Consider the following 60,948-nt stretch of genomic DNA (forward strand, 5'->3'; position numbering starts at 1 on the left):
ATCAACACTGTATTACTTCACTCTGTTTTATGGCTTGTATCCCATTTTGGGATTATTGTACAATGAAATGCAGATAAGAAATTTCTTAAATAAATAAGTTGTGTCCAAGGAGAGAGTTTAACAGTTTATACATCCTTTTTGTTCTTCAAGTTGGATTCTCCCTGGTGCCTTCTAGGGTTGTAAATTGTTACTCCCCACTCACATAATAAAGAGTTTAAGTGCCTGCATAGTGCATAGGTCTAGGGTCTGGAGCTCAACTGATTCCTTTTCTCCTTCTTGGATGCACTGCCCCTCTTAAGCCTGCCACCCCATTGCCTCTCAGTAAGCTCTGGAGATGTTGAAGAAATCTACAATGGATTCAAATGAGTTTGGATTTCTATAAATCTGACCTGTGGATTTATTTTTATTTTATTTACTAGCTGTACCCTGCCACGCGTTGCTGTGGCTCAGTCTGGTTAAATTGAAAAGAAAGAAAAGACAAAGCGGATGTTTCTAATATGTTTAATTTCACAATGCTTGTGGATATACAATATTTTTAGTTGTTCCATTGTCTGTGTAGATATAGAGATTGTCTGGTTTGCCGACTCTAGAACACGCAACATATAATTGTCCATGTGAGAAGCAATCTGTGTCTAGATCTAAACCGCACAATTCTAAAGATTGGCCCTGAGCTTTGTTGATGGTGATTGCAAACGCCAATTGAATTGGGAATTGCAATCTCTTAAATTGAAATGGCATATCGGCTGGAATCATAAGAATGCGAGGAATGAGGACATCTTCAGCTTTGAAAGGTCCTGTCAAGATTGATCTCCGACTATAACAATTGCCACTTCGTCTATAGTTGGAGCATTGAATCTTCGCACATGTTCTCCAGCAGGCGTTTTGTCAGCATGAATAACAATCTTGTGTGTATCAGATGGCATCATGTCAATTGCTGTTTTGAACAAATGTACTAAATTGTTTTTTTCGTGAAGTAGCTGTTGCAGTTTTGAAATGATGGACCTTTTTATGCCGGTATAAATTCCGCAGCGTGCATTCAATTCATCATTGCCATCACCAATGAAATACATTTGTAGGAATTTATGTTGACTATCTTGAAACGGAAGGAAGGAGCCGGCTTTATGATAAATTTGTCCTTTGACTTTGAAAGTTGGCATAAATGGAGCTGTGATGATTTCTGCGCCGAACGACGTCATTTGGAAGCATGAGTTGTATTTCCTGATGTTAGATAGGAAATGCTTTGATTCTGTGGTATATCTGGCAAGCAAAGTTTGTAATGGCTCTGGTGGTTCTCCAATTAAATTTAAGAGCCTTGCAATAAGGACACACATCAGTCATAGCGCCGATGAGAACATGCCACCTCAAACTATAATCATCAGCTGGGTTGTACCGGAATGCAAGGCGATTGTAATCGTGTGATTGTTTACCACGGAGTCGTGTTTGACGCTGATGTGCTGTTTCTCGTTGACGTCTTTCAGCCACTCTCAGCCTGTCGCGTTCATTCTGTTGAGAACAAAGCAGATCTGAAGCTGTAGAACGCGATTGCCGTGCTCGCAATCGTGCATCCTCAAGTCTGGCTGAACGTTGCTTGCCTGGTTCCTTGGCACGTATTTGAGGCATTCTTTTTTTTTTCTCGTTTGCTGATGCCCGTTCTTCCTCAGTCTGATTTGCAATTTCTCGTCGCAGTGCTTCCGCTCTGCGAGTACGACGACCTAAGTGTGATCTTCTGTGAGGCATTATTTGGATGAAGTAAAGCAAATTGTTTGGTTTTTTAAAAAGGATGTTTTTACGGTGAGGAGGTTAGCGGAAACTCCTGGCAGTTACCTTTCTTCAGAACGTGTAACTGTCACAGGTGTGACATCTATATTCACTCAGCCAATTGTGAGAGAACATGCAAATAAGAGAGAAGGCAGAGGCAGTGGATTGGCCTACTGGTTGGCGATGTCACAATGATCAGCAGGACTGGTTTTGAGGAGGCCTATTTCTTCAATTTTAAGACAAACTTTTGTCCCCATATAGAACATAGTTACATAACAACGCTCGCATATTCAAATGCAATGTTGTGTCAAAATTTCAAAGCAATCGGTGAAGAACTTTCGGAGATATAACGTCTGTTTCAAACGAACATTTACATTTTTATTTATACAGAAGATTTATTACATTTTTATACCGCCCAATAGCCGAAGCTCTCTGGGTGGTTCACAAAAATTATAATCATGAAGAGCATAAAAACTAGGGGTGTGCACGGACCCCCCACTCCGCTTCACTTCCAGATCTGCGATTTGCAGATCGGGCCGCTTCGCTCCGCCCCCGCTCCGCCCATGTCCGCTCCGCTCCGCTCTGCTCGGAGCTCCGAATCCGGATTGGAGCTCCGTTTCCCCCCCATAGGGTTGCATTGAAAGCTAAAAAAGTAAACAACTTTTTTTCTGTTCAAGTTAGAAACCTCATGTTTGGCACCATGACACCTCATGGAGGTATACACACGCACGCCAAGACTCAAGGCAATCCCATCATCCCCTGATTTTGGGGGAATTTATGAAAATCGGGCACCCCATTCACACCCCTTTCCATAGCTCCGTCAATTTGCACGTTAGAAACCTCAAACTTGGCACCATGACAGCTTATCCAGGGATACACATGCATGCCAAGACTCAAGGCAGTCCCATCATCCCCTGATTTTTGGGGAATTTATGAAAATCCAACACCCCATTCACACCCCTTTCCATTGCTCCGTCAATTTGCATGTTAGAAACCTCAAACTCGCCACCATGACAGCTTATCCAGGGATACACATGCACACCCAGACTCAAGGCAGTCCCATCATCCCCTGATTTTTGGGGAATTTATGAAAATCGGGCACCCCATTCACACCCGTTTCCATAGCTCCGTCAATTCGCACGTTAGAAAGTAAAACCTCAAACTCACCATCATGATAGCTTATCCAGGGATACACACGCACGCCCAGACTCAAGGCAGTCCCATCATCCCCTGATTTTTGGCGGGGCTTAAACCTGCAGACATCTCAATGGGGCCATTTCAAAGGAAATCCCAACATGCCATGAATTGGGGAGTAGAGATAAACCTATGAATCTTCTTCCACACTTGAAAAATGGATTTGGAACTTCCAAAACTCAGCGCAGGAAGGACTTCTCCCCTGAGTCAAAGCCAGACACACACAACATCCCTGCAAGGCGGGCAGGGGAGGAGAGAGGGAAGGCAGGCAGGCAGCAGACATTTCTGGGGGCATAAGGAAGTGAGCCAAGGATAAGCCAGTAATGCATATAAAATGGAATAAATAAATAAATAAACAAAGGAGGGGTGGAATTAAAAGCAGCAGTGTTGCTGAATAAACAACAAGAAGAACTTTTAAAAAAAGGCTATATCTGTCTTTTACCAGCAATAGGGGGACGTGCCCAGGGGAGGGGGAAGCAGCAGCTGCCAATTTGACTGGTCAACCAGTCTTTTAAGAAGCAAGGCTGTCAGTTCAACTCATGAAAGCCATTGCTTCACCACAACAGCTCTGAAAAGTGGAACTGTCACTTCAACTCATGCTAGGCATTGCTCCACCGGGTTACTCTCTTTGGAAGGCTCTAATGGCCCTCCAAGTACAGGAGAGAGTGGGGGCACATCCACATGGATGCCCTAGGGGAGCTCATCCCCTTGCACCACATCTTTTCAGTTGTTCCCCAAAGTTAGGGTGGGTAGCAGTGCTGTGTTTCTATCTCTTATTATTGGCTTAGTATATGATTTCAGGTTGTGTTTGTGCATTTGGTGGGGCTACTGTTTTAAAAAACACTGGGAAAAGTCCGTTCAGACTAAGAAAGAGAAGTTCCCAGAATCCCAGGTTACCCATTTTGCCTATCCCCTCCTCCAACTTTGGGATCATGTGATCATGACCGGGAGTTGACTCTGCCCCTCAGCCCTTCGGAAAAGGTATTTCTCCCGCCGGTTTTTTAAAAAATTCTAGCGCGCGACCCGCACGACGCAGAGAGGTGAGAGTAGTCTCAAAATGACCCCCATCCATGAGTCTCTAAGCACAAGAATTTTCAGAAAGATAGCATCAAAAACAACACAGTTATCCCCCTTTCTTTTCTGCAATGCAATCCTATGGGCGAAATGTTTCAAGATGGCGATAGAAGCGGAACGCGGAAACCGGAGCGCTCCGAAAATGGGCGCTTCTCTTCACCTTGCTTCTAGGGGTCCGCAGTCCGCTTCTACTCCGCCTCTGGGCAAGGCGGAGCAGGCCAATTCGCTCCTGCTTCTGCGCTTCTAATCGGAGCGGAGCACATGCCTAATAAAAACAACCAGGAATCTAAAAACACAAATTCAAAATACAATATAGAAAGCACAATCAGCTTTTTCTGAGTCATGCGGATTCCATGGACTTGAAGCCCAATTTTTCACTTGCAGGGAGCCTTCTTCTCTTCACTTGGGAAAGTTTGTCTTTTTTAAAAAAACAGATCATCAAGTTCCCAGGGCAGGGCAAACCGTCTAAAAGGTCTAAATAAACTTGGGAACAAAGGGATTTGGTCTCGCTTCAGGAAGAGTCGTGAACTGGCCTGGAGAATCTGCTTCAGCCTCTAGTAGAGGCATTCCATATATCGTGGGGATCCCAGCATACAATCAAGTGGACAACTGCTTTGTACCCTGAAGGAATGTGAGCTTTCTTTGTTTATTCTTTCTACTTCCATATATCGTCTTTTGTGTATTCAATAAACTGTTAAAACTGATCCATTTGTGATCTATATCATTTTCATCACCCACGAACCTCGTTTTAGGGGAGAACCAGATTAATTAGGCCCCCATAAATTAAGCAATTTAGACTACACATTTGTGCAAGTACGCATTAGCACTAATGCACATTTGCTCATCAGCACATTAGTGCAAGTAGAACAATGTTCTGCAGGGAAATATCCAGAATGACAGAAGAGAAGATGCCTGACAATCCGTGAAACATGGACAGAACAGAATTAACAAAATCTGTACATCCCTTGTGAGGTCACACTCTTTGGATAGCCTGTGCTGGTGAGCAGTCAGTAGGGTGTATGCAGGCATTGACAGTGGTGCAAAGGGGTCATGGCATTTTCTCATGGGGATCTTGCTCAGAGGGAGCAAATTCTGGAGTTCCACATTTAGAAGCTCCTAGTTTATAGGCTGTTGCTCAGGCCTCAGCTAGACTTACGGGTCTAGTGTGATGGAAGGGTGAGGATCTCGCGATATTGTTATCACGAGATCACCCCCTCTGTTTACACGTGGCATGCGACGACCTCAGAGGAACAGGACGTCACGCCTGCCATTTTGTTTTTTTATTTCCTTAAAGGAGAAGAGTGCACAATCACTCCTGTGCAAAAGGTTAGGTTTTTTTTAATTTAAAACATTTTTTTCTGCTCACCCCACCCCACCCTCCTGAGGAGCTCTGTGCCCCATGCACAGTTCCTGGGTCCTCGCAAATAACCGTGAGGAGCCAGGACAAACCGCAATGCCCACCCACTTGTTTCGCAGTCTCAGGATAATCCTGAGACCATGGAAAAAGTAGGCTACAACTGTAGGGCCATATCCCAGGGAAAGGGAGGGATCATCCCTCCCTGCTCCCAGGATCCCCTGGACGCACACAGACAATCCTGGGGTGATCCCTGGGATATCCCACCATTTAGCTATGGCCTCAGTTTTCTTGCAGGTCCAGGATTGGGTTCAGCCTCTGTGTGGCTTGCACCACTGGTCTTCCTGATCCACCTGGTTCACCCTTCTCTATGCCATAGTTCTGACTGCTGCTCATGGTCAGGGTCAGGACCCAGACTTTGTGAAAACATCACTAGCTGGCATTTTTAAGATGCTGAAGAACACATCTCCAACACTTTTTAAGAATGCAGCACATCATCTAGTGGAAAACTGCAATATGGCCTGAGCATGGAAGTCCTGAGCTCAGTCCATTACTCGTATTGGAGATGTGCAAGCACATACATCACACCAGTGAGACTTATTAGACCAAAGCATGCAACATCATGTGCCATGTCGCTAGTGTATCAAAAATGTCCAACTCTCTTCACAAGAGCAGATGTAGCACCGATTACCTCTTTGTTTATACAGAATTCAGGATGGCGGAACCAATGTTTTGAAGTCCCCAAACATATTTTGTGCAGCAGGTGATGCTATCTGGCACAAATCAAGTTGTCATGGGATTTGGGGAGGGGAGGGGGGAAGGGACCCATAGAGAAACTTCATTTTGTCTGTATGATTTTGCCTTCTGGACACAACATCTCTTGATTTACCTTTTAGCTTTCTTTTAGCAATAACACCAGCAGCCACAGTCAAGTCTGTCTGCTCTCCCATAACAGGTCATTCTCAGATGATAAAATGAAAGGGTCAATTTCCTCACAGTTCAATTTCCTGGTTGCCATTATCCAATCCAACCCAGACTGTTTGCAGTAGAGGCCCACTGTCACTTGTTGGATTTGAGATGACTACAGAGGAAGGCCAAAGGAAAAGTGGAAGGAAGAATGTTTATTTTTCACCATTGAGCCAGGTAATCATATATCTTATTTTCGGCATGAACACTTTTTTCTTCCTAATGGCTGATGGAGTACTTTGTTGTGTGTGTGGTATGGGGGAGCGAATTTGCTTTGTGCTGTTCAGTATTATTAATAAAAATGAAAGGAACTAGCCTGGTCAAATTGGAATTTATGATTGGCATTTAGCGCTGGAGAAAAATTACAGCAGATCCAATTTGATTTGTACAAATGTCATGTGCTGATTCCAGACTCCACATTTTTCCTTCTCTACCTTCATTTTAGCTGTGTTTTTCCCTTCTCTCAAAAGCCAAAGAAATGGTCAAGAGTATCTTCTACATGTTCTCTAAATGCAAATGAAATATTCTTTTGTCAACAGGCTACATGAAAGAAAAGAAATACCTCTCATTTACATGCAGGAAGCGGCCTTCCGTCTTCTATTACTGGAGATGGAAATGAGAAAGCAGGATGTTTTTAGAAGTGTCATCCTCAAACATCCTTGTTGTAGCGTTTTGGCCATTCCAGTGAAAGAAATTGGCCTACTCCATATTCAGGTAAGGTGTATGTGTGAAGGGGGTGGGGTGAGAATGAGAAATTACAGCGCAGCTGATCAGTTTAGGCCATCTCATGATTTGCACCTGGGGCTTCCTAGTACATACTCATTTACAATAGGAGAAAATGCTGCTCAAAAGAAGGGAAAGCACTAAAAGATAGGTGGGTGGGGGAAAGGGGGTGTGGTCATGGGAACTGGGCATGTCCATCTGAGGAACTCCAGAGGGCTGGACTGAGACCCCAGGAGGGCCAGGTTTGTTCCATCGGCCCAAGGTTCCCCACCACTGCACTAAACAAAAGGGGAAATCTGGTCACATAGTTCTTCTCAATCAACCACAGCTTCCCTGAGAGTAAGGAGTTAACTTCAAAGCACTTCTGAATACCCACCACCAAAGCAGTTGGTGATGTAGTTCATGTAGTTTCAGACAGATCAACAAGAGAATGCAAGACTAATGAATACATTTTCCACATGCAGTTGCAAAGCAGCCTATGTCCAATGTCCGTTAAGGGGGCTATTATAGAGAAGAAGACCCTGAAGGAGACTCTAGATAGATGTGCACCTTGTCAAATATGAAGGATGGATATACCTTCTTAAAACAAGGACAAGGCACCACTGTGTCCAGATCAGGAAAAAAAATCAAATACAGCTAATCCCTGAGATTCTATTATTCTATGAGTGACAGTCAATGATTTCAGGAGGGGAGCTGAAGTGGTTTCTTCTCTGTCTAAAAATCTCTCAGGATGCAGGGTTTATACACAGAAATCTCACTAAATGAACCTGGTGCATTCCAAACTGCTGTGCAAAGCTTTCCAGCGGCTCTAAATATATTGTTATCTGTCCAGCTCTTCTGAAAGGAAAGCCAGAGAAATTGCTGCCAAAAGAACAGCCGACACAATATAATAATCAAGGGCTTAGTGCTAGGTTCCTGGGGAAGGACTTCTAATTCTCAGAAAATCTCTCCTCATATTCCTTTCAATATGGCTGAAGACGTTCACAAGGCAAGAATGCTCTCTCCGGCCGACAATGCTTTACAACCTTAACCGCTCTGAAAAAGAGCGGTTAAGGTTGTAAGAGCGTGGCTTAGCTAAGCTTTTTCTTGATGTCTCCAGGGAGGGACACGAAAGACCGAAGCCCCCAGTTCTTCAGACAAATTAGTAAATCCAATATTAGCTCATCTTCTTGTGAACCTTTTGACATGTTTATTGCTCAAAGGGCTCAGTGTTTTGAAAACATGTCTAAAGATAATGGGTTCATATTGCCCCAATTTCTAGCAAAAGCACAGATTGTAGAGGGTCCCTCAGGAGCAAAGGGCCAGTTCTTTTATTGCTGGCATGGTGTGGCTGCTACTCCCAGGTGGCTCTGTGGTACAAGAGCAAGATCTGTCCTTTTAAAAGTCTCGTGAGTAGGAGTTGGCGAACCAGGAGCAATCGGCCTGCTCGCCGCCTCGGCCCGCCCCTCACGAGCTGGGCCCTGCGATCCCCTGCCAATTACTCACAAGGTCCATGAGAGCTCAGCAGCCGCCAGCCTGGCTTCGGCCCTTTCCCCCACTGTGTTAATGGTGGCTAGCATTAACACAGCAAGGGAAATTGCATATTTTCTGGAGGCTCCCGAAAGCACGCTTCCTCCACCTGGGCCGATGGGGGCCTTAAAGGCCCCACTAACTCAAGGCCACCTTTGTGTTAATGGGGCCTTTAAGGCCACCATTGGTGCAGGGGTGGAGGAAAACTTCACACAATATATATTTGCACAAAATATATACTTTGCACAATGTATATTCTAGTTTTCCTAGTCACAGGAGGGGAAAGGAAACTGAAGCTCAGACCTCAATCCCTGACAATGTTATTCTTCTTTAGCCATTTCCTTGTCTTCTGGGGTTTCACAGCCTGTGCCTAAACACTTTGAAACATACCTTTGCAGCCAGGAACTTCAAAAAAGGTAGGAACTTGCTTTTTTGAAAAGATGAAAGCTGTGATTCTCATGGAGTTAAATTTGGAACTCTCTCTCTCTCTCTCTCTGTATGTATTATTGCATTTATATCCCACCTTTTTTCCTCCAAGGAACCCAAGGCGGCATACATAATTCTCCTCCTCTCCATTTTATCCTCACAACAACAACCCTGTGAGGTAGGTTGGGCTGAGAGTCTGTGACTGGCCCAAAATCACCCAGTGGGGTTCCATGGCCGAGTGGAGACTAGAACCCAGATCTCCCAACTCCCAGTCTGACACTTTAGCCACTGTACCACAGTGTGTGCATGTGCGCGTTCTTATGGACATGGAAACCCCTCCTCACTTAATATATGTGAAAGATTTCACACACTTCAACTCTACAGTCAAAACTCATCCTCATCCTCTGTTATTGCCAATCTCATATGGCTTTGCATGAATCCCAGAAAGAAATTATGTATAGCTGGGTAATTATAAGAAATTAATGGGAAAACCTTAAGAATTCCATGCTCCTCAAAACAATGTGTGCTTGAACAGCTGTTTCAAAGTAGAAATTATGATCCTGGGTTCTCCCTAGAAAAATGTACAGTTCGACTGAGATAGCTGCAAACTTCAAAGAGTTATTATTGATTGCATGCAATCAACGTGAAATAAAGGCAAAAAGGACCTAAATACTTGGGGCAAGTATTTAAGCTAACATTAGAAATAGTACAATAATACTTGGGGAGCTGGATTTTTTTTTAAAGGCCACAATCCTATGGACTACTTACTTGGGAGTAAGCTCCACTGAAGTAGGTGTGACTTATATCTGAGTAGATATACACAGGATGAAATTGTAGGTTAGGGATTCATGATCTTTTAAGAAAGCCTGAAAGATATGATACTCTGCATCAGTGATCTCACACAGGCCAATCTTTCAGATGATATTTCTTTTTCCATCCAATGTAATTGCTCTGGGATTGCTACATGTTTTTCGGTTTGTTCACTGAATCTGGGCAGACACCTATTTGATGAAGATGCTTTGAGAAACAAAAAAAAGAATATAAGGTTAAAATAAAAGTGAGTTCTGAAATGGATCTGAAGGCTCTTCTAATAGAGCTGCTTCCAGATAACTTCTTGATTTCCAAAGCTACCAAGAAATGCTTGCCAACATTTGAAAATTTGGTGCATTTTTCAAATTTTGCAATTGAGCTTCAATATTTGTTGCTCTCCTAAGCAGCCACCCACTCTATGCCTCACTCTGAGAGGTGTAGGGCAGTGACCCGTCAGGACCTACAGCTTTCCCAGAAGCTGTCTACACAGAAACTGGTGCCTCATTTGTAATCAGACAGGCCCAATGCACACTTCCTGGACTAATACAGGGAACAGAACACTTTTATCCTTTGGTTTTTGAACTTCTCAGAATTTTACAATATGCTTTTCTCTTAAAAAAAAAAGTATCAAAATGCATACAAAATTGAGTAGTGTGTGTGTGTGTGTGTGTGTGTGTGACAGGCTTGGGAGATATTTATTTATTTATTTAATGTTTAGCTCACCTTTAAGGGTAGATCCCTCTCAATGGGGCAAAAATAAAATAGGGTCTCTCGCTTTCTCATATGCAAACATGGCTGAATGAACACAAGTGCAACTGATGGACATATCCAACCCTTCACAATTGCTGTATACAAATCTGAGCATGCTACAATTGGAAAAGCATGCCATGAAACATCCGATCTCTTTACTTTCATGGGAGGGAAAGAGAGAGAGAAGTATTCTGTTGGAGGGCCGGCTCTGCCATTAGGTAAAGCAAGTTGGCTGCCTCAGGCAGCAGGTGCTGAGGGGCAGGGAGCATTGGTGAGAAGTTAGAGATAGATATTTTTATTATTATTATTATTATTATTATTATTATTATTATTATTATTATTATTTCTATACCACCCCATAGTCGAAGTTCTCTTGACAATTTACATAAGATTAAAAAACAATTTAAAATATACAGAATTTAAAAACATAAAAACATATAGTATACACAATAGTGGTGTGCACGGACCCCCCACTCCGCTTCACTTTCAGATCCGCCATTTTCGGATCGGGCCATTCCACCCCGCCCCCACTCCGCCTGTGCCCACTCCGCTCCGCTCGGAGCTCCGGATCCGGATCGGAGCTCCGTTCCCCCCCCATAGGGGGGGTTACCGGGCCCTGCTGCCATCGCCGCCCATGCGGCGACGGCGGCAGAGCCCGGTAAGGGACCAAGGGAGAGGGGGACCTTACCTGCCTCCGTCCGTGGTCCATCGCCGTCTTCAATTGAGCCCGCGGTTCCACCAGGAAGTCTGGGCCGCAAGCGGCCCAGACTTCCTGGTGGAACCGTGGGCTCAATTGAAGACACTGACAGACCGTGGACAGAGGCAGGTAAGGGTGAGGAGGGCGGGGGGGTTACCGGGCCCTGCCGCTGTCGGCGCATGGGCGACAGCGGCAGGGCCCGATAAACCCCACTTACCTTTCCGGCGGAGCTCCAGATCAAGGCGAAGGATCCACCTTCATCTCGATCCTCTCCGCCACGCTCCGCCGGCCCCCCAATCCTCTTCGCCTCCGCCTTAAGGGCAGGCAAAGCCCCCCACTCCGCTCCTGCTTCTCCGGTCCGATTAGAAGCGGAGCACATCCCTAATACACAACATACATCTAAAAACAACTGTAAACAACTATAAGCTGTCTGCTAAAACGAAAAACAGATACAGGATCAGTGAAGCTCATCACATATTGCTAAATGCCTGGGAAAACAGAAAAAATCTTGACCTGGTTCCGAAAAGATAGCAATGTTGGCGCCAGGCGAGGTAGAGCTCTGTGTGCTGTGGTGCCTGCACTGTGTCCTCTAAAGTTGCCCTTGAGTGTAGTGGAGGATGTCATTCTTTCCACAGTGTTGAAGTTAGATTATACTGCCCATCAAGTTGGCTTTCATATGTGGAATTATGTGTGTGTGTGTTGTGGTGGGTGGGGTGGGGTGGGGTGAGGTGGTTGGGACCTCGTCCATTTCCTCAGGCAGCGTGGGCAAGTTTGAGTGACAAGTTTAATTTGGAGTAATCAGAGCAGGTTGGGTGTTGAGGACACAAAGGCAACGGAGAGAAATGAGATTCTCATGGACGCTTCTGCTGCCATTCTGCCAAGTTTGTGGAACAATCAAACAGAGACAACTGTGCAATTATTGAACACCAAGAAGGATGAGGATCTCACCTGTAGAGGGTGAGGAGCAAGAGGAGTAAAACGACAAGAATAAATCCCTTAAATAAACACACCTGCAATTTCCGTCCCTCCGTGGAAATCACTCACTTTGGCACTCTGCATTGCACTGGGCGTTTCTGAACTGGCCAATCAAATGCAACATCTTTAGTGCATTGACATTTTAGTAGGGCTTATCCATACATTTGGTTTAAAGCACTGTCATGCTGCTTTTCCTTTTCTGCTCAATACTGGGCTACTGTCTGTAAAAAATGAAAGTTTGTGCTACCTTGTATCACCGGTCCACACACCCATGATGTCGAAAAGTCCAGGAGGGTTGTTCCTTTCCTTGCAAGGGCTTGGCTCACCCTTAGTAGTCCTTTTCCCATTGCTTGTAATGCTGCTGCTGTCAGAAATCCTGTTGTGTATTGTTAACTTCTGCAAAACCGCCTGCTTTTCTATAACCTTTGGCTCTTTTTTTGTCATGCCTTATTAATTAGAAATGATTTTTAATTACTCATGAGTCATAATCACATCTGGCCAATCCAGCTGTCTTTTCTCACTGTAAGTGCTGCTGCAGCATGCATAATAATTTCCCCAGCATTCACACCATGATTTTCTTTTGAAGGGATTTTTTTTAATAATGTTATTATTTAAAAAATGAACACAAATTATATCTATATCTATATCTATATATATATTCACTACCGTAGAAATAACAGAGAGAACATTCACTTGAAAATTGGTATTCAGAGAGTTAGATCCCCAGAAACGTATCTATTATTGTCCATATATGTCAAATCCTATTACTACTAGACGCTAGGGGTGTGCACTCCGCACCAAAAATCCAGGACCTGATGGACCTCTGATGGACCTCTGAAATCACGGTATGGTTTGGGGGGCAGTTTCAGAACCATCAGAAACCCATGGTGCAGTTAGAAGATCATTCTGAGCCCACAAATAATTATTAAATTATTTGTCAAAGCCATGTGGAATACAAAGGGGAACAAGACAAGGTTGCCCATTGTCACCTTTGTTGTTTATTCTGGTGTTGGAAATATCGAATAGAGATATAAGGCAAGATGAAAGAATTGGAGGAGTAAAGATTTTTTTTAAAACGAGTCTTATAAGTTGAGAGCTTTTGCGGATGACCTGGTGTTTACTCTGGAAGATCCTTTAAAGGGAATTGAAATATTGATGATGCAGAACACATCATGCGACGTGCTGGGCTTGACGAATCCAAGGCTGGAGTTAAAATTGCAGGAAGAAACATTAACAACCTCAGATATGCAGATGACACCACTTTGATGGCTGAAAGCGAGGAGGAGCTGAGGAGCCTTATGACAAAGGTGAAAGAAGAAAGTGCAAAAGCCGGGTTGCAGTTAAACCTCAAAAAAACCAAGATTATGGCAACCAGCTTGATTGATAACTGGCAAATAGAGGGAGAAAACGTGGAGGCAGTGACAGACTTTGTATTTCTGGGCGCAAAGATTACTGCAGACGCTGACTGCAGCCAGGAAATCAGAAGACGTTTATTTCTTGGGAGGAGAGCAATGACAAATCTTGATAAAATAGTTAAGAGCAGAGACACCACACTGACATCAAAGGTCTGCATAGTTAAAGCAATGGTATTCCCCGTAGTAACCTATGGCTGCGAGAGCTGGACCATAAGGAAATCTGAGAGAAGGAAGATAGTTGCTTTTGAACTGTGGTGTTGGAGGGAAATTCTGAGAGTGCATTGGACTGCAAGAAGATCAAACCAGTCCATACTCCAGGAAATAAAGCCAGACTGCTCACTTGAGGGAATGGTATTAAAGGCAAAACTGAAGTACTTTGGCCACATAATGAGAAGACAGGATACCCTGGAGAAGAGGCTGATGCTAGGGAAAGTGGAAGGCAAAAGGAAGAGGGGCCGACCAAGGGCAAGATGGATGGATGATATTCTGGAGGTGACAGACTTGACCTTGGGGAAGCTGGGGGTGGCGACAGCTGACAGAAAGCTCTGGCGTGGGCTGGTCCATGAAGTCACGATGAGTCGGAAACGACTGAACGAATAAACAACAACAACAAATTGAAGGAATTCGGCGCAGTAGTGGGTTTTAAGGTTAATAAACAGAAGACAAAGATGTTAACAAAAAAAATGTGAAATCCCAAGAGCAAATAAAGCTGATAGATAAAACAGGTTTTAAGATTCAAAAGAAGGTAAAATATTTTGGTATTACCTTGACAAATATTAATTGTATGTTGTTTCATAATAACTATGTTAAGGTATGGAATGCAATTAAAAAAGATTTAGTAAGATGGGAGAAGCTTCAACTGTCTCTTCTGGGGAGAATTGCTACAATTAAGATGAATGTACTACCAAGAATGTTGTTTCTGTTTCAGACAATACCTATTGTGACATCGGAGTTACCATTCAAGCAATGGCAGAAGGATATATCTAGATTTATATGGCAAGCAAAAAACCCAAGAGTTAAATAGAAGATCGTTCTGAGCCCTGAATGGATCTGTAGGTATCTAAAGGTTTTTTAGGTGATGTGAGGGCTCGTTTCATGTTGATGGACAACTAACTGAACACTTCCATATTAGGAAGATACTGTCATGGATGCTGTCATGGTGATGGAGGGGTAGTTTTGAGATTGACATCTGTGACTAACCAATAGTCACAGTCTCCTTTCTGTCCCCCCTCCAATACAGTGCTTAGAGGGAGAGATTGCAAATGATATGACCCATTTTTCCTTGCCCTGGAACTAATTTGTTTGCTAGCTTGTAAAGCAAGAAAGAGTCCAAGTTCCACTCACATCATCATCATCATCATCATCATCATCATCATCATCATCATCATCATCCTTACCCACCTCTTCATTTTGATCAAGGCGGGGAACAACAGTAAATATAAAATACATAAAACTGAATTAAAACACAATATACATTGTTAAAACATCCTAAAAACATCCCCAAATTGCACTGGATAGGTCTGCCGGAAGAGATCAGTCTTGATAGCTTTCTTGAATGCTAATAGACTGTCAAGTTGCAGAGTCTCCTCCGGCAGGGTATTCCACAGTCTGGGAGCAGCAGAAGAAAAGGTCCTCTGAGTAATACCCATCAGCCTAATTTTGACTGACTGAAGTAGATTCTTCCCAGAGGATATAAGTGTGTGGGGCAGATTGTATGGGAGAAGGTGATCCCGCAGGTAGCCGGGACCTAAACCATGTAGGGCTTCAAAGGTGATAACCAATGCTTTACTTCGCACGGAAACTAATTGGCAGCCAGTGAAGAGATTTTAGGACTGGTGTAATGTCGTCACCCGTAGGTGTACTGGTGACCAGCCTGGCTGCCATATTTTGAACTAGTTGAAGTTTACAGACTAGGCACAAAGGTAACCCTACGTAGAGTGCATTGCAGAAGCCGAACCTCGAAGTTACCAGCGCGTGCACTACTGTCTTTAGGTCCTCCGACTCTAGAAAGGGGCGCAGCTGGCATATCAGCCGAAGCTGATAGTAGGCACTTCATCTTCTCTCAAGAGAGCTTACAGAACTTTCAGAAACTAACCTCCTACAAAAATCAAAGTCCCCATGTGTGTTGACTTATACCATATGTTTAAATTATGGGTGCTGTGTCTGAACTAGAATGAAGCTACAACCAATTTTCTTCTTGAAAAATTGATGTCAGCTGAAAGGAAGGATTTAGGAGAAATTGCTCACATTCCATGTAAATGAGTTGTCCCAGGAAGTGATGATGACTGGCTGGCAGTGTAGATCCATACAGTACCAAAAGCCAATATTAGGATATGGAAAAGAATCTTGTGCCAAAGGCTGATCTGTGTACTGCAAGTATGGATGCAACTCAGCCAGGCGTAAAGTCAAGAGAAGAAAGGGCGGCGAGGGAAAAGTTTGCTATTGATCTCCTGTTTTGAAGACAGGACTCAAGCTTATATGCTTTGAAAAAATAAAAATAAAGGTATTATATTTATGCTTGTTCCTGTCTGATATCTCATAGGGGGAGCACCCCCTCATTTCATCCCATTAGAGCAAACTGTCAGGGAACTCAGCAGATCTCTAGTTTTAGAAACTGAAGATGCACAACTGTGCATCAGCAAAGTAAAGGATAAAAGGTCCTGTGCAGTTTCAGATGTGTGTGTGCCTGTATGGTGGAGGGAATGGTTTGAGTATTTTTTAAAAATCCCTAAAATCAAGGGATGAAGGGATCAGCTGCAAGCTTTGCATGGCTAAATCCCTACTTAAGAGCTCTCACAGTGCTAATTCATCTCTTTACCTTTAAAAATGGCAGAGCTGTAAGCATTTTGGTTTCTCATAGGCTATAATAAGGAGGTTATAAAAAAAAATGAACAGTTCTCTGAGGGGTAATATAATAAGGCGGAGAGAGCGAGCCACTCCAGAAATTGGAGTGGAGAATTGCCTCATCGGCGTGCCACTCCAATTTTAGGAGTGGAGCAGACCTGCTCTGCCACCCCTACTTGCTTGCTGGTATTTTTTTTCTTTTTTTCTGGCCTACTCTGCAAAGATGAAGGATAGGCAAAAAACACTATGGTTCATTTGGCAATGAATTAATGCCTGGATCACTAAGGGCACAATCCTATAGGATGCACCTTGGCTACTCATAAGCCCCCAAACTCAGGGACTTATGAGTATCCAGTGGAGGGTGCATGGAGGACGGAGGGGATCCCTTCCTCCATATTCTGTCCACCCTGCAGTTGTTACTAGATACTAGTTTTTGAGCATCTACACTGGGAGTTTTGGAATGGAAAGGGGGGAGTCCGTGTGTCACAGAGGAAGCTGTCTAAAGCAGCTTCTGTGTTCTCCTCCCCTTTCCACCTTCTGGGAATGCCCCCTTTTCAACCTCTCTGTACTTTGTTTTACGAGCACAGAGAGGCAGCCATTGAAGTTCACTACGTGTTTGTTGTGAGGGGGAAATGGCAGGGAGAGCAGTTTCCTGGCTTTGAGCACTGTCTCTGAGCTCGGAGCCAGAAAACAAAAAAAAATCCTATGTCCCCCCAGACACTGTCTAGGGACATAGGATTGCTCCCTAAGGGTCATTTGGCAATGAATTAATGCCTGGCGAGGCAGGGTTGTAGTTAAGTAAGTTATTTGGTCACAAATGGCAAGGCTGTGAAAGGAAATGAACCACAATGGTAAGATTTTTTTAAAACAACAACAGCAACATGGCACTAGCACCAGAACTTAGAAAGGAACTAAAAAATATTTTTCACTAGGAAGTAATATTTTAATTCTAGCAAGTAGCGTACATGTGGTGGGAGAAACAATAGAACGTCAAGATCATACTGCCCTTATACAAATCTTTGGTGCGACCACACTTAGAGTACTGTGTACAGTTCTGGTCACCACACCTAAAAAAGGACATTATAGAGCTGGAAAAAGTGCAGGAAAGGGCAACTAAAATGATTAAGAAGCCGGAGCATCTCCTCTATGAGGGAAGGTTACAACAACTGGGATTGTTTAGCTTGGAAAAAAGGAGGCTAAGGGGAGACATGATAGAGGTGTATAAATTATGAATGGTATGGAGAATGTAGATAGAGAGACATTTTTCTCCCCCTCTCAAAATGCTAGAACCCAGGGTCATGCCATGAACTGATTGGTGGGAGATCCAGGACAAATAAAAGGAAGTACTTCTTCACACAGTGCATAGTTAAATTATGGAACTCACTACCACAAGATGTAGTGATGGCCACCAATCTGGATGGCTTTTAAAGGGGGTTGGATAAATTCCTGGAGGCAAAGGCTATCACTGGCTACTAGCCTTGATGGTTGAGTGCTACCTCCAGTATTCGAGGCAATAAGCCTGTGTGCACCAGTTGCTGGGGAACATGGGTGGGAAGGTGCTGTTGCACCATGTCCTCCTTGTTCATTCCTGGCTGATGGCTGGTTGGCCACTGTGCGAACAGAATGCTGTACTAGATGGACCTTTGGTCTGATCCAGCATGGCACTCTTATGTTCTTAAGATGATCGTCTCTAAAGGATGCGGTATCCCATTCTTTTAGTAATATATGCAATCTGGAGTCTGTTACTGTGGCTCATTCCTTTCCCCTATGAAGAGTATAAGCCTGAGGGGTCCAAGTAATCTGGCATTATTATTTCTAAAGTTATTTTATGGGACAGAGAGTAGGGTGTCCTTATTTCTCTAAATGTAAAGTTTTACCTCGATGAACTTTTTATGGGGATAACTCAGAACAAACGTGGGAGGTTGATGTAAACCCACTTTGATGTTCACATAAACTTATCGTTGAAAAGAACTGAAACTAACTGAGCAACCACTCACCAAACTTGCAAAAAGGTTAGCAAGGAAGAAAGCAGTGACTTCTAGTAGGCTCCTTCAGTATCATGCACGTGTCTGAATTTTAAAAGCGCCCACGGCTATCCGAGACTGTTTCTTTGTTTCTTGGTGAAGACTCATTCGTTTGTGTCAAGGTGTTCATGAAGGCAACTATGAAAGATTTGTCACTGTACATCTTGGATGTCAGAGATGACCCAGGAAATTGCTATTCTGTTGTGGCATAATCATAGTCCTTCAAAACATGTTTCGTCTCCATTTTTAGGTCAAGAAGAGATGGTGAAGAATCTAAATGGTGGAGTATTTGGCAAAAGCGGGGTGGGGGGCTGTTTTGGGCAATATTCCCATAGTAAATTTATTGTATTCCGGTTCTCTAGCATAGGTGAGTTGCCTGACATACTAGTGCATTTTCTCCGAGCAAAAGAACACACATTACAATGATAACACAAGGACCACCCCCAGCTGGCACTAAATGGTGAAGTATTGGCCATCATATCAGGCTGATGCTGGGTCCACAGACTAGTGCTACCATGTCTACTAGGCATAGAGATGTCCCAGGAATCCAGGAGGGGATGGAGTCCAGTGGACCCCACCCCACTCAGCCTCCCGGATCCCGATCACCAAGCCACTGCCACTTATTGGCCCCATTCTCTGGGTGTTTGCATGGTCCACGAAAGCCCAATGGCCACCTGTCCCCTTAGCAAGCTGCCATTTTTCATAAAAATGGCAGCTCAGGGATTTCTGGAAATCTAATATTGCATAAATGGTTGCCATAAAGGATCCATTTATGCAACATTACAGGCATGAATCACAGCCACCATTTACACAATATTAGATTGTTGGCTTGGTGGAAGGAGCTGGAGGGGGGAAATATTTCAACCAGCAAAAAACACCACAAGAAGAGAAGGGCAAAACTCTTTTGTCTGTTTCTCCTTCTTAGGGTGACCATTTGAAAAGGAGGACAGGGCTCCCGTATCTTTAGCAGTTGTTTATAAAAGGGAATTTCAGCAGGTGTCATTTGTATGCATGCAGTGTCTCGTGAAATTCCCTCTTCATCACAACAGTTTAAAGATGCAGGAGCCCTGCCCTCTACCAGCCTCTAAGACCCTTCCTAAATTAAACTGGGCCAAAAAGGATTACCACCCCTAAATTCATATTCCAATTTTTCAATACAAGAGAGAAGTTTAAAGTGAGCCAAGCTTTTCAGCTACTGCCTGGTTTATCCAAAGCCTACATCATTTTATTTGCTTCCCCTATCGTTTAAATCACCAAGTTCTTCTCTTCCTTCCCTTATCACCTACATTATGCTCTGATGCTCAGTGTCCCACTTGAATTTCATATATTATGATTTGTAAACTATTCCCCAAGCTAAATTCTCAGCATTTATAGGACTGGATTATCACTATCAGAAGCCATTGTCCTTGTTTTACGACTCCACTAGTCAGTTTCTCAGGGTTTTGCAAATCCCTCAACTCTGTTAAATATTTTCTCTCTTCCGTTACCGGGCAGGCAAATAGGACCCGGGGTCAGGGTTTTTTTCCCCGTAGACCTAGAGGGTGGGGGTGAAATTGGCTTAATCTTGTAGCAATCCTGCTATCTGCATAATTACTGTTTTCAAGCATATTTATATTTTGTTCCCTTTCATCGTTATATCAGGAGTGTGATACGCGGTTATGTAAACACCGCCAAGTTTGTGCCTTGCGTGATGTGCCCGCTCTGGGTTTGCTCCATTCTTCAGATGGAAAAGCTTAACGCTGCTGCCAGCTTAAGAACAAAGCTCAGTCTGACTTAAATGTCACCTTCGGATGTTAGAAAGGTAGCAAATTATGATGATAATGAAATGCTGCAGCCTGTTGCTATGTTACCGACCGCTCAGAACTGACAGGCCAGGACGAATGGCAATAAAATGATTTCTTACTTAACGGCCCTCCATCCCCTCCTCCCACAGGCCTCACACACTTAAGAGGCTTATAAAATAAATAAATAACAGTCTTATTCCCCCCCTCCCCCTGAGATAATACATAATGTGAGAAAATTGCATTGGTCTTCAGCGGATGGTTCACATCCAAAGGTTGGTCACCCTCGTGGCAGTATCGTGCATTCCCTTTGGGTTGCAGGTAAGGCAAGGAGAATGTCAGAGGGAAGGAGAATTGTTAAGGGTGCAATCCTACCCAGCTGCCCATCATTTTTGCTTGGTCTAGCTAGGGCTCTGTGGAGAGGGAGGGAAGGAAGCTGGAGAGGGTTGCAGATAGGTCCTATCCACGCTTCCCCAGACCCCACGTCCCCAGACAGAATTGTCCCCTTTTCCCCTTCATCCAAGCTTCCAGCCATCAGTTCCCCCCAGAAAGGGCATTTGACTTCCCTGCCTGATTTCCCTCTCCCCCCCCCCATTTTTTTTTTGGTTCTTTCCCAACTAATACTCAGCATTCTACTCAGGGGGAGTCTACACCAGCCATTTACTGCAGGATTGTATCGCAGTCATTGCTACCGGGGCACATGACGTTCACCTGCTTCCACGGCGTTCTCGATTCTACCTCTCAGTTATACCAGAATAGCCCTGACTGCTTTTGTTGCAGTTCCCCCTACCCCCGCTTCCATTCCGAAGTACATAAGAACATAAGAAGTGGCATGCTGTATCAGACCAAGGGTCCATCTAGTCCAGCACTCTGTTCACACAGTGGCCAACCAGCCATTGGCCAGGGACCAACAAGGCAGGACGTGGTGCAACAGCACCCTCCCGCCCATGTTCCCCAGCAACTGATGCACACAGGCTTATTGCCTCGAATACTGGGGATAGCACACAACCATCAGGGCTAGTAGCCATTGATAGCCTTTGCAAATTGCGGGCTCAGAGAACAGCCAATCGCCTGTTAGGGGTGTGTCCTTGGGTATCAGCATATTTCACTGCCAGGTTTTCTTTTCATACAATGATACTCTGCGTAGGAGTGCAAATGCAATAAATAATAATAATAATAATTGTAATAATAATAATTAACAGAATGGTCTGTATCTGCACTCATGCGCATGCCTCACGAGTAATTTTTTTTTAAAAAAACATCTACCCCATGGGCAGGCGTGCCCTGTGGAGCAATCAGTAGCATCCCTCTTCCATAGCATAAGGGCTGCAGGTGTAGATTAGCTCTAATACTCAACATTCTTTGGCTACCAGCTGTACTCAGTCCTCAGCTGTTTTTTCTGAAAAAAAGATTTGTGTGTGTGTACTTCTGCAAACTTTGGCCATTCCCAGCATGCAGCTACTTCCCCCTTGTTTCTCAGTGGCTGGCTTTTGGTTCCCATCCCATCGGCACTCATCACCTGACTTTGCTGTTAGAGGGAGTTACGCTAAAGATGTGAAATATCCACATCATCAACAAGGGAAACGGTGGCTAGGGCCAGCTGTCCAGTGAGTGCCACCACCTGCTGATGTACATCACTACCAGGTAAGTCATGTCCTCAGGTGTTTCTCTGTATTTGCTTGATTGCATATTGATGATGCACTAGAATGATGTGGAGTTAAGTAACCCTAGGGTATGCCAAAGCAAAAATAGGTAGCCACTTGCCGAAGGAAGTGAGGCAGGTGGCTACTAGGAGGAGGGCTTTCTCCGCTGTGGCACCCCGGTTGTGGAATGAGCTCCCCAGAGAGGTCCGCCTGGCGCCTACACTGTACTCCTTTCGTCGCCAGCTGAAGACCTTTTTATTCTCCCAGTATTTTAACACTTAATTTTAACTTAAATTTAAATTTTACTGTTTTAACTCTGTATTTTAATTTTATATCAATTTTGCTGAGTGGTTTTTATTCTGGTTGTGCTTTTTATATTGTATTGTGTATTTGTGCTTTTAACCTGTTGATTGTCTTAGTATGTTTTTAATTTTTGTGAACCGCCCAGAGAGCTTCGGCTATTGGGCGGTATAGAAATGGAATAAATAAATAAATAAATAGGTATTTCACAGCGAATTTGAGATATTGAATTCCAAAATCATTTAAGCCAAGCAGCACTACATCTTGTTTTTAGGGATAAAAGAGCGTCATTTGCACCTTCTAACTATTTGATGAATCTGACCATCCCCAAACTTAGAAAGGCATTTACGCTAGCCAAATTCAATGTTTTACCGTCCACACTGCTGGAAGGTAGATTCAAAAAGATCCCTTATACCAAGCGGATTTGCCCGTGTGAGATGAGAGAAGTAGAGACAGTGGGGGGGGGATCCGCACGTCGCTCCCAGAGCGCTTCTATGCGACCCCAGAGCACCCTGAAAACGATAGTCTGACTTCCCTGTAAAAGAAATGAGGAAGAGCCGTCCATGCTGCCGCCGCCGCCGATGAGGAGAGCTCTCTGCCGGAGAGGAGAGCTCGGCAAAAGAAGGCAGGGTGAAGAGTGGAAGAAGCTCTCTACCTCGCCTTCTTTTGCCGAGCTCTCCTCTCCTGCGGAGAGCTCTCCTAGTTGGTGGCGGCGGCGGCAGCGGCATGGACGGCTCTTCCTCGTTTCTTTTACAGGGAAGTCAGACTATCGTTTTCGGGGTGCTCTGGGGTCGCATAGAAGCGCTCTGGGAGCGACGTGCGGATCCCCCCTGGGTCATATCCTACTTCATTGTAACTTTTATCAAGACTTTAGATCTTCTCTTATAATCCCACTCATACAAAAATTCCCAGGTGGGCTGGATGAATTCTACCTAGAGTATCTTTTGTCAGACCTGAACTCTCAGGTCAGAGCTAAAGTGGCTAGATTTTGCGCAGCAGCTATAAACCGTCGTAGAGAGGTGATAAATTAACATTGTTAAATGTTCTACAGATGGGTTTGTCATGTTTCTCCTGTGGTACCTGTATATTTTGACTTTTAATCTCTCAATTTTAACTTTATTTTACTGTTGTTGTTTTTAACTTATTTTATTGTTCATTTGTTCTGACATGCTGGCTGTGTGCCATAATAAACTTGATTGATTGATTGGAGAGTTAAGCTGGGGAGAAGGGGAGGACCCACTAAATCATCAACACAACACTTGAAAAAAGTTTATGATAACATCACAGTACTTTTCTGAATGCTCCGTCACTTTACTTGGCAGAAGTCTCCTCTGCTTGCCTCTGATTCGATTACTGAAATGGAGATTACACATTTTTAAAAAAAATCTTCCTGTGATTCACAGTGTGCTCACAAACAGTAGGATCAAATGTGTGTGTTCTGAACATCATTAAAATCTAGCCTGTCATATCATTTCATCCGGCAAACTCCCTTGGAAACAGCTACCACTTACCCCTAGGAAAAACATATTTTTTACAATCACACTTGGTGCAATTTTGAATGCTGGTATGGAGTCATTAGCATGCAATTTGGTATAATCAGTCCTCTTTCTCGACATTTTAAGTATGGCTTCAGACAGAGAGAAACTACATCTGAAACAGCACAACAACACTGTTGTTGTTAAGGGTGTTGCATTAGGGCAGTGCAAAATATCACTAAGGCTGCAATCCTACATCCTGGGAGTAAGCACGTTGAACTTAAAGGGGTTTAATTCTAAGTGGACATATATAGGATTACACTGTAAGAAATGTTGCTAGTCTTATTGATACATTTAGGCCCTTTCTACAACTAAGGGCCTTCGGGGAGAGAGGGGGGATGAACCCGGACTTACCCTGCTCTTGTGCAGAGCCTCCATTGTGCGCAACAATGGATGCTCTGTTCACATCTGTCCTGTTGTGTAAATGGGGACTTAATGGCCACCATTTTAGCAGAGGGGAGAAATTACATAATTTTTGGAGCCTCCATTGTTGCATATAATGGAGGTTCCAGATGAAGGCAGACAGGCTCATGACATCATCGGATGCTTGCCGAGCTGGGATGGAAGCTTGGGTGGTGTCGTGAATGGAGAGGAATGGCGGCAGTGGCGGGGCGAATCGGATGTGGGTGAGTTTATTTATTATTTATTATTTATTTGCCCATCCCTAGCTTATTTTGATGTTCTCCAATTAAGAGCCTCGTGTGGCACAGAGTGGTAAGCAGCAGTTACTGCAGCCGAAACTCTCCCTACGGCCTGAGTTCGATCCCAGCAGAAGCTGGTTCTCAGGCAGCTGGCTCAGGTCGACTCGAGGTCGGTAAAATGAGTACCCAGCTAGCTGGCGGAAAGGTAACTGCAACTGGGGAAGGCAATGGCAAACCACCCCACTACAAAAGTCTGCCAAGAAAATGTCAGCGAAAGCAGGCATCCCTCTAGGAATCAGTAATGACTCAAGTGCTTGCACGAGAGGTTCCTTTCCTTTTTTCCAATTAAGGGCATGGAGGTGTCTTGATCCCCTGTTTGGTCATGAACAGCATTGTGAGATGGCTGTCCATCAACACAGTGCCATACACAAGCCATTGCAAGTGAAGTGTGAAGCCTTTTACCCAGAAGTCTGGGCTGCATCAGCCTTCCCCCCCCTTCCCCGTCCAGACACGATATGACTAGTCATGCTGACTATTTTAAGAGGAGCACGATTTTATAGAGAAAATACCAAGACTTTGCATCCAATTCTTACTAAGTATTTCTTTTCAGTATAATAGCTGTATTAGTCTAGCAATTCTCTTATAAAACAGAAATGCACCTTGAGAATAAATGGACGGCATTTCCCTTCTGGGGTAATTTTAGACAGCTTAATGGAAAATGCCCCTAAATGGATCCACTAAAAGAAAGGAGGAAGAAAAAGCAATGACATTTCTTAAAGTTGCCAGTGTACCCTTGGGCAGATGTTACCCTTTCCTGCATGACACAAGCTTGTAAAGCAATGATCAGCTCCAACATAATATTTGTATAAAATTGCACATTGAGTGGGTGGATTTGTATTCAGAAGTTCTTCCAGCCCCTGGGTTGAAGTGTTGACAGGAAGCCTGTATTAGACTGCAAACACCCTTTCCTTGGAGTAAGCCCCATTGAATATAGTAGGACTTACTGCTGAGTAAATATGCATAGGATTGTACTGTTAGCTACGTATAGTTCTATACATGCCTACTCAGAAGTTAGTCCCATTAAATTCAACAGGGCTTACTCCCTTGTAAGTGGGTATAGGAATGTGGCCTATATGCACATCTACTTAGGAGTAAGCCCCATTGAACAATGGGACTAACTTCCGAGTAGAAATGCATAGGAATCCATTGCTAAAGTCCTAAATACTGAGACAATAGATTAACAATTGGGGGAGGCAGGCTTGGATCAATCCATATCAGATGTGGGGAGGGGTGCCAAAAACAGAAGTGCTTTCTTTGTTCTGTTTTTTAAAAATATTTTATTTATTTTTTCTCAGAAAATAATATATTTTTCATGGCGTAGTTCCTAACTTAGGTATTGTTCAGCATGTTAAACTGTAAGCAAGCTTTGGGCAACACACAGCCCATGGGTGCCTCCCATTGCCTCTGGTGTGGTTCTTGCCCCCCACCCTGCATGCCACTGAATTAACCAGCAGTGGGAATATTCACCATTTTGAGTTCTACAAAGCACCGAAAGGGTCAAATTCAGCTCGAGAACAAGCTAAATGAAACCCTTTTAGCTCTCGATTGTGGTTGGCCACTGAATGTCAGTAGCAAACCACCCGGTGCCCTTTGAAATGCAGCCTATGAAGGGGGGGGCATCCAAGCAAAAAACTCCTCCCAGACCCCTCACAGTTGCCCACTCCTGCTGTAAACCATTAGCAATCTAATGAGTCATGATTACAGCAAAGGTAATTAAAATGCAAAAAAAAAAGAGGTCTTGTCAAGAAATATATACCCCATGTGGGAGAATATATTTCATACCTTAATGACCAAACCGTCAAAAATTAAGTATTTTAAGTGTGCCTTCTTCAGCTTCCCTGCATTTGTGCTAGATGGGCGATTTTGCATATCTAGCAGTGGTGCTTCTCAGGGGGAGGGAAGGAGGTCGGGACGAGAGTTGCATAAATTGTTGCATAAGTTATGCCAGTACAAGTGCAGCAAAGTCCAATTTTGATACACTTGAGAAAGATCACAGACGAAGCATTGGGCTAACAGATTTTATTCTCGAGAATAAGGTGACTTCCTGGCGCTATTGCTGCTAAATCAGGGTCACACTGTGCCGGAGCGAAACAATAGCATATATTCATCCAGGTGTTACACATCATTAACCCACACCTCATTGGTTCGCATTACTTGCCACATCACCCAGGCATTCGCTGTCATACACAAGCAGTGATCAAAAGGAGAATTGCAACAGAGAAACTTTTAGCTGCTGCCATTGCCACGTGCGTTGTTTACCTGGTCCCAGGTATCCTTTGCACTGTATACTCACATTCTCGCACGTAGCCTTTACCTAATATGGTGGTGTATCCAGGAAAACAGCTGTAGGGATTCAGCTGGATTTATCTAGGCAGTGTTATCTGAAACTGACCTGAACTGTCAACAAGGCTAATCAGGGTTAGGAATGTGCCCATGTGTCATTTATCTAAAGCTGAATGGAGCTGGAATGGAGGAAGAATACCTGCCAATATTGTGATAGAGGAAAGGAAAATTGACTTATTTTGGGGTCTGAGGCAAGTTTACACAACACAGGCATAGGAAATGCTGTATGGCCAATGCCCCAGTCTCCCTGCCCCTGGCGATGCCCCCCTTTCCCATCTAAGCACTTTTTCCCCAAACATGGTCACTTATCCAGAATTGCACTGCCTATGAGGGCGAGGGGGTGGGGAGCATGGTTTCAGGGCTCTGAGGTCGGAGCCCTGTTTCCAACCTTGGAGCCCAGAAACCAAACAATCCTATCTGCCACCCCACACCCAGGAGGCATAGCATTGTTCCCTAAACCTCATTTCAAACTTTTGAAAAAGGGGTAAGGGGCCTGGCATTCCGAGATCCCCCATCCCTGGGTTAGGCCTCATCCCTTAGCCTCAGCGTTTTAAAAGACAGGCATTGTTTCCAAGTTGACAGTTGACAACCCCTATGCTCTAGCTTGGATGGCTTCAAAGCTTTCACTCTTTCCTCCCCCCAACCAGCCTAACTGATATAATACAACTGTAGAATGAAAAATTCAATTGCCTTCTCAATTAATTAGTTACATCACTGTATTGATCTCAATGTGGAGTCTCTTTTACTCAGGTTATAAATTCTTATTCAAATGTAGGGCCTGCTGCTTAAAGAATTATTTACTCCATTTGGAGAAACATTAAACAATGACTGTATGACATCTCTACTCAATTCATTGAAAAACATGAGTTGAATATTTATTGGAATAAAATTGCACATTAAGACAAACAATAATTCTGCTGCAAAACCCACCTTGCTTTGCTTTTAGAATGATGTACATAGTAGGGATGGGTGAAAAATTGTTCAGTTAATTTTTTTCATTAAAAATTAGCAATATTCGCATTTTTCATAAACAGTTTGTCCATCCAGGCGAAGACCTTTGAATGCCTAGCTCTTAAAAGCTTGGGTTACTTTGAATCCTTATGTATTCAGCCATGTTTATTATTATTGCATTACATTCATATCCCACCTTTTTCCTCCTGCAAGGAACTCAAAGGGGCTTACATGATCTTCCCCCTCTCCATTATATCCTCACAACAATCCTGAGAGGTAGCTTAGGCTGAGAGTCCATGATTGGCCCAAAGAACTCAGTGAGTTCATGGCCGAGTGGGGATTAGAAGCTGGATATCTCCCAAGTCTCAGGCCAACACTAACCACTATACCATACTAGCTCTGCATTTGTGGTACTGACTTAGGTAGGGCGACCATATGAAAAGGAGGACAGGGCTCCTGTATCTTTAATAGTTGCATAGAAAAGGAAATTTCAGCAGTATCATTTGTATATTTATTTATTTATTGCATTTCTATACCGTCCAATAGCAGGAGCTCTCTGGGCATTTCACAAAAATTAAAACCATTCAAAGTATAAAACAACAGTATAAAACCATAATATAAAATACAATATAAAAGTATATATGGAGAACCTGGTGAAATTCCATCTTCATCCCAACAGTGAAAGCTGCAGGAGCTATACTAGAGTGACCACATTTAAAAGAGGGCAGGGTACCTGCAGCTTTAAGTGTTGTGATGAAGAGGAAATTTCACCAGGTTCCCCATATATACAAATGACACCTGCTGGAATTTCCTTTTCAATACAACTGTTAAATATACAGGAGCCCTGTCCTCCTTTTCATATGGTCACCCTAATTAAATGCTAACTTGATACCTCCCCATATATGTTGGACTACTAACCCCATCAGCCCCAGCCAGCATTGCTGATTGGGGCTGATGGGAGTTGCAAACCAACATGTGTGGTGAGGAAGACACCAGTTTGGGGAAGGATGGCTTAGTTAATAAATTTCTTTTTTAAAAAGGATTAATTTAATATAATTTCTAATTGCTTTACCTGTCCACATACTCTGGTTAATGTGAATGTAAATGACGTGGAATTGAAACACAAGTCCTCTCAATGTGACAAAACATTTACTCAGACTTTAGAATTCTAACTCATGCTGTACAATACAATAAGACTCATTATAAGTGAAATCCTGCGTTGTACAGAGTGGTTATGTTGCCCAGAGTACAGCTGGGAGCCTGCAGTGACTTCATGTCAGTCAAGGAGTGAATGTGAAGCCTGTGTGGGCATCACTGCTTTGGGCGATTTTGCATATCTAGCATTTATTTTTCATAAATTTATTTATGAAAAATAAATTTAAAGACCACATTTAAAGTCTACATGCAAGTCTACACCCCCAATTTAGTTGATAAAATTCTAATCAGGTGAAATCAGGCCTTAGTCCAAACTGGTAATGCTAATACTTGCTGCATTGCAACAACATTTTCATTGCCTGACAGAAGCCCTGTTCAGGCATTATTCAAACCACTTACCTGGATTTGCAAGTGGGGAACGGGGCCATTTTATATACTGCAATTTTAAACTTTTATATTGCATTTTATAGTCTTGAATTTTATGGTTTTAGGTGTTGTGAACTGCTCAAAGGGCTAAAGCTATTGGGTGGTACATAAATGTAATACATACACAGTGCAGCCCTGCTCATGTGTTCAGGTAAGCAGTTTGATTGACACCCAAAGAGGTCTAGAGTACCATCCCATTCCTACATAGGCAGGGTAGTGGCCGTCAAAAGACAATTTCCCTTTAGTCAAGCCCCATGCCACTCCAGGAATCATTTGAAGCTCAGTTTTTGTGGGTCACACAGGTTGTATGGTTACTTCCTATCCAGCTTGACATTCTTGGCAGAGATTCTCCAACAATCCAGATTTGCCTCAGAAGCAGCTCTAGAGCTTCCAGGCCCGAGGTAGAATCGCTGAAATCTCCTCAGAAGTTAGCAAAGGATCACGAAGGTTACTGAACCCCTTTTGAACCTGAAGAAAGATGGCTCTGGAGGGCAGCCCTTTCCTTGCATCATGGCAGCCTCTCAGTTTGATATCTTTTTAATATCAGGAGGGGACAGGAACCTGGCAGGTGCCAAGAGAGGTGTCCGCCATGTTGGAACCTGACTAGCGTTAGCTCTACAGTGTTTCAGAGCGGATTTTTTCTCCAGCCCTTTCTGAAGATTAGTGCCTGCTCCAGATTTTTGAGGGGCTTTGGGCAAGGCTCCCTCAGTAGACCCCCTCCCTCAGTGAGGCTGTCTTTTCACTGCTATGATTCCAACCAAGCCCTCCTGCCGAGAGACAGGAGGGCTTGGTTGGAGACAATAAAGAGACAATAAAGAGATCTGCCATGCAATCCACAATGCTTTATTCAGTAAATAGACATCTCTTCATATCTGAAGGGAGTGTGAATGCTAGAAGCTATCCCTCTAACTTAATTAGCCCAACAAAGTAAGGCAGTTGCCTGTTACCTGAATGGGCAGTTTTCTGCCATGCCCGACAGGCTTTTATTGAACCCCTCCTTCAGGGAGGGTCTTTAAGCTGTAACCTCTGGCAAGTGGCTAGTCTAGCAGACCACCTCCCACCTCCTCTCAACTCTGCCCACTTGACCCTGTGGCAAATGCTGGGATCTGCCAATTTTGATGCTCCCTCCTCCTCCAACAAAGACTGAGTTCCCAGGGGCGGGAAGGATGATTTTTGAGCCTGGGCCTCCTGTTTGATAAGCTCCTGCGAAGATTCCTCCTTGACTCCTAGAGAGTCTTGGAGAATTTCCTCCTCCACTTCCTGTCTTGGCTTGTCTTCTCCTTCAGCCTCCAAGTCCAATTTGGGATACATACCAGGGAGGCTAGGCCTGATGCTGGCATTGCTCCTCATCCTCTTTCCCATCACTGTTAACATTGCTACTCACTGGTACAGAGCCAGTGAGCAAGTCAGCAGTGGCATCTCCTGCTCCTCCTTCTCACCAGTGCTGTTGTCTGGGCCACAGTGAGAGGCATGTGAACAAGCTGGCCGTAATGGTAACAAGGAGGAGCAACTCCAGAAAGCTCTTGACAGTGGGCCCTGCTGAGGTGGTGGCCCTTGGCAGGAGCCCCACTATGCCCACCCTTGATGCTGGAGATGCTGGGGAATGAATCTGTTGTGACTTGCTGTGCGCAAATCATGTACTCTACCATGGAGCAATAGAACTTTTCCATAGAGGAGGCATAATTAACTTGGAACCTGGGGAAATAATCTAACAGATGTAAGGGGAATGTAGCTTTTGGAGATGCCACTAAAATACCAGCCAAAGCAAAAATTATAATGTAGGGGTGGCGTGGATGATAAACATCCAAGGAACTTCAAGAGAAGCCACAAGTTTTATGTAAGAGCATTGGATTTCTCCGGAGCAATTTGCACACCCCAGTCACTTTAGTGATATGTACCTAATCTGTTGAGTTATTTATTGCTCTGCTACGTTAAAAGAAATGGACACTCAAAGCAATGTCTCCTGTTATGAAACACATTGTCTGGGGAAGAAAAAAAAAGCACAACATAAAACTCTTTCAGCTTTTATTAAATATTCTCTAGCAAGCTATGTGCAGTTCAAAAACAAAAACCTGTGAATTTGAAAAGGCTGGATATAGGCTCATAATATTTTGGAAGGACTATTAAACTCCTTGCAAGGAAAACAGGGCCATCCAGCTTCCATTACCCAAAATGCCAGTGTGCTGTGCTTCAGTGTGCTTGTCCATATCCATTACAAAAGGGAATTTAAGTTACCTATAATCAGGGTGTACTGTGTTATGTAAATCAAACCATTCTGATGGCTTTATTCAATGAAGTTAGTTTAGAAATGGAATGTATTTGGAAGGGTAGGATAAAACCCGTGTGTGTAGATTGCATTTTAGGAATTGGTTCAGGTACTTTAGCACCTGGACTTTACCACAGTGCATCTTGGGAACTGTGGGTTGTGCATCTTGGGAACTGTGCATCTTGGGAACTGTGGTACTTTAGCACCTAGACTTTACTGCATTGGATCTTGGAAAATGTGTTTCAGGTTCTTTAGCAGCTGGACTTCATTGCATTGCACCTTGGGAATTGTGGTTCAGTTGCAATAATGCAGGGATGGGAATATGGTGGCCCTCCAAATATTGTTAGATTACAACTCTCGTCACCCCTGAACATAAACTATGATGGCTCGGGTTGATGGGAACTGAGGTCCAACCATCTCTGGAAGGCCACAGCTCCCCCACCCTGCCAGTATATTAAATGTACGTGGTGCCTGGTTACATGCCTGTGCTATGCTTTACAGTGGCCCCATTCAGACAACACGCTAAACCATGCTGCTTTAAGCAGCATGGTTTAGCGTGTTGTCTGAACAGGGCCAGTGGCTACTAAAAGAAAACATTGCAATGGGTTGTGAAACGGATCTGAAAGCTGACACAACAGCTGTGGTGATTAAGTAAATATAAACAATTTTGGCTCTTTTGTGTGATGTGTCTCTATGCCCAACACATGTACTATGCCTTAAAATGAGCAGTTAACAAGGTGCCGTGCCAGCCCATGGGTGTTAGTAATTCTACATAGCTCAAGCACTCAGCAAGCACAGCAAGTGGAGGCTGGTGGCTCCAGTGTCAGTGGGGCGGTGAATCCTCTCAGGGTTTCAGCAGAACCAGTCAGAAATAAACCATTCAAAGTATTTTCCCCAACCACCAAATCATTTGCTAGTTTCCCAGCTTTGATGCAATTTCTAACCTATTCTAAAAGACTGAATCCCCTCTCCTACAGCATAGTTACTTGCAGCAAGAACTTTCAGCTAAAATATGTTGGTATTTGCTTGTTATTTTTTGCTCTGCTCATTTTGCCTTTGGCCCCACCTACCACTGGGATGCAGCCCCTGAAAGCTTCTCAAACTGGAATCGGCCCTCAGCCTGAAAGAGGTTCTGCACACCTGCCATATAGCATCCTTCCCCACCCCCATTTTCCCCACCCCATATAAATAACCTTTTCAGAGCTGCTAGGTTTTGGTCAGTCAATTAGAGCAGTCTTCCTCAACCTGGGGCACTCCAGATGTGTTGGACTACAACTCCCAAAATGCCCCAGCTGGCTGGGGCATTCTGGAAGATGCAGTCCAACACATCTGGAGCGCCCCAGGTTGAGGAAGGCTGAATTAGAGTAACAGTGGGCATGTCTAGATGAGGGGGGTTGAGGGGGATGATCTCGCGATTTTATGATCGCGAGATTGTCCCCCTCATCTACATGCGGTGCATGACGGCACGGCCGCCATTTTGGATTTTTTATTTTTAAAGGAAAAGGAACGCACAAGCGCTCAAACGAAACTGTGAGGGATTTTTTTTAAAAAAGCAAACAAACCTCGCGCTCCTCCCACCCCAAGCCCCAATGGGCACAGAGCTCCTGAGGAGCTCCGTGCCCTGTGCCCGGTTCCCCGCTCCTCATGGTTACTCACAAGGAGCCGGGGGGAAACTGCGATGATAGGCCACATGTCCCATGGTCTTGGGATCATTCCAAGACCACGTGAAAAAGCGGGATGGAAGGGTAGGGGGATATCCCAGGGAAAGGGAGGGATCATCCCTCCCTGCTACCGGGATGCCCTGTGCATTATGTGGATGCACAGGGACAATCCTGGGGCAATCCCTGGGATATTGCCCCATCTAGCCATGCCCAGTGACAAAATGTTCAGCAAAACAATGGAGTTTATGTTCCTGGGCAAACGGAATGGGCTGGGCATGGAAAAGTGATGGGAGAATGAGTGATGTTCAAGTTTGTTAAGTTTCTCCAAATTCTACCTGCAAGTTCAATCTGTCCTGTTCCCCATCCATCCCCCATCTGAATGGGGGAAAGGATGCATTTGGGTGCATTGGGTGTTTTTTTAAGTGTGCACCCAAATGCATACTTTTCTCCCATTGTGAAAAATTTGCACTTTTAAAAAATGGGTATTTTTTCCTAAATTTTGTGAATAATACTGCAAGCTCAGGAATGTGTGAATTTTGCCCTGCAAAATGCACTCATATTCAGGGTGTGAAGAGGTCACATTCTGGACTTAAATGAATGGAAATGACTTTCTCATAGGATGTACATTTCGCGCATGGATCTGGATTTCGATTCCTTTTCATATATGTATGATTTCTATCAAAAGCCCGGGAACTTCCAATGTGGCTCACTTGAACTTGTCCTAAAGTTTCTATTTTTGTCTCTCATAAAAAGATTACAGGAAGAGGGAGTTCCTGTCATCACACAAGGTCCTACTATTTGTGGGAAGTTTGCTTTAGCTGACGCTGTTTGCTAAAAAGACACACACACACACACACACACACACAGAGCGTTCAGACAACACTAGTCAACCGTTGATTATTGTGTTGTCTGCCAGGCAAAAACCACCCCACAGCTGACTACTTTCCTCAAATAACAAATGGAGAAAAACAACGCTTTGCAGAGTTGATTAATCACACAACTGTTGGATAGCATGTTGTCTGTTGGGCTCTGTGGACTATTTTGCCCCGTTGAGTTCTCTATTTTGGCTACCCAAACAGCCCTCCGGCAAGAGTGACCAAAGCAGCTGCTGCCATTCTAGTCCAGGCAGCAGAACTTGCAATGGCTGATGGGATACCAGGGGGAGGACTGGGGTGGAGAGAGGGTGAGGGATGTGTCAAACACACCGTTGACTAATAGTCAACTCGATGCTGAGATTAATCTTCAGTTGATTATAGTCATGTCGTGTGGATAGTACCCCCTTGATAATCAACCCTGGAGTTGACTATTAACCCACCATTGATTATTGTCTGAACACAGCCAGAGAGATCATTCTAGCTGTTGTTAAAGTAGCTCTTGTGTAAAGAAACCAGCACTCCTTAGGTCATGCAGTGACCAAAGTTATATTTGGGGAGAGCGACAAGGTGAAAATGGACAATTCCCCTAACACAATGTTCAGCTAGTTAAAGACTTTTTTCACAACATCTTCAAGTTGATGCTAGGGACATCTGTTGCAGCCTTTTGGGGCCCAATGGATCCCGCAGCAACCCCGACTTGACATGTATTTGCAAGCCAAGTGGTGGGTCAGTTCTAAAACCTCCTCAACCATCCCTAGTGCTGCAGTCCTGATCTGCCTCACCCCTCCTCAGCTGCAGGGATGTCCTGCTGTTTGGTCCGGATGGGTAATGCTCACTGAAATACTGCCTTATAGCTCCATCCTAGGCATGTTTACTCAGAACTAAATCATATTAAGTTCAATGAGGCTTACACCTGTGTAACAGGGGGTTGGGATTGCAGCCTTACATCGCCAGCCTTCAACGGCCAAACACAAAGGAGGAGGGGCTGATCCCATGCACACACAATTCCCCTAGAACCACTTTCAGCTAGTTATAGTTCAATTCCCACCCTCACTCCAATTAAATAAGGGACCTCTTGTGTATTGAAGAAATTCCACGAACATGGGTTTCTGGTGCCATCTTGTGTCTGTTTCATAGAATTTCACCAATGTTGAGCACACAGAATTCTAGAATGCATTTTCTACAACGAAGCCCAATTTATTCCCAGGGTTCCTTGATTGGGGCAGCTAAACACATTTAAAAAGTCACTACCAGGCAGTAAATTCACTGCGAATCTGATGATACGATGACTACGCAGGAGTAAGTGCCTGTAATTTCTCTTCTCCTCTGTTTTGCTAACAGAAATGCAAGGATTTATTTTGTAAACGTATGAGAGGGATTCATCACACTTCAAGATCTCAATATTGTGACTTGTAAAAAAAATATCAAGGATGTTCCTTTCTTTTTACAGTAATTGAAATGTACCAAGTTCTGTTGGAAATGTAAACCCCGATTATGATTAGGGAAGGTCCAACCAAAGTTAATTTCGGAAGAAAGTAAAAGCCAGATCCATGATCCCAGGACTTGTGAGTGCCTCCGTGGTTTAGAAACATGGATCTGAAGCATGGATCCTTTGCATTTTGCCAAGGAATATCCCCTGAACCACCATGGAGACAGAGAGCACATCTGCTTCCACAGACTGAATCACGGAAATCATGAATGTGGTGCTTTTTTGTTGCCTTTGCAGAACAAAACCTCCGATGGACAGATTCTCATGGATACTCATTATTTGAAAAAAAAATCCCCCAAACCATGTGCAAAATATGGATCCAAGTCATGGGTCTTCTTGGATCTTCTTGACTTTTACATGGGATCCAAAGTAGATCCTATTCGAATCACAGAGCACATGTGTGTCTATAGATGGAGGCATAAAATGTCTGGATCCTGTGCTTCAGCAAGCCACCATGATGCAAAAACATGAATCCGAGGTATGGATTCTTATGGATTAGCCACATTTTTTTTCAGAGGATATCATAAAAATCACCATCTGGTGATTCACAGCACTGCAATAGGGAGTAAGCCTCTATAAGAAATACAGAAGATTCATAAGGATCTGTGCATTGGATCCATCTTTTCGAGCCATGATGGCACAGTAGTAAGGAATACAAGGATTTTATGGCTTGTTCATAGGCCACAGGTATGCTGTGTGATTTGACTGTGATTTTGGGTGAGCCTTTGTAGAGGATCTTTGCCTTGGATCCATGGTTTGTGCCATGGTGATGCAGTGAATCACTAGATCCATGTGTGTTTTTTTCCTTTTTTTCTTTTGTCTGCTGAAATCCCTGGCCACAGATATGATTTTGATTTAAATTTTTATTGTGAATATCAACAAAACAGAACAGAAAATACATCGTGGAAATGAAAAACAACAACCATACATTATGTATAAGATTATAGTCATTTCCCATCATATGCACCGTTCATTAAAAGAAAAAGAAAAGGGAGAGTTATACAAAGGCTTCAAGAAAAGCAGACCAGATAGCTGTACATTTATCTACTTGCAAGTTGCATCTATATGACACCTGTTCAAAAGTTGATAATATTATTAGGTCCTCGATCCATTGCATTATGGGAGGTGTGGATTTGTCCTTCCAATATGATAGTATAAGTCTTCTAGCTGTCATAAGGGCTAAAGGCTCTGAAGATCCATCTGTGCTGAGCATGTGTTAACTTCCAAGAAGCTGGTAGATAATTTAGGAAGAGATGCACATTATTTCATATCATAGATTGTTTCAATACAACGTTCATCCTTATTATAACCTCCTCCCCAAAAGGGGCAACTATGGGGCATTGCCAAAGCGTATGAGTTAAAGAAGCATTAGATGCATTACATATGGTTTTGATTTGATAGGGAGGGGGGATCTGTGATGTTCCATGCCTCAGATCCATGTTTTTGTGCCATAGTGGCACAAATGAGTGGCGGATCCATGATTTTCATAGTTCAGTCCATGGAGGGTGATGTGCTCTGACATGTGATGGTGGTGTGTATGTGGGCTGCTCTGTAAAAATCATATGAAATCAAGAGGATCCTGAGGGGGGAGGGGGTGTTCATGGATCCAGCTTTTACTTTCCTCCTGTTTTTGCTGCATGGTGGCACCAACGAGCGCCAAACCCATAATTTTTACAGTTCAGGCCCTGGAGACAGATGTTCTCTGCAATGTGATTGTGGTTTGGAGTATTTTCCCTGCAAATATCATGAAGATCCATGCCTTGGATCCACATTGTTGCACTATGGCAGTGCCAACAAGTGGTGGATCTATGCTTTTTCTGGTTCAGTCCATGGAGGCAGATGTGCGCTGTGATTTAAGCATGGTTTGGGGGATTTTCTCCTTTAAAATGATATGAAATAAAGCAGATGCATGTCTCAGATGCATGTGTTTGTGCCATGGCACCGCCAACGAGTGTCAGATCCATTATTTTTTACGATTCAGTCCATGGAGCCAAATGTGCTCTGTGATATGACTGTGGCTGCGGTGTCCCCTATAATAATCACATGGAATTCTGAAGATTTGTTTTTGATTTCATAGATCCAACTCCTACCCAGTGCTGTAAATTTCCTTTAGCTTGGTTGGGTCCTGTCTAATATCATTATCTTTCGCATTTCGGACAGAAATTACAATGCGATGCAAATGTGTGTACTCAGTAGTACTATTCTACCTAGGCAAGAACAGTGGCCTTTTCCAACCTGGTGCCCTCCAGATGAGAACTACATCATGCAGAAAGTCCCAGGTTCAATCCCCAGCTTTGTCAGGTAGTGCGAGGAAAAATAATACCTCCAAAAACCCAGAGAGCCGCTCTTGCCAGTCAGTGTAGACAATACTGGTCTGACGGAAAGCTCCATCACACTGGGGGGGAAACCGTCGCTTCTCTGCCTGTGTTTTCATTCCTCAGTTACTTCCTCTTTCAAAAGAGGAAGTACACAAGTACGAGGCCCACTGAGTCCACTGTTCTAATGACGCTGCTTCTCCTGCACAGAGCAGGAGAGAGCAGCAATTTCATGTTTAAAAATACATCAGACTTAAACAGAGTTTTTTTGGGTCGCTCAAGAAAGGCCAGGAGGGGCGGAAGGCGCGTGAGAGGCAGACGACGTCATGTGAAGGACCTGAGCAAACTCTGTGAGTGCCCAGTAATGAGTGTGCAATAAAACGCTTGTTGGATGGAGCTTTCAGTATAAGGCAGCTTCCTTTGAAAACTGATGTACAGAGCTGCAGCCCCAGTTAACCTAACTGATTTGATAGGTGTGGAGGCTGCAATCTTGCACGCAATGACCTGGGATCGAGCTCCATTCAATTCAGTGGGCCTTCCTTCTGAGTAAACACATAAGAGATTGCGCTAGGGGTTAAATCCAACATAAATCCTACTTAGAGTAGATCAGTAAAATGAATGGGGCAAGCTAGTCGTGGTTAATTTCAGTCTCATACATTTCAATGGGTTTACTCCAAGTAGAATTTCTGTTGGATTTTACCCTAAGGGTCTGATGGGGACAGCCAAGCATATTTGCAGCTCTGCACACACACACACACACACACACACCCCGAAGGATCAGTGGGACGTAAAAATGCCCACATTTGGCAGGATCAATCCTGCCTCATATTCCATGATTTTGCAAAGGCAGCACCTAAGGCAGCCGCAAATGAAGGATCCTCTTCCCAACGGAGCCACGACGCTACCTCTGAATCATTCCCTCTCCGATGCAAGAGAGAGGAAGTGAAGACGGCCGGGTTCGTTCAGCCTCCCCGCCCCGCCCCCAAGAGTAAGGCGAACCACGGATAGGGTCCTGGAGAGGTCCATCAAAGCTCTCAGCCAGTGAGGGAGTCCAGAGAGGAGCTAAAGGGGGGGAACCCGGAAGAGAAGTTGCTGCTAACTGGGAAGCTGATTTCCTCTTACTACAGTGGCAGAAAGAGAGAGGCAGAAAGTGGCATCATGTTTCAGTTTGTGGTGAGTCTGTTCTTCAGGGGTGCAGAAGCTGGGCTGCTGGAGGGAATGCAGACGGAGGGGGACCAGGTTGGAGTCCCAGAGAGAAAATCCTGATTCCCTCCTTGAAATGAGAGCTGGGCGGGGGAAGCAACATCAGGATTTGAGGCTGCAATCTTAGGGCGCAATCCCAGGCACGTTTAGACAGAACAAAGTCCTACAACTCCCAGCATCCCCCAGCCAGCCCCCCCCCCGCCCCGCAAACAAATTTAGCTTGACCCCTTAACTGGCTGAGGAATGCTGGGAGCTGTAGGATTTTAAAATGCCATCCCAGGAGTGTTTAGACAGAACAAAGTCCTACAACTTCCAGCATTCCCCAGCCAGCTCTCCCCTTCAAAAAATAGTTTGACCCCTTACTTATTGGCTGGGAAATGCTGGGAGTTGTAGGATTTTGTGCCCTCTTAGTCACACTTCTTCATTTATCACATTTATTTATCTATTGCCTTTTTATATTGCACTATAGCTGAAGCTCACTTCCCTGGGAGTCAGCCCCTCTGGAAAAAGTGGGACCTATGTAAAGTGTTGGAGTCGTAGGACAACGCACACCTGGAAGGGATCAAGTTGGGAAAGGCTGTATGGCTGGCCTTGTTAAAGGATGCCAGCCACGTGCAGAAGCAGCATATCTCTGGGTACCGGATGTTGGGAGTCAAGCCACAAAGGATAGTTACCCCATTTCAGAGACCCAATTGGGCATTATAGGGAGGTGTTTGGCTGGCGCCCTTGGAAACGAAATGCTAGTATTTTGTCTGCTGCAGAGAAATGATTCTTATTCTTCCCAAATGAATAAGAAGCAGATCATAGAATAGTAGAGTTCATTTAAGTCATTCTTTTCCTAGGCCACCCTTCCTCATTTGCTGGCCTCCAGGTGTTTTGGTCAACAGCTTCCAGAATTTCTGGTAATTCACTATGCTGGTAGGGCTGATGGGAGTTGTAGTTCAAAACATCTAGAAAATACCAGATTGAGGAAGGACCACCTCACCATGTTCCAACTATTTACCATCTATTTCCCTATTTATCCATGATCACAAGTCTGTCTCATGGTTCTGCCAGCTTAGGAAAGAGAGCCCTGCTGGACCAGATCAAGGGTCCATCTAGTCCAGCACTCTGTTCACACAGGGGCCAACCAGCTGTCCATGAGAAACACACAAGCAGGACATGAGTGCAACAGCACCCTCCTACCCATGTTCCCCAGCAACTGGTGCATATAGACTTGCTGCCTCTGATACTGGAAGTAGCACATAGCCATCAGAACTAGCAGCCATTGATAGCCTTCTCCAGAATATTTCAACTATATTCGATCTGGGGTGGAAATTCCCCCTCTGTTTGTATTTGTAAACTGCAGCCTTAATTATACCCTTTGAGCATTGCCTAAGTGTTCCAGAGAGATTCATAGCATCACTTAAGAATCGCTCTACCATACTTATGAATCATAAGAAGGCAATAATAGTTTTACTGGCTCCAACTATGGTCAGTTTGGTCTAGCGTTCCCCATCTAGGTTCGCTCCAGATATATTGGACTACAACTCCCATCACTCTGAACCAATACAGTCATAGCTGGTAGGTGTTGTTAGGAATTGTAGTCCAACACATCTGGAGGGAGACTTTTTGGGAAAGGCTGATTCCAGTCTAGAGGAGGTATCTTGTGTTCTTCCAGATGTTTGGCCTACTACTCCCTTAGCCGTAGGTGAAGAGGGAGGGGAGTTGTAAGCCAGAACACTGGGAGATCCAAAAGTTGCCTGCCCCTAGTCTAATACTCTGTTTCCACCAGCAGCCAGCCAGATGCCTCTGGAAACCTGCAAGCAGGACATGAAAGTGTAGCAATCTCCCATTCTTCCATCTTGTATTCAAAGGTATATCGCCTCTGAACTTAGATGTTCCAGTTAGAGTTAAAAGCTCCCTTTTCCACCACACTCGCATTCTTTTTCGGTGTATGCTTATAACTGAAGTAGAGTTCTTGCTCCTTTGATAACCCCAGCACACGTGGCTGAGAAATCAACACCCTTGGTGAACATTTTAGTCACTAAACTTTAGGCAGCTGCGTATACATTTTTGGTTTACCTTCAACTCTTTGACTTATTGCACCATGACCCTTGAAGTCTCCAAGCAGTGTCATCAAGGTGGACTTGTTTTGTCTGAAGGCATCTGCCTTTGGGTGGACCTTGAATGCTGTTGTGCTTTCCACAAGTGACGGTGCTGTAGCGGTGTGAAAGTGGAGGAGTGTACCCCTTTAGGCAGTGCAGTTGAATGTGGATTGTTAAGTGTTTTCTGTGCCATGTTATCTAATATTATCTTTTACTTTTAAAAGAGGGTGGGAAGGGTGGGGGGAAGAGAAAATGTCCAGAGTTGCTTCACAGGCTGGACTGCTGATACAACCTTGATTCTACCCCTGGTGGTATGTACTATAGCCCTGCAAACCCTACCTAGACAAGAGAAAAGTCACCATTCAATGTAAAAGTCCTTCCCTTCTAGCTGATTCAGTGTCTCTGGTTTTAAAAGTTGCTACCTAGAACAGGGGTGGGCAGAAGGTAGATCTCCAGATGTTTTGGACTTCAACACCCAGAGACCCTTGCCAGCATGGCCAACATCTGGAGATTTACCTTCTGCCCACCCCTGTTGTAGAACACACTTATATACACTGAGGTTTGCAGTCTTTCGGTATTCTCTCAGTGACCCTGTTCAGATGATATGCTAACCTATGGTGGTTAAGCAGTTTGAGCTAAACATTATGGCTTAGCATGTCATGTGAACTATTCCTAACCATGGTGGCTACATAACCATGATTTAAACTTGCTCACTTAGCATTTGCTGCAAGAAGGCTAGCGGCCTAACCATGTCTTAGCGTGTTGTCTGAACAGGCCTGATCTGAAATTATATTTGTTCCACACTTATAAGTAGCCACTTGTGTGGTCCTTGATGACCACAGGATTGGAGAAAGTCTTGTAGGCTCCTTGTCACACAGGTAATTGGTTTCTCCTAATGTTCACCCCAAAATCTACCCTCTCTTCTTGGAGGCCTGGTGAGAAAACGTTACATAAGCTGGTTTCATCTATTCATTTATTTATTCATTCATTCATTCAAAATAGTTCTATACCACTCTTCGTTATGAAATTCTGTAGAATTTATTAAAACAACAATGAAAATAAACTTAAGTCATAAGAACAAAAAACTACTAGGACATAAATAAGTAATATAGGTATGTGTAAGCAAGCAGGTTAGAAAACATTCAGCTCAGGGTGTCTAGCAGGCCTACCTCCAAACCTTGTTAATATAAATCTGGACTTATCTTGTCATTTGGAGATCTACCTTCCAGCCGAATCAAGCAAGTATAGAACTGCCTTCGTACAACACAACTATCATTTGTTATCTCTTCATGTATGCACTCTGCCTTATGTGCAGCCTGATAACACCTTCCATTGTTGTTGTTGTTATTTATTTGTATCGCGCCTTTTCCCCAATACCGGGCCTCAAGGTGGCTACAGTACAAGGCATACTGCCTCTCATACTGGAGGTAGCAAATAACCATTATAACTAGTAGCCATTGATAACCTTAATTTGAATTGCCTAATTGCCTTTTAAAGCTGTCCAGGTTGGTCGCTTTCAGTACAGGTAGCTTTCAGAAATCAATGGATTCCTGCATTGAGCAGGGGGTTGGACTCGATGGCCTTGTAGGCCCCTTCCAACTCTGCTATTCTATGATCTTGTGGTAGTGAATTCCATAATTTAACTATGCATTGTATGAAGAAGTGCTTCCTCTCATCTGTTCTAGTATTAAGAGAGAAGGAGAAATAATTCTCCCTATCTACTTATTCCACATATGGCATAATTTTATAACCCCTATCATGTCTCCCCTGACTCACCTTTTTCCGAAGCCAAACAGTCCCAGACATTGTAACCTTTCCTGGTAGGGGAGTTGCTCCAGCTCCTTGATCATTTTGGTGGTTTTTTTCCCTGTACTTTCCCCCCAGCAATATAATACATTTTTTGAGGTGTGATGACCAGAACTGTACACTGTATTAAGAACATAAAGAGTGCCATGTTGGATCAAACTGAGGGTCCATCTAGTCCAGCACTCTGTTCACACAGAGGCCAACCAGCCGTCGGCCAGGGACCAGCAAAGCAGGACATGGTGCAATAGCATCCTACCACCCATGTTCCCCAGCAACTGGTGCACACAGGTTTACTGCGTCTGATACTGGAGGTAGCACATAACCATGAGGGCTAGTAGCAATTGATAGACTTCTCCTCCAGGAATTTATCCAATCCCCTTTTAAAGCCATCACTACATATTGTGGTAGTGAATTCCATATTTCTTCTGTGTTCCGTAAAGGTAGCCTTATGTGTAGACATCTGTAGATGGGCTGTTGCCAATCATGTGTCAGCCCTGGGGTAGAGTGGCACACATGTTGGCATGTAGGGGTTAGGCCTTGCCAGGAGTGTTTGGGAGAACCCCTTTGTGCATGATGTACCCATTTATACTGAACTGGGCTTAGGTCACCCTACTCTCAGGGACACAGAGTGGTGGACTCCTCTAACGTGGCACACTTCAGCTCCTCTCGAAGCATAGTTTGGGAATGGTGGGCCTATAAATGGTGCTCTCTGTTCATCTAGAATTCCAATAAATCCAGATTATTACTTACGTTAAAATTATGATAAAGTAATCAGACTTTCACTGATTCTTCATTTGTTTTCTCTCTTTCTCATTTGTACAGCCACATAGCTCAGATTCTGATCATTGTTAAGAAAGTCAACCACTGTTGGCATTTTTTTCTCACTTGTTGTAGTCCAAAACAAAATTAAAATCTCTTGAAGGACATCCATGTTTCTTCAGGCTTAGGGTTGTGGGTTTTTTGGGGTGGTGGTGGTTTGAGACGGTCTCTTATTCCTCTAACAAAACCTCAGCTGAGAATGCCTTAAATATCTTTTGACTGGGCGGTTGCCTGGAACTCTTGCGTATCAAATCCATGATAAACATCACTTCTACTTAAGACTTCTGATTAGTTTTTGAGAACTGGAAGAATGGGGAAACTCTGATATATTTGGCCTTCTGTTCTCTGTTTGGTGCATAAAGTGTTAGACCCTTCGTCCTCGTGAAGACTGTTGCAGAGCGATAAAGGGATAATCTTATAAACGATGCTTTTGTTTTCATTTTTCAAAAGACCAAAGTAACTGCAGACTTCTGTTTCTAGGGCTATGCATAATATTAGGATAACTATGGCGAGCCCTATAAATTGTTGCCAGTCCTTTCCTGCTCCTGCGTGGCATGTGAATCTATGATTGTCAAATGTGCTGAGAGCTTTTCTCTGTCCTCTTACAAACTATTTTAATCCAATTGGAGGTAGCACTGGCAGATTTTCCCCAATCTCATGGCCTTCTGGTGTTTTAGACTACAGCTCCCAGCAGCCCCAGTCAGCATGGCCAATGGTCAGGAATGATGTAAGTTGTGGTCCAAAGCATCAGAAGGGCGCCAGATTCAGAAATGTTGCATTGTATAAGAAAGTGGTCCATATATAGGTTCCCAAGATGCATCTTGCTGCAAGAGCAGATAATTTTGCAACTTTAAAAGTAGTTATTATTTAAAACATTTCTTAGCCGCCATTCAGGGCAGAAGCCCTCCCAAGGCAGCTTACAACCATACATAAAACAGTATAAACATTAAAAGCAATAAAGACATAGACAGTAAAATATCAGTTAAAAACTATAAAAGATAACAGTAAAAACTAACAATCAACAAGGGCAGTAGCAGCAAAACAGTATTCATTTATGAGAAGGCCATTGTAAAATAAAACATTTTTAAGACCTTCTTAAAAGCCTGTAAGGATGGTGCATGGTGGACCGCCGGTGGGAGCTCGTTCCACAGGTGTGGGGCCACTGCTGAGAAGGCCCTCTCCCATGTGGAGACCCACCTACTTTCTCTCACTTGTGGGCAGGGGAGAAGGGCTTCTCTTTCTGATCTTAAAGTGTGGGTAGGCTGATATGGGTGAAGGCGGTCCTTCAAGTAGCTTGGTCCCAAGCCGTTTAGGGCTTTAAAGGTCAAAACCACCTAAACATGGAGGACCGCTTTGTACGTTGGCAGTCGAGGCTGCAGAAATCCAGGTTTGTACACGGTCACTCAGGTTTGCAGCCATGACACTTGCATGGTGCTCATTGCGCAAACTCAGCACAGTAGCATGGAAATGTTCCCACACCTGCCTCAGCAGCTGGGAGGTGTGACGCAGGTGTGGAAAAGCGTGGTGCTCCATCCACATCACAGCTGTTTGTGGAGCACCACCACACTGAAGTGTTTTCCATGAGGGGGCTGAAACAAATGAAGCAGGCCTGATTGCAACCCTTCCTTTTGGAAGCGGCATACAATCCTCACCCGGGAAGTTATAGGGCCTGATCAGAAGACCCTTTAAACCAGGGTGTTAACCACGGTGGTTAAGCCAGAAAGCTGGGCCATGCCCAGAAGACGCCATAAAACGTGGCTTTAGCCATGGTGAATAAGGCTTTTTGCTTTATTCACCATGGTTAAGGCTGTGGTTTAAGGTGTCTTCTGAACACAGCCCGGCTTCCTGGCTTAACCACTGTTGTTAAAGCCATGGTTTAAGGTGTTTTCTGAACGGGGCCATAGCCACATCAGTTTTCTTCGTGTAAATTGCTTGAAATGCAATTTGTGTGACAATTGCCAGTTGGCAGACCACAGCAAACACTTGTTTTAATGCAGGACCTCTGGCCCAGTGTTCGAGCCCACCTTGGGCCACAGTCTGGCCCACAAGGGTCCCCCTTATGGTCACGCCCTCCTCCTCTGGCCACACCCTCTTTTCCATGACCAACAATCATTTGGTGACTTCCTGGCTTTTGTGCAGTTTCTTACCCCATTCCGGAAGGTGGAACTGCCTCTCCTAAGGCTTCGTTACTGGCAGTAAGAGCTTTAAGCCAAAATAGGCTGGCATTTTTGCCCTAGACCCTTTTGCCTTCCACTGGAATATGGCCTCTGGGAGATTCAGCCCCTTGGGATGAAAGGACTTCAGCACCCCTGTTTAAAAGCATTTTCTCTGATGTGGTTGCATTGGTAATCATCACAAGCAAATAATCCCCTTTCCCTTCCCCCTGCCAAGTAGCAGGTGATTAAGGCTATAGTCCTATACGCACTAACTTGGGAGTAAGGGCTGTTGAACTCAGCGGGGCTGCTCTCCAGCTGGGTGTGTGCAAGGTTGCGCAGTAAGTTGCTGTGTGAGAATTTTCCCACCTCAGAGGTCAATGCAGAGGTGGGGAATTGTGGGGCTCCAGATAATTCGGACTACAGCCCCCATCATCCACAGATCACATAGCTAGTGGTTGGGGACAATGGGAATTGTGGTTCAAAAACATCTGGACGGCTGCAGGTTTTCCACTCCTGAGTTACTGTATGAAATGGCTGCTTGCTCCATGTAAAAATGTGAAAAATGAGCACAATGGTTTCTGCGGAACCAAATAAGAGTAACACCCCCCTGCCCCACGCGCCTGCCATTTTGTAGAATGCCTTGTGGTAAATGGATGGCTTCCCTCATCATCTCCATGGGCCTTTTTCTTCTCTAGGCAACGCTTTTTCTGGTTTCAGAATGGCGCCATAGACAGAAGATCCCATAAACGTAATGAAGAACTTCTCAAATAACTTTGGCATTCTAGAAACCAAACTAGTTTGTCGTCCACTTATCTGGAAGCTAGCAAACGAGGCCGTGTGAACAAAGTGTGGGGAGCCAGGCCCACCTGATACACTCCCTCAAAAAGTAACGGCAGAGGGGTATGTGAAGGTATTGTGGCATGAGAGAGAAAAATAGCTCAGAATACAGTTTGAAGGCCAGGAAAGTATTTGTGTAGCGTGGGTGAGGTGGGGCGGAGTGGGGGAGATGGAGATGTCCAAATAGACAGTGCCAGCTAAGAGGAAGGCCGTCTTGTTCTCATATAGATCTTTGATCTGTGGTTTGCCTAAATGTTTTTCTGTAAGAACTGGCCTGTTGCAAAGCCCCAGCAACTGTGTCACAGAACAGTAGTACAGTCAATTTTTCCAACCACCAATTGATGGAACGACGCCGGCATGCATTTTATGTTCTTTTGGCCAGAAGCAAACGAACCAACATTGCTCTAGCAGGGATGAATTGGATATGATTCTTCCTGCTTGTTATGGTTTGAGCTTTTAGATGCTGGGTCTTCACATCCCACTCCATATGTTGACACAAACAAGTACATGGCAGGAGAAGCAAGACACTGAGCTCTAGAGAAGTGTTTTATAAAGTTGTAGGGATTGTGGAGTGGTCATCCTGGAACCACTCAAAGTCAGGACTGTTGTGTCAGAATTCTGGCAAATGAGGTTAAAGGGGACCGCAGGGGTTGCAGACCACAGTGGGGGCATCTCAGAGGCGGGCATGCCTTTTTTAGGGTGAAGAGTGCGTGTTTTAAAGAATTATTACAGAGCTGGATCATAAGATGGAAACCTTGTTCGGTGTCAGTGCAAAGCGGTTGTTTTTCTTGGAGGGGAGCTGGAAGCAGAAGCACACTGAGCTTCCAAGTAGACAAAGTGTCTCCTGGCCTGCTTTAAGGCACAACGCTATTCCGGACAAAAGAATGCTGCAAATAACTTCGGAGTACACTGTGTGTTTGTGAATGTATACTGATGTGCTTCTCCAGCCCAGTACATCATAAACAGGGCAGTGTGCTTCATTTAATATGCCTGCAAAGAAGTCATAGGCTTTTTATATTTACCATTGACATTCAGAATGTTTTCACCCCTATCTGGAAGGCCTACCCAAATAAATTTTAAGATATATGACTATTTTAATATTGTATCAGTTTTATATGTTTTTAATCAATTTTATGTATTTTATGGTATTTGTATCTAATGTTGTTTCCCCGCTTTGATCCAGAGGGAGAGGCGGGTAATAAATAAATAAATTTATTATTAATATTAAGATGGCTCTTTTGTTCAGAAATTTACCTGACCCTGGCTTAGATTCCTGAGTGACCACCTGACTGTACAGGCTACCATGGATGCTTTCTACATTCAGCCTCAGTTTCTGCTATCTTCCCCTGAGTGGCTTCAGCGACACATCAAAGACATTGCTAAAAGTGCAGGTTGTGCATTGAAGAGAGATTGTAACTCAAGGGTAGAGCACAAGCCCTGAATGTAGGGGGTCCAAGGTTCAATTCCTGGTATTCCTGATTTGAAAGCTCAGGGAATAGGGAAATCTTTTGGCTGAGACCAGCCAGAAGTATAGACCAACCTCCAGATGTGTTGGACTACAACTCCCAACATCCCCTAGCCAGCCGTAGTCCAACATCTGGAAGGCATCAGATTGGGGAAGGCTGAAATAGACTACACTGGGCTAGACGTATATTTATATGCTATATGGTAGCTTCTTGGGTAGCACAAGCAGCTTACAGCACAGTTGTGTGCATGTTTACTCAGAAGTAAGCCCCGCAATGTTCAGTACTGGCTTACTCCCAAGAGTGTGGTTACTAGGATTGTGTTGCCTTGGGCATTTGTTTTTCAGCGCTTTGCTTGCGATGCGATCTCCAGCCTTCCCTCGCTGTGCATCTTCTGTGCAGCAGAAAGACCGGCCCTGGCTAGCTGGGGTTGGGGCTGGACGCTGGACAGCTGTTCACTTCTTTTCTTAGAAGTCTGAACAGGCAGCTGCCGGCTGGCAGTGGGTATTGCATTAACATCTTTCATTTCTCAGCAAAGAAGCCCACGTAATCAGTAAGGCCTTCAAACGGGAGAGGGCAGCAACTTAGCACATTGGCCAGTTAGATTGCCTTGGCTCAGCTGAAAGCCAGAGACCCAAAGACGCCGGCATTTTGAAAGATGTACAAGGTTAGCGTCTTAGGAAAGGCAGCAAATTTCTGATGCTTTTTGAGCTGTGTGTTTGCTTGCTTGTTTCTTGGCTTTTTAAAGGCAGTGCAGTGAAACCGTTAAATATGTGGTTGTTGTCTTCTGCTCCAACAAGGCATCTCTAGAGAGCTAAAAGGGAGCAGCTCCTGCAGAGAGAAAGAGAGAGACAGAGACAGAGAGAGAATGAGAGACATAGAGAAAGACACACTTGAGGTGATGGTGAGCCACTAGTGGCTCTTGGGCCTTGCGATGAGGAGCATTAATGGATAGTCTCTTGCTGAGTTTCCTCACTTTTGGCAGGAGGGGGGAGGGCTTAGGCATAATACCAAACCAGATGTGGGCAACACATGACTCGTGGGCTACATGAGGCTTTTCAGGGCTGTTTGTGTGGCCAAAAGCACCTCTGTGGCAGCTGAAAGCACTGTCGGTGGGGTGAAAGCACCCATATTCCTCTCCTCCTCATCCCCCCTCCATGAAACCACCCAAATCGCAACCACTTTTCCCACCACCTCTTACCTCCCCTCCCCCCATTCACCCACCAAACTTCCTTCTGTTTCTAGAATTTCTGTCCCTGTGACAGACACTCTGGTCTGCGTCCCACAGGCCTCTATGGTCCAGGAGGATGCTCCGTCACTCTGTGCCGCCATAGAGCTGCCTGCCACTGCTACTGAAGCAAGTGGATAAGAAACCAGCTCTGTGCGCGCGTGCACCTCCATGTGGCCATTGCTCGATGGTACATTATGGGACTCAATTGCTAATAATGCAAAGCGCGTCTGGCCCTGGGTAGGACCTTGTTAGAGATCTGCCTGGGAATGATATGTAAGGCTGTAAACACCTTCGGGGGGCAGGAACTTTGTATAAATATAATTATATATTGAAAGCAAGATGAAATGCAGACTGTTGTTGTAGCTGTTGTTGCTGCTACACACAGTTTTTTTTAACAGCCAGCCAGGCAGTGCATTTGAATGGCTATCCACTGCTGGGACCTCCAGTCTGTTTGCTTGACTTGCCCCGCTGTAGTGAGTATTAAATCCTGCATATCTAAAGGTGCAATCCTTTGCAGGTTTAGATGGGGGGGAAAGTCCTACAATTCCCAACATTCCCCAGCTAGGACTTTTTTCTTTCTAAACATGCATAGGATTGTGCCTTTAGTGTGGCATTATCATTATTATTGTCTTTTTCTTGCTCATGGCGGTTTTTCTAGATGGACATGACAGGCATTGCCAAGACATGCTGTCTTTTACAGATTCAGGAATTTCCTGAAAATTGAGCATGTTTTCAGTATGACTGCTTTCTGGATGTTGGTGTGGATGTATTTTGGTAGGCCTAGTTTCTGAAGGTTTCCTGAATAGTTTTTTTTTATGTGATGCTGGTGACTGATGTGACTAATGGAATAATAGTGACCTTTTCCTGTTGCCATAGTTCTTTGACTTCCATGGCCAGTGGTGTATATTTTGCTCTCTTTTCCTCTTCCTTTTCAACAACATTTTTTGTCATTTGGTATTGCTATGTCGATGAGGTATGTGGTTTTTTCTTTTTTGTCTATGACTGTTATGTCTTGTGGGTTGCAAGGTATTGTTTTGTCAGTATGAATTGTTCTGTCCCAGATGATGATGATGATGATGATGATGATGATGATGATGATTATTTACAATTCTATTCCATTCCATAGTCAAAGGTTTACAAAGATTAAAAAGCATTAAACATAACATTACTCCTCTCTTAATTAATATCACTCACCCATATGGAAGGGGGCAGTGAGGGGGGAGCTTTATTAGCTTTTCCTGTTAAATGTAACTCTTCTGTAAAATCACACAATGAGAATGTTGCCAATCAACGTACGCCTCGACTGAAAGGCAGAAGAGTGCAGAGCTTTAAATGTTGTGCCGTCATCCCAGCAAGTCGTACATGAGGTTAATAACTGTGACCACTTGGAAAAATGAGCAGCCAGTTTTAATTTTCGGTTGAACCCTTCTAATGACTGTACCTGCCAGCAAGAACATGTGTTTGCGACCCTGACGGAAGATGCCAGGGCTATTTGTTCTTCCTGCCGTATGGTTTCTTTGTAGCTGGGTGTTGATTAGAAAAATGGTCTGGCTTAATGAGTTGCGGTTCTAATGCTGGGAAGCGAGCTGCATTCCCCAAACGGCTTTATTACTTCAAGCTTTCTGTGGCTGCAAGATTTCAAGGATTGGACTGGTTGTTCTCTTGCCATTTGACAACTAACAAGATCTAGTATGACCACCAACACTGAGATGGACATTTTTATTGTAGTGAGGAGAACTCAATTTCCTGTTCTGTTGTCTTCTGTGTCTTTCGCTGGCATGTCTAGTTGGTATATTTAAGCACTGTATATCGTATATATGAGAAGTCTCCGAATCCTGTGCGATTCGGGTGGGTTTCCCTGGAAAAGCCCAAAGGGTCTGTCCCACCTTCTGTACTCAAAACTAGAGCATCAATGCAAGCTTTGGGCCAACAGGACTAGAATCTCACTAAATAGCACCCATTGGGAGTTTTGGGGAGGAAAGACACTTCTATCCTGTTCTAGTAATGTAGGGTTCGCAGAGTTGACACACCAGAACGTTTTGATTTGGACGTACAGTGATACCATCAGGTACTGCCTCTTGCCTTCCCCCTAGGCCTTCCCTGTTCTCTCTGAGCTTATTTGCAATCCTCATAGTAGCTGGAGGTAAAATAGATTTGTGCAGCGATAATATATTGATGTCAGCTATTCCTTTTGTAACTCAGAGTATTTTAGGGTGGGTTGGTCTCGAAGACCCAAAAGACCTGCTCCTTGTGGAAATGAAAACTGTTAGAACCAGTGTCTTGATTTGGATCAGCGCCACGGCCTCATTTTTGGTCTTTCCTTGGGGGTGTGCCAATGAGGAGTGTTTTGATGAGGGCCTGCACTTCAAAGTTCACCACCTGTTCCTATCACCTCACCTTGTTGCCCCTCTGACAAAACTGCTGCCTCTTCTTCTTTGAGTTCTGCTCCACATTGTGGGGAGGGGAGGGCTTTCAGTGGAAACCCCTTTGTCCTTTGCTAGAGCAGATTCCACTCTATCAAGGTAGGAAGAGACCCTCTTGAGGCCCCTTTCTTTCCATCCCTGGTGACAGAAAAGCAAGAGGAATCAACAGGCAGTGGTGGTATCATGGTAGCCAAAAGGGAGGCAGCACAGTGCAGTGAGATGTGAGAAGCTGAAGAGGTGACAAGGGAAGATGTTCCCATCTTACTCCACCGTATTCTGCTCCCTCCACCCAATTGGTAGCTACTGTTACTTTTCCTGAGCTCTGAATCCTTGCATTTAAAGCAATACTGAATTTGATGGTTGCCTGCTTGTCAACTTCACCGATGCTGATCTGGGGAGGCATTTTGCTGGCCATGTGCCTAGGGAGGTAGCCATGTGTTTGACCAAGTGTACATTACAAATCCTACATCTCTGGTCCATTTCCCAAGATGTGTCAATAAAAAGGGGAAGGTAGATACCTTAGGGCTCATTCCTACATCGCAGGTACAGGGATGTGCGAATCTGCAAAACCTGTGCTCACCAAACTTCTCTGAATTTCATCTCAAAGCTCATTTAGACTCAAGTCCAAGATCGCAAACTTTGGGTTCCCCCCTCTTTTTGCATGTAAATTCGTGTGTATTTTCATGCCTATTTCCCCAAATGTATGCATCAGTTGTGCACATCTATAAAATGTATGCCTTCTTTCTTATTGATTAAATCATATTTGTGGACATTTGTCAATAGTTTCTTTTTCCATGTGCATATTTCATATACACGCACTCAGTTGAACCCATTCTTTTGTGCCGGCAAATTATATTCTAGCTGGAGATGATCAGAGTTATAGTCAACACATCTGGAGGGCACTGCATCGGGGAAAGTTGGCTTTAAGGCGAGAGCGAAAATGCAGGATTTCCCCTTCTCTTTAAGAAGCTGCAGAAATGAGTTTTATCATGATGCACATAATTTGAAATTAATTTGCTTCTCCTCTTCCAAGTACCAAACCCATTATATTCCACAGGAAGTGAGATATACATTCTCAGTTCCTGAAATAAATAGTTTCCCTACATTTTAAAGCGACTGGACATATGGTGCCCGTGTGTTTAAAACAATCGTAACTCTACTGCTCATATTTTTAACAACACTTTCCCAGTTTTGATAAAAGCTACACATCTTGTGGGGTTGATCTTCATATGGAAAAACCCATGAATCACAGTCACGTAAACGTTTTCACCACTTGGTGAAATGTTTTATTTATCCTTTGAACATTACCAGATTTGAAGACTTTATTATTATCCAGACGGAAGACGTTTTAAGAAGCACACATGGAAACCAGGTATAAAATGTTGAGGTTGGAAACCAGATGAGTGGAAGTAGTTAATTCCTTCTATGCAAAAGCAGGCAGCAGCTGATGGCAAAGAGTAGACAATATGGGCTAGAATGGATGACAGATCTGCATCGGGCAAACTTCAGATTCTTAGTGTGTTCAAATAGGGGTTTGGCTGGCAACAGAGTTTGGCATGATTGGGCATCCGTCAAGGCCCACAACCTGGCAGGGGGCCACCACAGAGATCCCCTCCTTGCCCTGCTGCTGCTCCATTTCATGCTTGCCACCTGTTTGCTTGCCAGTGCTCTAGCCTAGAGTGGATGAAACAGTATGTGGCAATGGCAGTGAGGCTGAGGACCACCTGCAGGATGAGGCTCAGCAGCTGCAGTCACCCACACCTGCCCTTTCTCTTTAGCAAGGTGAAGACAATGGGGGTGAACAGGATGAGGGCTCACTGTGGGAGACCCCTGCCCTACTGAACAGGGCCGGGCAAAGATGGTAATAGGCCTGGGCCAGATGGGAAAAGTAGGCCCCATTTAAAACCGCTCATTAAGTATTTTTTAATCAGTTCTAAATACATATGAACTAGAACGATTTATAAAAAAGGTAATGGCAAGCACTTTTATTCAAGATGTATATAAGACATCACTTCTTCACATTCAGAAATGCTTTACGTGCTTTTCTTTGGGCAAATTCATCATCAACAGAAAAATCAAGCAACTTTGCCTTGTCAATGTTAATGTTCAAAACTGCTAATTCATTCAAACGTTCTTGCACCATTGCGGACCGAAAGTATGATTCGTTTTAGGACACTGAAGCTCCTCTCATTAGACGCCACTGTTGCTCGAGTAGGACCCCTCAAATCATAGGCCCATGCCAACTGGCCCCACTGCCCCCCCCCCCCCCGAAAACCTGACATCTCCCGAAAACCTGCAAAATGTTCACTATTTGCAAAATCCCAGTGTTTTTCTTTTTTCTTTTTACTGAAAATACTTTCTGGAGGAAATTATTTTTGTATGTAGCATAAATGGAAGCAAACGTTCCAAAGCATGGAAACCACTGGGGGGCGGGGGGGGGGACACACATCAGCTAACAATGTGACAAACACTTTAATGAGAATCAGGTTTGTTTTGAAACTGACAAAAATATATTATTATTTATTGGGAAAGGAGGGCAAATAGTGTCTAAATCATGAGGGGGAATAGTGTCTAATCCTTCTTTTCTATTGTTTTTGTTTCTTCTTTAGGTTGGTTTTGTGCTTGGCAATGTAGTTGGAATGTATCTGGCCCAGAACTATGATGTAAGTATTTATTTATTTTTGCTGTTTTGCTACTGTTAAGCTTTGTCTATGTCATGAGTGGGGAAACTCTGGCCCTCCAGATGTTCAGATGTTGTCGGGAGTGGTAGTCTAGCAGCCGGGCTGCAGATTCCTTCTCGCTTTAGTCTATATAATCACAGAATAGTGGATTCCATTAACCATTTTGTGGTTAAGCAGCATGGTTTAGCGTGTTGTCTGAACGGGGCCAGAGAGAGCTTTTTGAGGCAGCATGTCTGTGGAATGCTTTCCCCAGAGAAACTTACCTGACGCTGATGTTATGGGTTTTTTTTGGTCCCGGGTGAAGATCTTTTTACTCTCTCAAGCATTTTAAGAAGTGTTTTTACGGCTTTTTAAACCCTGCACTTTTATTTATGTGCTAGAGAGTTTCACCTTTGGTTTTACCTTGGTTTTAGGATGCACTGTTTTTAGTCATTGTTTTCTTGTTTATATTTCATGTTTCCAGTGCGTTATACACCATGCAAAGAACTTGGGTTATTGGGCAGTTTAAACATATAAATTAAAGAACATAAATAAATTCAGCGTGGCGGCTTTCACCTGGCAGCTTGGGATACAGACACCTAAACACTGCCTGCTCTTGCATGAATCTGCCCAGCCTTTCAGATTGGCCCTCAGAGACCCTGTTTCACATCCTCCTACCATCTGGAATCTGGCAGATGGTGATGGGAGACAGGGACTTCTCCCCTGTGGCACCTTGTCTGTAGAATCCCCTTCCCAGGGATGCTCGCCTTATTCTTTTTTTAATGCCAGATGGCAGGAAAAAACTACCCAGGCCTTTTAAGTTGGTGTTTTCTTGTTTATATATTGGGCTTTTAACTGCAGCTGCAACTTTCCTTTGTCATTTCATGGTATTTGTACTGTATGGCTGCTTGAAGAATTTGATCTTTGTAAATTCCATTATGAATCGAACCAATCTGCTTGGACTGCTTGGAACTTATTCATCCATCGGATTTCACACTTCCCCGAATTTTGTGAAACAGTTCTTAGCGGTTTATGCTGCAGCTGCTCCAGGCCCTATTTCATGTTATCTAGAGCAGTGGCCTTCAACCACTGGGTCATGACCCAAAAATGGGTTGTGAGATCAGTCCAGATGGGTTGCAACAAAGCTGTTGCCACCATGTTGGACAATTGTGGAATTGTGAAAGTGGGTCCCATGTTGCAGGTTGGGAGTCTGAGGTGCCTCTTGGGTCTGGACCGGTTGAAGACCACTGATCTAGAGGGTTCCCTTGAACCACAGGAGCAGATTTGGGGGGAACATAAGTTGCAGATTGGTACTGAAACTTTGGGGCACCTTGGGCCACTTTTGGAGGACTGCTGGGCCCTCCCTCCCACTGGCCCAGGAAAGCCAGCGCAAGGCCAGCCGTGAGTCCATTGGACTCACCTCCCTCTCTCTGCTCAACTGCTGCTGCCGTATCCCCACCACCACATCGCCGCCACCATCACTGCCCGCTGCACCGCTGCTGCAACCAGGAAACGCAGGATCCTCCTAAGAACCAGGCCGTCATTTTAAGATATTGTGGGGTCTCTGTATTTTGTATATCTATGGTCGCAAACTATGGCAGCTGTAAAGGGAAAATGGCCCTTTGTGGCCACTGTAGTTTGCGGCCATTGATGTACTAAAACAGAGCCCCCAAGATAACTTGAAATTGCAGCCTGGCTCTCAGGAGGATGCTGCATTTTCTGGTTGTGGTGGTGATGCGGCTATGCGGCGGTGGCAGTGATGCGGCAGGTGAGCGGGTAGGTCCTGTTGGCAGTGGCTCTGGGTTGGGGGGCAAGGGGGTGGTGAGGGAGTGTCGCAAGGAGTCGGGACAAAACCACGACGTTGGGCCACATGTTCCATGTTCTCAGGATCATCCCGAGACCTCGGAGAAATCGGAATAAAACTGTACGGTGATATTTATTTATTTAAAATATTTATGTCCCGCCCTATATCACTAAGATCTCAAGGCGGCGTACAGATAAAAACACAGTATAAAACAATAAATATACACAGTTAAAAACAAATTAAACCATAATCCAAGTTAAAACAATATATAATTTAAAAGCAATAGATGCAGTTAAAACAGTTAAAACAATGTGCCAGTGAGTTTAACCAGGGCAAGGGAGGGATCAGACCTCCCTGCTCCCAACGTCATGTGAATGCACAGGGATGATCCTGGGGCGATCCCCGGAATATCACCCCGTTTAGCCATGTCCTTGGTGACATCTTCTTTGCGATGAATTCTTTAATTCTAAAGGACGCTAACATTCTCTTCTGCTTTGTAATAGGTTCCAAACCTTGCAAAGAAGCTTGAAGACATCAAGAGAGACGTGGAAGCTCGAAAGAAGCCTCCAAGTGACAAATGATGTTGACTTAGCCATCTCCGTACTAAGAGTAGATGATGTAGTGTTGTCACTGGGTCACAGGTGCCAAACCCTAATGTGGCTTTTGTGGATCCTCTTCAGCTTCAATCTCAGAGAAACTGGGCTGCAGTGTCGCCACATCTATGGAACCTTCTAGCGCTTTCAGGATATTTGACCATTTTTCTAACCCCACAGATAGCAAGAAAAAGAAACGAGAGAAAGAGAAATTGGACTTTTGTTCTCCGTGTATTTAAGTATTAACGTGATTTGGGTGTAGAGTAATGAAATTCATTTTATTATTCCAGCCCAACAAACTAGATTCTGACTCATGAAATAACTTATGAAATAAATTAAAATGTGTGTATTGGGAACAGGCATCCAAAGATTTCTCTCCACCCCACCCCCCCCTCCCCACAAATACAATCAGGAGCACAGTTTTACAGTCCTTTGTACAACCTATTTGTAAGGTACAAAATCATTGATAAAAATCCTCGTCCTTTTTCCTGAAGTGAGAGTTTTTTGTTTGGACACTTGGTGGGTCTTGTGCCGTCAGTTTTTGCCTCCAGTGCAAAAAGAGCGTGGAATGTTGGGCAAAACTGAGAGGCGTGAAATACTGTCAGTTTCAGACCTTGCCTTTTCTCAGGCATTTTGCTCAATAGAAAAAAATGTTTCTTATGTAACTTTAAAAATAAACTAAAAATGAATAGCAGGTTTAAAAATGAAATATCATGTGGTGGTCGAGGAGGACTACGTAGTATACTAATCTTCTAATTCTCAGTATATGTCCCAGTGCCTCAGTTTGTGGTTTAATGGTGAGTGTGCGGCCCTGCTGTAACATTAACAATAAATTAGAATCATAGAATCAGAGTAGTAAAGTTGGAAGGGGCCTATAAGGCCATCTAGTTCAACCCCTTGCTCAATGCAGGAACCTACCTTAAAGCTGACAGGTGGCTGTCCTGCTGCCTCTTGAAGGCCTCTAATGTGGAAGAGCCCATGACCTCTCTAGGTATTTAGTTCCATTGTCCCACTGCTCTAGCAGTCAGGAAGTTTTTCCTGATGTCGAGCCACAATTGGGCTTCCTGTAACTTGAGCCCGTTATTCTGTGTCCTGCAATGAATGGATACATTCCCATCCATCCGGGCAACTGAGTCAACCATCACCATGTTTTCCCCTGCTCCATCCCAATCCCTTTCCTGGTATCATTTGGCTTTGAGGGCAAGGATGATCAGATTGGTGATTGGTCAGTAGCGCCCTGCACTTATATATTGACAATAGAGCTGTGCACCACTTTGGCTCTGGTTCCAAATTCTTAGCAGAAGAGGGCCAACTTGGACCAAATCAGTCTGGATCTGGAGCGAGTTGGATCCCGGCCGAGGCTGTCCGGAGCTGATTCAGAGGCTCCAAATTGGCCTCCAAAGCAGGTAGGGGAGCCCGTACGCAGCCCTAGTTGGCAGTAAAGTCTTTGAATTGGGCTGTGCAAATTTTGCAGTGTGTTCTTCCTGGCTTGGATCCAAAGAAGCCCTTTTGTGAATGACAGAGCTGATGATCTGAGGGGGGCTCTTATTGATGATTCCCCCTCCTTCCTGTGTCACCCCTGTTTCAAAAGTTACTGTAAGAGAGTGTTGGAGAAAATCGTCTTCCCCTCTTTTTGTGAATAGGAGGTTCCGTGAGTAGAAGTCCAGTCATGGGATCTCTGGATCTAGTCCGCTTTGTTTAATATATCCTTACAATTGTATTGTTGGGATGGTTTTTCTTTGAGCTCACCCAGTGGAGGTGGCTAGTATCTTGTCTAAGACCATGCAGAGAGTTCTTGGCCAAATAAGATTTGAACTCTAGTTTCCTAGTTCCATGTCAGCTGTGCTAAACGCTTACTCTGTTGATGATTTATTAAGGCACCTGAGAACCACTTGTACACTTAGTTTATGTCCTTGAATGTAGCACCAAGTCTGCAAGCTGTGATGCCGGTAGGATGGTGGGGATGGTAACTGCGGGCACATGAATTATGCTGAGCAGGGATTTATGGATTTTTCCATTGTCTAGGCCAGAAACAGCAAAGTGATGAAACACCAATCAATTCAAAGATTTATTGTGTAGCCAATTTGGTTATTACAAGAATTTGTCATCGTCACAGATAAAATCAAGCAGTGAATAAAACTGCACCCAAAATAAAAGCAAATGGTGCATGGAGCAAATAATCAGCTCCCTCATGGCCCCTTCCAATTCTAATAAAGTTGGGCAGGTGAGAGGAAATTCTACATTTTAACATTGCATTTTTCATTGTTTTTGTTTGTAACACTCCTGCTGATTGCTAGTCAGAGACCTGCTTATAGAGTCTTACACTTTCAGGAATTCAGGCTGTGCTACAAAATACATAGAATCATAGAATAGCAGAGTTGGAAGGGGCCTACAAGGCCATCGAGTCCAACCCCCTGCGCAATGCAGGAATCCACCCTAAAGCATCCCCGACAGATGCTTGTCCAGCTGCCTCTTGAAGGCCTCAAGCGTGGGAGAGCCCACGACCTCCCTAGGTAACTGATTCCACCGTCGCACTGCTCTAACCGTGAGGAAGTTTTTCCTGTTGCCCAGCTGGAATCTGGCTTCCTTTAACTTGAGCCCGTTATTCCGTGTCCTGCACTCTGGGAGGATCGAGAAGAGATCCTGGCCCTCCTCTGTGTGACAACCTTTTAAGTATTTGAAGAGTGCTGTCATGTCTCCCCTCAATCTTCTCTTCTCCAGGCTAAACATGCCCAGTTCTTTCAGTCTCTCTTCATAGGGCTTTTTTCCAGACCCCTGATCATCCTGGCTGCCCTCCTCTGAACACGCTCCAGCTTGTCTGCATCCTTCTTGAATTGTGGAGCCCAGAACTGGACACAATACTCTAGATGAGGCCTAACCAGGGCCGAATAGAGAGGAACCAGTACCTCACATGATTTGGAAGCTATACTTCTATTAATGCAGCCTAAAATAGCATTTGCCTTTCTTGCAGCCATATCGCACTGTTGGCTCATATTCAGCTTGCGATCTACAACAATTCCAAGATCCTTCTTGTTTGTAGTATTGCTGAGCCAAGTATCCCCCATCTTGTAACTGTGCCTTTGGTTTCTATTTCCTAAATGTAGAATTTGGCATTTATCCCTATTAAATTTCATTCTGTTGTTTTCAGCCCAGCACTCCAGCCTATCAAGATCACTTTGAAGTTTGTTTCTGTCTTCCAGGGTATTAGCTATGCCACCCAATTTTGTGTCATCTGCAAATTTGATCAGCGTTCCCTGCACCTCCTCGTCCAAATCATTAATAAAAATGTTGAAGAGCACTGGGCCCAAGACTGAGCCCTGTGGCACCCCACTCGTTGCCTCTCCGCAGTTTGAGAAGGTTCCATTGATAAGTACTCTTAGAGTCCGATTCTGTAGCCAACTGTGAATCCACCTAATAGTTGTTCCATCTAGCCCACTTTTAGCTAGTTTGTTAATCATGAGAAGAGCCAGGCTGGATCAGACCAAGGGTCCCTCTAGCCTAGCACTCTGTTACCACAGTGGTCAACCATCTGTTGATCAGGGACCCACAAGCAGGCATGGGGTGCAACAGCACCCTCCTGCCAATGTTCCCCAGCATCTGGCATATATAGGCTTACTGACTCAGATACTGGACGTAGCACATAGCCATTGGGACTAGTAGCCATCAGGACTACATCTTCAGTCTTAATGCCACTATCTGCAGCAGCCTTCCCCAGCTGGTGCTATTGAAGTGTAACTCCCATCATGCCTGGGCACCATGACCAATGGCCTTGCTGCCTGGGAATGATGGGATTTATAGTCCAGCACATCTGGAAGACACCAGGTTGAGAAAGGCTGATCTGGAGAATAGAATGGAAGACTTAACAGAAAATGTTCCAATTCAAAACAAGTTTCCAGTGTGTGAAAT

At 44.2% G+C, this 60,948-nt stretch overlaps 1 protein-coding gene across 1 annotated transcript; it reads left to right on the forward strand.

Annotated features, from left to right (window-relative positions):
- Positions 1-24,277: 24,277 nt before the first annotated feature.
- STMP1 (short transmembrane mitochondrial protein 1) lies at positions 24,278-57,535 on the forward strand. Its single transcript, XM_063134535.1, has 5 exons — positions 24,278-24,404; positions 39,088-39,133; positions 40,941-41,019; positions 54,595-54,648; positions 56,953-57,535. The coding sequence occupies exons 1-5, from the start codon at positions 24,278-24,280 to the stop codon at positions 57,028-57,030; spliced, it is 384 nt and encodes a 127-aa protein (XP_062990605.1). The 3' UTR covers positions 57,031-57,535.
- The last annotated feature ends 3,413 nt before the right edge of the window (positions 57,536-60,948 follow it).

The sequence above is a fragment of the Elgaria multicarinata genome, chromosome 9 (assembly GCF_023053635.1).
Source record: "Elgaria multicarinata webbii isolate HBS135686 ecotype San Diego chromosome 9, rElgMul1.1.pri, whole genome shotgun sequence".
In the NCBI taxonomy this organism is placed as follows: domain Eukaryota; kingdom Metazoa; phylum Chordata; class Lepidosauria; order Squamata; family Anguidae; genus Elgaria; species Elgaria multicarinata.

What these genes read in the sequence shown, in the direction of transcription:
- STMP1 (XM_063134535.1), top strand. Translation starts at nt 24,278, where the DNA reads ATGGAGGTTCCAGATGAAGGCAGACAGGCTCATGACATCATCGGATGC. An exon ending in GCGGGGCGAATCGGATGTGG is followed by an intron (nt 24,405 to 39,087) that starts GTGAGTTTATTT and finishes CTCTTACTACAG; the next exon opens with TGGCAGAAAGAGAGAGGCAG. An exon ending in ATCTGGCCCAGAACTATGAT is followed by an intron (nt 54,649 to 56,952) that starts GTAAGTATTTAT and finishes GCTTTGTAATAG; the next exon opens with GTTCCAAACCTTGCAAAGAA.